This window comes from Hibiscus syriacus, unplaced genomic scaffold (assembly GCF_006381635.1).
Source record: "Hibiscus syriacus cultivar Baekdansim isolate YM2019G1 unplaced genomic scaffold, ASM638163v2 tig00110776_pilon, whole genome shotgun sequence".
NCBI classification, from domain to species: Eukaryota; Viridiplantae; Streptophyta; class Magnoliopsida; order Malvales; family Malvaceae; genus Hibiscus; species Hibiscus syriacus.
In genome coordinates this window covers 133,188-205,276 of record NW_024062857.1, presented here as the reverse complement: position 1 = coordinate 205,276, position 72,089 = coordinate 133,188, and the positions used below count along the sequence as shown (strand labels likewise).

Below are 72,089 nucleotides of genomic sequence, written 5' to 3'. Positions count from 1 at the left end.
AAATAACATTTTCGAAAAAAAAACATAGTTGATAACGATACAAATCCAACGAGTACATACAAAATTGTAAGTTATTGAGTCAAATAATACATCATAATCCGTATAGTTGTAAATCTAACATTTGTAGCAAAAGCAATAATAATAATAATAAAAATAAGTATTTCAAAATAAAGGCACATGTCACCGAAAATGAAGAAATTTCGGAAGATAAAAACATTATAACAAAATATATTCTAAGAATGTGTCGATCCTCCAAGTGCCGGGTCTGGGGTTCCTATCCAAAAGTATCTGAAAGGGAGAAAAAATGTTTGAAAAGGTGAGCTAAGAATCTCAGTGTGTTCCAATAGTGCAAGTAAAACATAATGGGTAAAATAATCAATAAGTAGTTCGGTAAAGTATCGTAAAAGTCATAGAGAAGTTGAATTTTATAACTCATAATTACCTTCGTCCCGTTCACCAAAATGCAGCTCCCCATAACTGCATCCATAAGGGCTTACCTTATACGCATTGGGTATAGGAGCCAACCTAAGGGAGCATCTTGGGGCCTAAGAGCCTACCCAAAAAAGTTCTCGAGGCCTCAGAGCCTACCCAAGGGTCGCCTTAGGTCCGTAAGGAATTGCTAGCTTGATCAGAACTAAATCTCCATGCTCTTGTATCCTACCTAAAATAGTATATCAATAAAATAGTTCACATAATAAACAATGAATTCAATAATCCATAAATCATCATAAACATATCTTCCAGTGAAAACAAGTAACCAAATAACATATATCAATTAACCATTGTTCATAAACAGTCAACCAACAAATCAATAAATCATAACATCGAGCTGTTAAAAGATTCAGTAAATAAGAAATTTTGGTAAATCACATTTGAAAACATATAAAACAATCATATGACACATAAGGAACACACCTAGCAAAACGGATTAGTTGACAGTCTATTGAGCACCAACCTCGCCACGCTCTACAACATTGCTCGAACCTAATTCATAATAAATTGAGTTAATATTGAAGTAAAATTTTAATTTAAATATTTATAAGGTTCACGGGTTATAAGAGTAATCACTGGCTCATGAGTATGAACGGATTGAGAAGAGCTGGGTTGAGTTGTTGAATGGTTGGGAAAGTCTCGTGTACCTTCAAATAACAATATCTTAGATAAGTTATTAACCTTAATTTAATTATTCTTAAATAAAATACTTAAGCACATATGCATGTTTGGGTTTAACAGTTAATTTGGAGGCTTTCAAGTTTGAATTTAGCAAAACAAACTTCAGATTCGAATTCAGGACGTAAAAAAAAACATAAAATATGACTTTTCGAAAAATTTAACTTTTGGTCAAAGTAAAAGTCAACGGCTAGTCAGAGTCAATGAGTTGACTTAGTGAGTTGGCTCAGTGAGTTGACTCAACCGAGTTAGCTCAACTCAATCTAGTTAGGTCTAACTGGATCAATTTGAAAAGTTTCCTGGACCGGATGAGAAGCCCCACGCGCGATGTCGACGCATGGCGACGTGTACAACGATGACGAAGGTCGTTTTAGACAACTGATTACACCAAAGATATCCTTACAGACAAATAATGCAAATTAGATCAAATCCAAGCCACAATCTCGATTAAAATAACCCAAAAGTGACTGAAACCTACCCAACACCAATGATGGTGGAAATAAAGACGATGAGGTGACCCAAGGGTTGAGTTTTAAGCGCACAATGACGGGGTAGGCTAACTACACAAGCAATACGGTGGATTGGTTTCTAGATTGGCTTATATCGAGGAAATATCGAGGCAACGGGGTGGTTTTTCGACGGTGCTTTGGTGAGCTTCCCACAGCGAACGGTGCTATTTTTTTGGAGTGAGGTTATAGGGGTTTTGGTCACCGATTGACGGCGAGTTAAACAAGGGTGGTGGTGCACTCAATAGTGGTCGGATGATGACAAATTCGGTGGAGGCGATGAGGAGTGGTGGTTAGGGATTTAGGGGGGATATTTAGGGATTTGGGTAAGTGGTTCAAGTAATAAGGGATGTGTTTTTGGTTGTTATAACCCGAAACTTAAACAATAATTAATATAATTAATTAAAAATGTCACAAACAGTGAACTAGCCTAAACGGTAGGGTGATGGCCGACCATATTGATGAACAGGGGTTTAAAACCCCTCAACCATACTTTCATATTTTTTACTGACTAAAAAGGGGAAAATTCAAGGTTAAGTTCTTGAACTTCCTACAGGTTCACAACTGAAGTGCAAGTTTTTGTAACTTGTAATTTAGTCCATAAATTAACTAAATTATTTTTTTTTTAAAATGGGGGTGTGACATTTCTCCCCATAAAAGAAATTTCATCCTCAAAATTTACCTGAAGTAAACAGATGCGGAAACTAAGTCTTCATTGATTTCTCTATCTCCTAGGTGGCTTCTGCAGGACCAAAATTACTCCATTGAACCTTTACCATCAGGATACGCTTGCTCCTCAGTACTCTCTCATCTCGATCTAAAATTTGAACAGGATTATCATCATAAGATAAGTATGGCCTCAACTCGACATTCTTTAACCGAATAATGTGACTAGGGTATGGACGATACATCGACACATGAAAGACATCATGAATACGGCTGAGCTGGGGAAGCAACTCGAGCTGATAAGAAAACGTTCTTACTTTTTTCAGGATACGATATGGCCCAATAAATCTTGAACTCAATTTACCTTTGCGCCCAAATCTCAACACTTTTTTCCATGGAGATACCTTAAAAAAATACTTGATCTCCAACCTCAAACTCGATATCTTTCATTCTCTGGTCAGCATAAGACTTATGCCTTTCAAATGCCTCTTTCAAGCGGTCACAAATCAATCTAACGGTGTCTTCAGTCTCTCGCACTAACTCATGTCCCAAAGTCTTTCTATTACGTAACTCAGTCCAACAGATTGGGGTGCGACATCTATGTCCATATTGTAATACCCAAAAAAATTTAGATAATGACCAAAATGTAAAATTTGAAAGTTTGATGGTTAAAGTAGAAAATTTGGGAAATATTTAAGGAATTAAGTTGTAATTTTCCCAAAAATAATTTTATTCCATAAATGGATTTATTTAGTGACCAAATTATAAATTTGGTAAAGTTTAGTGACCAAAGTATAAACTTTGAAAAATTACAAATAGGTCACGAAAATAAGGAAATAAAATTATTATTTTCACATTTTTAAAATATTGGAAAATAATATTTAATGGTTTAATTCCATGTTTAATTTTAACTGTTTGATAAAGTGACTGAATTCTAATTTTTGGAAAATTACAAGGCCAAATCGGTAAAATATGATATAATTTGTTCATATTTGACTTATGGATGAAGATAAGGTTTAGGTGATATGATTTGAAAGATGATAAGGATATGAATCTTGGTATTATGGTAATTATAAAGTTTCATTAAGGGTATATTGGTATTTTATCAATTTAATGAATTTAATATTCATTAAATGATTAATTAAAGGATGATAGGCATGAAAATATATGAAATTTTATGCCAAAGTGTTCATCTCTTCTCCATGGACGTGAGTTATAACAAGGTAAGGGAAAAATATTTGTTTTCCATTTTTGAGTCGTTTCCTTTGGAATTCGGGTTATACCGTGAAATAGGAAAATGATCTAAGCGAAAAACGCTATCATTTGATACAAATATTTCTTTATAATCTTGATGGATTTCAAAGATTCCAAATCTAAGGGTTTAGTTTCATGATAGGATTCATGAAATTGATGATAAATCTTGATGATTTAGAGGTTGTAGATTCGTTTTCAAGCTTGATTTGTGGTTAAAACATGTTCAATCTTTTAGAGATTATTATGTAAAATTCGCCCAAATTATAAGTTGGAAAACTTTGTGTTCTGGTTAAAGTTGATAGGGATTTGATTGTAGAGATGTTAAATGGTTGATTGAAAGTTAATTTCATGATTAAATTGAATAAAAATCATGAAAACGTAGTTTTAAAGGATAAAGTATTGATCATGATGTATCTAAGCGATAAAATGGTGAAGAACCATTTTATGTAATTGAAAAAGTTGGTGCCAATGTTAAAAGGAATTATTAAGTGTTAAATACTTGGTATAAAATGAGTTCCAAGTATATTATGGAGTTGTTATAGGATGTATTTATGTTAGTACAATACTAACATATGTATCGTTATGAATTTGTGATTAATACAGATTGTGATTCATTTGTGATCGAAGCAAGTCAAATAGAAAAGGGTTTATTGTGGACAATTAGTGAGGCACCTATTGTGGATTATATAAAGTGTCAAGGTGAGTGCAATACATGCATGAAATAATACATAGATGTTTTATACATCATCAGGAAGACTTGCGATAAGTCAACCTTGTTTATATCTGCATGATATATGTCATTTTTATAACTTTGACATGACATTGAAATGTCATGGTATGTCATTAAAATGCATTGATCATGAAAAATGTGATATTTTACCATGAATGTTTTCGGGTATGAACTGCCCAATGTTAAATTTGATAATATACTTTGCCATGGATGGATCAAATAAAATAGACTATATGCCCAAGTAAGTCATTGAGGGACAGGGTCTAGTTGGCATGCCATAGAGTATAGCAGCTGCAGGTTTATATTACACTATAGTGTGTAAGCGCACTAAGTGTACATGGTGGGCACGACCTTATGTGTAATACACTTCGGTGTATATGGTGGGCACAACCTTATGTGTAGCACTACGGTGCAAATATTACTCGAATACCCAGGGTCCTCAGGGTTATATATTGGGCTATTGACTATGGCTTTATGGTTTATTGATTAATAAATGGTAAGCATGCAAATAAGCTTACGATCTTATGGAATAATGGCAAGTATATTGGTAAAATAAGCTTATTAGCTTATGGGATAAATGGTAAGAAAGTTTATAATATTTTGATCATGGTAAAATATTGGACAAGTATCTAACATGATTTAATGGCATTTGTTTTTGACAATGAAATTCATGCATAAATTGTATTACATTGTTTATTATTTTAATTGCCTCACTAAGTATATACTTAGCGTGTGATGATTTTCACGCGTAGGTAAAAAGCCAGTAGTGGAATAAAGAGTTCAAACAATATCAAGTATCAAGAAGTATATTTCAATATCAGTAAGACATCCTAAGATGTAATGTTGATTTTATTAGTGGCATGTAATTATTAATGTTTAATTTGCTTTGTTGAACAAATTTGGTAACAAAATGGTAATTTTATGAGTTTTATATAATGCTGAAATTACTGTAGCAGTTACTGTAGCAATATTGTTCACTGTTCAGGTTACTGTAATTATATAATGACTTTATTGTACTATTCACGTTACTGTAGCAGTGCACCAGTACACTATTCACTGTTCACGGTATTGTTCATAACTATTCATAAAAAAATCTTTTGCCTTAAATTTGTTATAACAACTCATAATTCATATGATATGATAATTTTGATAATATCATTTATAATTTTTAAGATAAATTGTTTAAATCGATTTTGAAATGATAAAATGGTTTTTGAAATTCGGGTGACATCTATAATCTGTATAGGTATAATTATACGGGTTATGGGTGTTACACATATAATGCCTCATACGGTGCCATACGAATACTAGCCTAGTAGCTCTTATTGTAAACAAACTGAGCCAAGGGCAAAAAGTCCTCTATACCACGAAATTCAATCACATAACCCCTCAACATATCCTCAAGAACCTGAATCACCCTCTCATATTGACCATCAGTTTACGGGTGGAAAGTTGTACTAAAATTCAATCTCGTACCCATAGGCTTATGTAATTTTTTGTAGAATCTCAAAGTAAATCTCGGATCTCAATCACAAATGATAGATAGCGGAACACCATGCAATCTAACAAATCTCTGAAATATATATTCTAGCCAGCTTGTCCAAAGAATAATTTACCCATACAACAATAAAATGATCTGACTTTGTAAGTCTATCAACAATCACCCATACAAAGTTTTTTTCGAAGGAGTCAAAGCAAGATCGATAACAAATTCCATAGTAATATACTTCTACTTCCATTCGGAAATCTTGATAGGTTGTAAAAGACCCGTCGAATACTAGTGCTCTACCTTAACTTGGTGACAAGTTAAACATCTAGCCATAAAATTAGAGATATCTTTCTTCATGACGAGTTAACGATACCTCTCTCTTATATTTTGGTACATCTTATCTCCATAGGGGTGCATAGCATAATGACTACTATGAGCCTCACTGAGGATTGCTTGTCTCAACTCTGTATCATCAAACACACAATATAGATCTTTCAAGTACAAAACTCTATCATGGTCAAAAGCACAATCTGAGGTAGTGCTATGCTCAACTTGCTTAATAATGGGGAGCAATGAGTTATCAAGAATATGCTTGGCCTTGATTTTCTCGGCTAAGGTTGGTTTAACCTGCAATTCTGCTAATAGAGTTTCATCATCATATATCTTCATCCTGGAGAATAAAAACCTTAGATAAATTATTTCCTTTCGGCTCAGAGAATCCGTAATGACATTAGCTTTACTCAGGTGATAGTCAATCTCTCAATCATAGTCCTTTAGAAGATCAAGAAAGCAATATTGCCTCAGATTAAGTTCCTTCCGAGTCAGAAGATACTTCAAAATCTTGTGATCAGTAAAAATATAACATTTATCCCCATAGAGATAGTGTCTCTGGATCTTTAAAGCAAATATCACTGATGCTAACTATATATCATGGGTCGGGTAATTATTATTGAAAACATTTTGATGTTTCGATATAACAAATTAAGTTAAAATGAATTTTAAGATTTTACAAATGATTTTCTAAGTATATTCAATTCAATTAATCGATTATCAAATTATTACTCCAAATCTTTCAAGATCAATTTTAAACCTTACTAAATGTGTAAAATTGTGTTTTATACCTAATACATTTTTTAAATAACTTTCACAAAGTATTTTGAACCAAAATCAAGCCTTAAATTCAATTATTCAAAGGCATGCACCGATGCATCAAACTATGCATCGATGCACCGATGATTTAATTGAACATCGAATGCATTTGATGCATCGATGCACATACCATGCATCGATGCACTCAACCTTTTTCAAAACATCGAATGCATTTTATGCATCGATGCACTCTTAGTGCACCGATGCACTGAGAGTCCAAAGGTTAAAATATTTGAATTTTACACTTGATGCACCGATGCACCTAGGGTATGCATCGATGCATGAGACGCTCCCAACTGATTTTATTAATTATTTTCACACTTAAACGGCTCTATTGACTCCACTAATCATCCCCAATGTTCAAAAGTGATTCAAGGTGTATTTAAGCAAGCTTAGAAGCCATTGATCAACAACAGGAAACATCAAGCAATTAGAATCAAGAGAGAATCAAAGAGAAAGCATCAAACCTCAAGTTTGAGCATTTCAAGCCTATTTTTCATTCAATATTCATTTTGCTTTCAAGAACACATATTGTGCTCAATTGTATTCATTTTTAGTGTTCTTTTCTTTGTTCTAGAATTGTGCAAACAATCTACCTTGTGAGGATTTCCTTGTAAGTTTACAAATTTGTATTATTCTCTTTGGGAGAGAGTGTTCTCAAGAATTTGGGGTATAATTCTTGAGGGTTTGTAAGGTTACTCTTTGTCCTCAAAAGAAAGACAAATTAGTGAATTTGTGGAAAATCCTTAGAGTGGATAGCTAAGGTAGTGGACGTAGACTTTGGTTGAGAAAGTCGAACCACTCTAAATCGCTGTGCAATTTCTTTCAATTTTCTGCAAAAGCTTCCACCAAAATTTTTATTGCCAATTCACCCCCTCTTGGCCGATTCCGTCAATTGATTAACTCAACAATTGGTATCAGAACCTAACTCATTTGAAGGTTTAATCGCCTCTTGAGTCGATTCGGGAAGAGTTACATCGATAATCAAAGTCATCAATGGCCTCTACTTTAAACTTTGACTCCGGTCTCGATTCGATACCCGTCAACAAGCCTCCTTTCTTCAATGGGGCTAATTATTCATATTGGAAAAATAGGATGATGTACTTCATTCAAGCAAGTGACATGGGAGCATGGAATGTCGTAGAAGAATAATATTTCAAGCCTCTCACTCATCTAAGATTATGGAGTGAATGAGAGACAAATGTTCCAGCTCAACTCCAAAGCCATCCATATCATATTTTGTGCTCTTGGACCAGATGAATACGGAAGAGTTTCATCTTGTACAACCGCCAAAGAAATATGGGACAAACTTCAAGTCGCTCATGAAGGTACCGATGAGGTAAAGAAATCTAAAATTAGTATTCTAACGTATAGCTATGAAAATTTCTGGATGAAACCAAATGAAGATATCAAAGCTATGACAGATAAATTCTCAACGATTGTCAATGGTCTCAAATCATATGGAGAGATCATTTCAAATGAAAAGCTTATGAGGAAGTTAGTCTACTCCCTCCTAAAATCGTGGTAATCAAAGAAGATGGCAATCATCGAGTCTAAGGACCTAACGTCCTTAACTCTTGAAGAGCTAATCGGTTCACTCCTCACTCATGAAATGATGCTTTAAGATGAGGTGGACCTCGATAAGATTGAAGAGACACCAAAGGAGAAGGAGAAGAAGAAAAAATTAGAGTTGCTCTCAAATCCACAAAAGATGAGAGTGATTCGAACGAAGATGACGATGACGAGGAAATGGCATTGTTTGCCAAACGATTCAGAAAAATGATGAGACCTTACCGAGGAAGAAAATTCAAACGAAATGAAGGCCTAAAAAATGAACCAAAAGAGAATGACCCGATCATTTGCTATGAATGCAAAAAGTCGGGGCATATCAAATATGATTGCCCACAATTGAAGAGAAAAGGTCAATCAAAGAATAAGCACAAGGCTCATGTGGCTACATGGAGCGATGAAGAAGGTTCCGATGAAGAGGAACAAGAAGTAGCAAACTTGTGCTTGATGGCATTCGGGAAAGATTCTAAGGTAACCTCTAACTCATCTGATTTTGATGATTTATCCTATGATGAGTTATTAGAGGAATATAATGGGTTGGCTTCGGATTATGAGAAATTTTTTTTAAAATATAAAAATGATATTTCAAAATTGAAAAATGAAAATAAACTCATATCCAAAACCAACAACGATCTTGAAAGTAAAATCAAAGATTTGCAAATCAAACTAGAAGAGTTTGAAAAGAAAAATTTGGATTTGCAAAATTTACTTTCAAAGGTCAATGATGATCATCAAAAAAAATTGATGATCTTAAAACTTCTTTTGATAAAGTTGGAACAAAATGTTTTGAAAATGGAGAAAATTCAAAATCCAACTTTGTTAGAAAAAGTTTTAAAAACTACAATCATAGAGGTCCCCAAAGAACCTCTAATGTAAAAATCATTAGAAGTATATGGGTTCCTAAAGAGCTCATTACTACTAAAGATAAGGATATCCTACACAAATGGATACCTAAGGGGACTAGGATTTTGGAAACTAATGAATATGGACCCAAAAGAATTTGGGTACCAAAAATTAGAAATTAATCTATGTTTGTAGGAAAAGGAGTATTGCTACAAGGCAAGGGAAACAAATCCAAATTCATGGTACCTTGATAGTGGATGCTCAAGACACATGACCGGAGACAAAAACCGGTTAATTGAGCTTAACGCTAAAAATGGAGGAGAAGTGACTTTTGGTGATGATTCAAAAGGTCACATTGAAGGTATTGGTACTATTGGTAATACCTATTCCATACAAATTAAGAATGTTTTATATGTGAATGGATTAAAGCATAATCTATTGAATATTAGTCAATTTTGTGATAAGGGATTCAATGTCATGTTTGATATTAATGGTTGTAAAGTCATTGACATTGTATCTAATCAGATTATGCTTGTTGGTCATAGAATAGGAAACATATACATAGTGCATTTAGATTCTATTGATATGATTAATTTGTGCCTAGTTGCTAAGGATGAACATGATAGTTGGTTATGGCATAGGAGACTAAGACATGCTAGTATGAGTGTTTTGCAACGGCTAACTCAAGGTGATTTAGTTCGAGGGTTGCCTAAGCTTAAATTTGATAATGATAAAATCTGTGATGCTTGTGCTAAAGGAAAACAAAAGCAAGTTTCTTTTAAATCCATTAATGGCGTATCAACTAGTAGAGTATTACAATTGATCCATATAGATCTTTTTGGGCCAACTAGGACTACTAGCTTGGGTGGAAAACAATATGCATTTGTCTTGGTAGATGACTATTCTAGATATACTTGGGTTCTATTCTTAAGTACTAAAGATGAAGCATTAGAAAAATTCATCACGTTTTCAAAAGTAATCCAAAATGATAAAGGTTACTCTATAACTAGTGTTAGGAGTGATTATGACACTGAATTTGAAAATCTTGGATTTACTGAGTTTTGTAATTCTAATGGTATTAGTCACAATTTTTCAGCACCTAGAACCCCTCAACAAAATGGAGTTGTTGAGAGGAAAAATCGAACTTTAGAAGAAATGGCTAGAACCATGCTTTGTGAAAATAATTTACCAAAATATTTTTGGGCGAAAGTCACAAATACCACTTGTTATGTTGTAAATCGAGTAATAATTAGGCCTATTTTAAAGAAAAACTCCATATGAAATTTTCAAAAATAAAAAGCCTAACATTAGCTATTTTCATCCTTTTGGATGTAAATGTTTTGTTTTAAACAACGGTAAAGAAAACCTTGGCAAATTTGATGCTAAAAGTGATGAAGGAATTTTTCTGGGTTATTCCTTAAATTCTAAAGCTTATCGAGTATTTAATAAAAGAACTTTAGTTGTAGAAGAGTCTATACATGTTGTTTTCGATGATAATCCCCTTCCGAGGAAGGATTCTTGTGTGAATGATGATATAAGTATTATATATACAAATGAAATTAGACATGACGTTGGAGAACCATCATCAAAGGAAGAAACGAAAAATGAGGAAACTCATGATCCTCTTGAGAATTCAACCATTGAAGAAAGGGAAGTATCTTATCCAAGAGAATACAACTATGTCAAGGATGGTGAGATTATAGGTGATCCATCCAAAGAGGTAACAACTCGATATTCTCTTAAAAATATTTGTAATTATGTTGCATTTATCTCATACATAGAGCCTAAGAATATTAAAGAAGCATTAAATGATGAACATTGGATTATGGCTATGCAAGAAGAGTTAAATCAATTTGAGAGAAGTAAAGTATGGACATTAGTTGAAAGGCCTAGTAATAAATCTACTGTAGGTACTAGATGGGTATTTAGGAATAAGCTTGATGAGAGTGGTAATATAGTGAGAAACAAGGCTAGACTTGTTGCTCAAGGGTATACTCAAGAAGAGGGTATAGACTATGATGAAACATACGCTCCCGTAGCTAGGATGGAAGCAATTAGAATGTTACTAGCATTTGCATGTTTTCATGAATTTAAATTATATCAAATGGATGTTAAAAGTGCATTTTTAAATGGTTTTATAAAAGAAGAAGTGTACGTGGAACAACCTCCAGGTTTTGAAGATTCAAAATTTCCGGATCATGTTCTTAAATTGACAAAAACACTTTATGGTTTAAAACAAGCTCCAAGAGCTTGGTATGAAAGATTGTCAAACTTTTTAATTGAAAAAGGTTTTTCAAAAGGGAAGGTTGACACTACATTGTTTTTAAAGAATAAAGGTAAAGATTTATTAGTAGTTCAAATTTATGTTGATGATATAATATTTGGTTATACTAATGATGTTCTTTGCCAAGAATTTTCTAAGCTAATGCAAAGTGAATTCAAAATGAGCATGATGAGGGAGCTCTCATTTTTCTTGGGAATCCAAATCAAACAAAGAAAAGATGACATCTTCATCAATCAAGATAAGTACGTCAAAGATATGCTCAAGAAGTTTGGATTGGAAAATGGCAAACCTCATGACACTCCAATGAGCTCTTCAACAAAGCTTGACTTAGATGAAAGAGGTAAATGTGTAGATGTTAAATTATATAGGTCAATGATTGACTCTATGCTTTATCTAACTGCAAGTAGACCAGAGATTATGTTTAGTGTTTGCTTATGTGCTAGATTTCAATCATGTCCTAAGGAATCACATTTACTAGCTGTTAAGAGAATCTTTAGATACCTTAAGGACACTCCGAGTTTAGGACTTTGGTATCCTAGAGACTCTAGCTTTAGCTTGCATGCCTTTTCTGATGCGGATTATGGAGGATGCTAATTAGATAGGAAAAGCACCTCCGGTACTTGCCAATTCCTTGGAAATATGTTGATTTCTTGGTTTTCAAAGAAACAAAATTGTGTTGCATTATCTACCACTGAAGCCGAATACATTTCAGCTGGTAGTTGTTGTGCACAAGTTATATAGATGAAACAATAACTTTTTGATTATGGAATTGAAGTAGGTACCATTCCTATCAAGTGTGACAATACTAGTGCTATTTGTATCACTAAAAATCCCATCCAACACTCTAGAACTAAGCACATTGAAATAAGACATCACTTCATTAGAGACCATGTCACTAAGGAAGATGTAGTTCTAGAATTTGTTGATACTTTGCATCAATTAGCGGATATCTTTACAAAACCTTTAGACAAGGAACATTTTTGGACATTTAGGAGAGAATTAGGTTTAACTTACCTATCTTCACTTAGTATTTAAAATAATTTTAGCACTTTTAAGATTAAATAAAAAAATGCTTATAATAGTAATTTCTGATTACATTCATTACTATCAGTTAGGGGGAGTTTATAATTCTTGATGAAAATTAATTTTATGTTCAAATAAATATTAATTGATTGATTGAACATGATTAATTTTTAATAAATGAGTTACCAATACCACTAGAGCTAATTAATTTAGCATTTTAAATATTTAAAACGGATTTTTAACTTTTTGTGCTTCATGCACCGATGCACTTAACAATGCATCGATGCATCCCTTTGAATGTACATCGATTCATCATGTTGATGCACCGATGCACGCCTTGAATGTGCATCCATGCACAGGGTCATGTATCGATGCATCCTTTGGGTTTTAGGTTAAAATGCCTCATTTTCTTCATTTTCTCAAAACCTAAAACTAAAACTCTCCCGCCGTTCATCCCCCTCTCTCTCTAAATCCTCCTCTTGCTAAAAAAATCAATGATTTTTCGTCGGAATCTTCAAGCTTTTTAACTTGCAAACTTGCTTCAATCATTAAATCGTGCAAAACAACTACTCATCCCTCTCAATCCGAATTTTCAAGGTATTATTCTAAAAACTTCTATTTTACAAATTTTTGATTTTAGAACTAGTTTTAAATAGTTCTAGAATGTACATTATGTGGGCATTGATTTTTTGTTGGTTCTAAACTAGATTTTACTACCAATTTCGTCAAAAACAAACAATTTTTTCAAGATTTTTCTTTGAATATTTAAAATTAAAAAAAATGATTTCAAAAAATTAGTAATATTTTTGATTTAATTGTTTTGTTTTCATGAAAACTATATTATGATTATCAAATATTATTTTTAAATAGTTTTCAAAACATGCCCATTAGGATATGGTTTAGAGAACCTTGAATTATTGAGGACTCATTTGAGTTTTGGGATTGATTATGCATACATGTGTTTCAAATTGATGGTAATATTTCTTATTCTGATTTCCTTTAATCATGTCTAATCCCAAACGCCCTAGAACTTTGTCTAGTCGTTCTCGTTCAAACCAACCACTAAATCCCGTTTCTCCTCCACCAACTAGTCTATTAGGATATTGTTTTAACATGCCTGAGCGTCGTAGAGACGAACTGTACTCTAGGTACAAAAATTCTTTCCAATCCTATAGAATTAGAGAAGAACGTATTCCCTCACTTCAAGCCATGATAGATATTGATTTTGAATACCTTTCGATTCTTCAATCTTGGAAGTTTGATAATTTGTTTCGTCTTCAACCTGTTGTTTTCCATCAATTAGTCTGCATTTTCTATTCTAATGCGGTCTGTATTCAAAACGAAACTCAATGTGGAACTATAGGAATTAGATCCTATCTTTTAGGACAATATATTCTTGTTGATTCCACAACTATAGCTTCAAAATTTGGGTTAGATGACGATGGTTTTTATGACGAAAAAGAAACTGTGGAATATCCATATCTCCCAAACGCTATTATTAGTACCCTCCGATCTCATCACGATCGTTTTCTTCACTTAATGATCTCGTGGTGGTTTCGACCATCTGCGGGTAGGTACTCCACTCTTCGGTCTAGGGATTTATGGTGGATGTATTGTATTAAGAATAAGATCAAAATAAATCTTCCACAGACTATCTTTAGTGTACTAGTCGATACCATAAACATTATCCCATCCAAACACGTTGAAACACTAGTTTATGGTTGTCTTCTTAGCAATCTTTTTATCAAAGTCGGTCTGGATGTCTCTCTTGACAATCCTATTCCTCTCCAAAACCCAATCAATCTCACATCTTTGAAGAAAGCGGATTGGAAACAAGACCCAGTAACCGGTCAATGGGGTTTTAGACCCGGCAAGTAAACTCCGGGAGCTAGTTCCTCACGAACTGCTCCTAGCTCCTCTCGTGCTCCTCCTCCTCCGGCTCCAGCTGATGGCGATGATCCTGAATTTCAACAACTTATGCAAGACATCGATGATCACGTACCCGATGACGAGCTTGCAGCAGAACCAGCTCCACAAGAGGATCAAATGCCTCCATATTTTCGATCGTTCTTGGAGACATTTGATCTACGATATGCTTCCATCGAATCACACTTGACTGCTACTCATGAAGTAGTAAATCAATGCTTAGATACTTTGGAAGCTCGATAGATGGAGTTTCAAAGGGAGATGCTTGCACACATGGATACTCTCTCGCTTGAGATGCAAGCCCGTTTTCCTCCGCCTCCTCCCGATCCTTCTATGGACGAGTAGATTTTGTTTTGGTTTAGGATCGTCTTTGAACTTTAATTTTAATTGTTAAAACATTTTGGATTGTCTTTCTTTGATTGTTGAATGTTTGTTTGATGGATATTTGAAATTTTATTTCATATATATTTTGGTTTGTTTCAATATATGCATCATTTACTTTTTAGTTGAAATATGACCAATTTACAATTTCACATTTTCATATGAATATTGATTATGAAACTAATGACTAATCTCTCTTTTGATTGTGATCTTAGCAGCTTAAGCTATATATACATATATTTTTAATCAATTGGCTATATTTTTAATATGAAGCTTTTTGATTTAACAAAAAAGGGGAGAAATGTTAAGTGTTGAAATGTTTTTAAAGGGGAGAAGTGTTATAGTAAGGGGGAGTAATTTTTTAAAATTGATTTCAAATTTTAGAAAATCTTAAAATAACACAAATGTTTTGTTATATCAAAAAGGGGGAGATTGTTGAAGACATTTTGATGTTTCGATATAACAAATTAAGTTTAAATGAATTTTAAGATTTTACAAATGATTTTCTAAGTATATTCGATTCAATTAATCAAATATCAAATTATTACTCCAAATCTTTCAAGATCAATTTTAAACCTTACTAAATTTGTAAAATTGTGTTTTATACTTAATACATTTTTGAAATAACTTTCACAAAGTATTTTGAACCAAAATCAAGCCTTAAATTCAATTATTCAAAGGCATGCACCGATGCATCAAACTATGCATCGATGCACCGATGATTTAATTGAACATCGAATGCATTTGATGAATCGATGCACATACCATGCATCGATGCACATACCATGTATCGATGCACTCAGGGTTTTATGAAAACATCGAATGCATTTGATGCATCGATGCACATATCATGCATCGATGCACTCAGGCTTTTTCAAAACATTGAATGCATTTTATGCATTCGATGCACTCTTAGTGCACCGATGCACTGAGAGTCCAACGGTCAAAATATTTGAATTTTACACTTGATGCACCGATGCACCTAGGGTATGCATCGATGCATGAGACGCTCCCAACTGATTTTATTAATTTTTTTCACACTTAAACGGCTCTATTGACTCCACTAATCATCCCCAACATTCAGAAGTGATTCAAGGTGTATTTAAGCAAGCTTAGAAGCCATTGATCAACAACAAGAAACATCAAGCAATTAGAATCAAGAGAAAATCAAAGAGAAAGTATCAAACCTCAAGTTTGAGCATTTCAAGCCTATTTTTCATTCAATATTCATTTTGCTTTCAAGAACACTTATTGTGCTCAATTGTATTCATTTTTTAGTGTTCTTTTCTTTGTTGTAGAATTGTGCAAACAATCTACCTTGTGAGGATTTTCGTATAAGTTTGCAAATTTGTATTATACTCTTTAGGAGAGAGTGTTCTCAAGAATTTGGGGTATAATTCTTGAGGGTTTGTAAGGTTACTCTTTGTCCTTAAAAGAAAGACAAATTAGTGAATTTGTGGAAAATCCTTAGTGTGGATAGCTAAGGTAGTGGACGTAGACTTTGGTTTAGAAAGTCGAACCACTCTAAATCGCTGTGCAATTTCTTTCAATTTTCTGCAAAAGATTCCACCAAAATTTTTATTGCCAATTCACCCCCTCTTGGCCGATTCCGTCAATCGATTAACTCAATAATTATACTCATGCGGCCTCAGCTAACTGGACACATAAGCGACTAATCACCCCTCTTGCATCATAACATAGCCAAGTCCAGAGTGTGAAACATCACTATACACTATAAAATCATTCCCGAGCTCATGTTGAGTCAAAAATCTCCCATTGTGCATCACCTCAATCAAATGGAATATTCTTCCTCAATAATTTCGTCAAAGAGGCGGTAATAATCGAGGAACCCTCAACAAAACATCAATAATACCCAGCTAAGCCCAAGAAACTACATATCTCATAAACATTCTTGGGTCACTTCCAACTCACAATGTCCTTAATCTTACTAGGATTGACGTGAATACCTCTCACAGAAACAATATACCCAAGAAATGACACCTCTCAAAGCCAAGATTCACACATGCTTAACTTGGCATACAGATGACGTTCTCTCAATTTCTGCAGAACAATCCTCAAATGTTCATCATGCTCTACCTCAGTCATGAAATATACCAAAATATCATCAATGAAAACCACTATAAAGTAATCTAAATAGGGTTGAAATACATGATTCATCAGATCTATAAAAGTTGCGGGAGCATTTTCAGACCAAAAAGCATCACCAGAAACTCATAATGCCCATATCTAGTACGGATGACAATCTTCGCAATATTTAAACCCTTTACTTTCAACTGATAGTACCCCAAACGAAGATCAATATTTAAAAATATAGTGGCTCCTTGCAATTGATTGAATAAGTCATCAATCCTGGGTAGTGGGTATTTATTCTTAATGGTCAACTTGTTCAACTTTTGTTAATCAATACACGTCCAAGCGATCTATCCTTATTTTTCACAAATAGGACCGGAGCTCCCCAAGGTGAGGTGCTATGTCTGATAAAACCTCGATCAAGTAATTCTTGTAACTGGACTTTCAACTCCTTAAGTTCCTTTGGGACCATAGGATTAGGTGCCATAGAAACATGTACACAACCTGGATAAGTCTCAATCTCGAACTCTACCTCTCTATCTGGTGGTAACACTGGCAACTCCTTAGGAAATATATCGAGAAACTCGCTAATTGTATAAATCTCCTCAATCTTGGATAAAGAGCCTTTAGTGTTCACGATACAGACAATGAAAGTCTCATATCCCTTCCAAATCATCTGATCGATAGCCAAAGTTGATACTATGCTAGAAAGATAACCTCGACGCTCACCAACTAGTATAACAGTTCGACCATCACAAGTCTTTAGAGTAGCTCTCTTGTACTCGCAATCTAGATTGACCCAGTGTTCATTCAACCAATCTATCCCCAGGATCAAATCAAACTCTTCTAAATGAAGCTTCATAAGGTCGAAAAGGATTGAACCTCTAGAGGACAACAACTGAATACTTTATTCACAACCACTGACTGCCCTACTAGAGTCACAACAGTAACTACACTCTTGTTGTCTTCAATCAAAATTTAAAGGTCTCGAGATACAGAACTAGAAATATAGGAATAGGTTGAGTGATTGTCTAATAATACAAAGTATGGAACATAATAATTAGTAAATGTACCTACAATAACCTCTGACTAGTCTTTGTTATCCCGACGTCTGGTGGTATACACAAGAGTTGTCTGTCTAACCTCTGATACTACTAGCCCTTTGCTCTACTATGAATAGGATCTACTGTCAGCCATTGACACTAATCCGGGAGTCTTTCCCTAGCTATGACCTCTAGATGGGGTCTGAACTAAAGCCTGCGAATATGTAGGAGTCTGGGTAATTGTCTGCTTTGCCGAAACTAGTTGTGGATAATCCCTTTGAAAATGACCACTGGATCCACAATGGTAGCAAGCATTTGTCTTCTTACAATACTCTCCTCCGTTTCGATTTCCACAAAAGTCATAAACAGGTACCTGAAATAAACTCGATAAAACACCTCGACTAACAACTGATGGTGGAGGTGCTGAAAGACTGGAACTGATATTAATCTTATAGGGGGTGAAATACGAGTCCTTTTCTTAGGACATACATAGGACTCGATCGAGCTAGAAGACCTTCTAGGCTGCTATCGATCTACTTAATATTTAACCAGAGCCAATGCCTCCACCTCATCGACATCCTTCATTCTACCCACCAAAACATCAAAAATCTCATCCTGGTTGGTTATAACCTACCTACGTAACTCATATCCGAGTCCTAAAGCAAACTTGCGGCATTTATCCCTCTCAGTAGGAACTAAGGTAGCATCATATTTCAATAACTTCAAGAATTTTATCTCATACTCGAAAACTGACATATCTCTCTACACCAAGTCTTGAAACTGTTATCGCCTCTCACTCAAATAATGATGTCCAAGGAAACGCTTCCTGAAATGCTCTATAAGGAAACACTTCCTGAAATGCTCTTTGAAGAAATCCCATGTCAGACGATTAGCGAGAACACTGCTCACTATTGACTCCCACCAGGTGTAGGCATTCTAATCTAACATCGAAACAACTCCTAGATACCTCTTCGATGTATCCAAACCCAGCTGATCCATATGTCTCTTTGTATCGCAGAGCCAACCTTCAGCTTCAGTAGGAGCTCCACTCGTCGAACCTCTAAAAGTCCTGACCCCATTAGCGATCAAGGTGTGAGTATCGAGACTTCAGGTGCGACACCAACAACTCTTATCACACCCTGAAATAACTGTAAAAACTATCTACCAAGAGTCTCATTTAGCACCACACTCGTAGGCTTAGTACCAGCAATTGGTGCTCCCCTGACAAGCGTTGTCATATTGATACTAGGTACAGTCAATGGATCAACCATCAAATCTTCGATCGAGTCAGTAATCCTAATAGCTCAACCTCACCCGCGGCCAGGCCGACGACCTTGTCTAGCACTCATAAGAAAGGATCTCAGGTCTCACTACACAAGAGTTAAACTTAGGGTCAGATTTGGCACTAGAGTACCGAACATAGTTAAACTTGTAAAAACGGGTGACATGACCTTATAGAAAGTTGTAAAACGTTTTCAAAATAATGTTTTTATTTATTTAGGACCCATTCATAGTCTGGAGTTTAAAAAACCAAATGCTCTGATACCAATTAAATGTAACCCCCTAAAATTAGCATATGCATTAGTACTAGATCTAGTGGATTACAATAAAAATTTCCAAAATAGTTTTTGATAATTTAAAATAAAATTATAAATCACATCTTTGAAAAACACATAGTTAATAACGATAAAAATCCAACGAGTAAATATAAAAGTGTGAGTAATTGAGTAAAATAAAATACATCAGAATTCATATCGTAGTAAATCTAACATCAACATCTGAAGCAATAATAATCATAAAAATAAATATTTCAAAATAAAGGAACATGTCACCGAAAATTAAGGTTGTTCGGAAATTAAAAACATTAAAACAAAATATATTGTACGAATGTGTCGATCCTCTAAGTAGTCTAGGGTGCCTATCCAAAAGTATCTGAAATAGGGAAAAAGGTTTGAAAAGATGACCTAGAGAGCTCAGTGCGTTCCAATAGTGCAAGTAAAACATAATGGGTAAAATAATCAAGAAGTAGTTCAATAAAATATCATTAAAGTCATAGAGAAATTGAATTTTAAAACTCATAATTACCCTCATCCTGTACACCAAAATGAAGTTCCTCAGAAATGCATCCATAAGGGCTTACCTTATACTCATTGGGTATATGAGCCAACCTAAGGGAGAATCTTTGGGCCTGAGAGCCTACCCAAGAAAGTTCTCGGGGCCTTGGAGCCTACCTCAAGGGTCGCCTTAGGTCCGTAAATAATTAGTAGCTTGATCAGACCTGAACCTCCATACTCTCATATCCTACCCAAAATATTTTCTCAATAAAACAATTTACATATTAAACAGTTTATTCAATAATCCATAAATCGGCATAAACATATCTTCTAGTGAAAACAAGTAACGAGATAACATATATCAATCAATCATGGTTCATAAACAGTCAACCAGTAAATCATAACATCAAGTTATTAAAATATTCAATAAATAAGTAATTTCGGTAAATCACATTTCAAAATAGATAAAAACAATCATATAGCACATAGGGAACACACCTAGCAAAACGGATCAGTCAGTAGTGTACTGACTATCTTCCTCACCATGTTCTGCAGTAGTGCTCGAACCTAATTCATAATAAAGTGAGTAAATATCGAAGTAAAATTTTAATCTAAGTATTCATAAGGTTCATGGGTCATACGAAATCACTGGCTCACTAGGTCGAACGGATAGATATGTACAGGCGTACAAATGTGACCACATTTCTAATTTGTAATTGAGTGTTGTCTCCAAAATTGAGATTTTCGTAGGACTCATTATTATATTAATCAATACGGTAAAGTAGATAAGTGGTCAACAAATTATATTAAAATAGCTTTTTTTGTTATTAAAATTTCAAAAAGTTATAAAATTATAATTAAATTTATGATAAATTATTTAATTTGTCATCTAACTTTTTTCTAATTCTTATTTTGATTACTCAAGTTTAAAAATTTTTATTCTAATAATTGAACTTTACACACTGAATTTCTTAGTCATTTTTTCGTTTTCTCCATAATATCCTGATGATGTGGCTTATTTTATTTATATATAACTATGATATGACTTTTTTATTAGTATTTTATTATGATATGTAAGATTTAAAATAGAATACAAGTAAAATCCTTAAATTCTACTCTAAACTCTAATCTAAAAAGTTCAAACCCCAAATCATCATCAACATCCCTTCCCCTCTCTAAAACCTTCACAATCTTCTTCTTTCCTTCCCAAAACCTCACCGACACCCCTCTATCAAACCCTCACTCTCATTGTCTCCCCTATCCAAAATCCCCATTGACGTCACCCTCTCAGGAACCCTCACCGACTCCATAAAATGACAACCAATGAGATGGAGAGCTCACGAGAGACAAAGTAAATAGTGAAAGATTTGCGAGTGAGAAACATGATTCATAGATTGAAGGGATGACGTTTGAGAAGAAAAAGGTGGGTTCATTTTGGGGGGGAAGATGGGTCTGTTGACCTCGATGGTTGTTCAATTATTAAATTGAAAATTTTTAAATTTAAGAGATAAAAATATAAGTGAGAAAAAATTTAAGTTTTTAATTAAATAATATACCCTTGAAATAAATTACATTGATCCAAATCAAATCTCTCTTTTTTTTTGAATAATTTTTACTTAAGTGAAGGAGAAGTGAAATTTTTTACTTAAGAGGGATGTCAACTAAAAATTTTTAACTACTTAAGATGGAAAACCCCCAAGGACAACCCTAACTCTCCCCTACGGAATACTGGTAATCAAAAGTTGCCTACTCTTGTGGCTCCGTCACCCCCCGAACGGTGGCAACGATGCTATAATTTTTCTTGGGCCTGAAGTGTTGATTTCTCCGCAGCTGGAAAGACTGGGCTCCCCCTTTCCAGACGAGGATCAACGTGTGACAAAGAAAGTGAGAAATAAGGAGAAAGATAATTATCATATGGAGGAACACCAGGAGGGTATGGAGACACAGTCGGATATGGATAAAGTTAGAAAGGATGCTGGGAAGCAGGAGAAGTTGTCCTACGCCAGTGCGGTCATGGGTCAATCGAAGAAGACATAGGATGTGGTTTCGCTTCAGGCTAAAGACGAGTTGGTGGTCTTAGATGGTGAGTGTATCGTGGACAATAATGGTCTGTATCCGGTGATCTAATTTGTGGATCAAGTCCACGATATAATCGACTATAGTATGCGACGTTCGGTGATAGTCCGACTTCTCGGACGTGCCATTAGCTATAAAACTTTACTGAACCATATTGGAATCTTATGGCAACTTCAAGGACAATATCATATTATTGATTTAGAGAATGACTACTTTCTGGAGAAATTTGAAAGCGAACAAGATTATATTCATGTGTTAATGGAAGGGCCATAGACGATATTCGAAAGATATCTCACGGTAAAACCATGGAGTCGGACGTTATTCACAATGAAAAAACATCCATCGTAAGTCATTGTATGGGTGCGATTACATGGTCTTCCTTATATATACTACTCCAAAGCGATATTTCGTCGTATTGCTATGGTTATTGGCCAGGTTGTGAAGATTGATTATAGCACGAATTCAAGGAAAAGAGGCCGCTTTGCTTACTTGGCAGTACTAGTGAATCTAAACAAGTTATTAATTCCATGCATCAAGATTGATGACTTCTGGTAAAAATTAAGTATGAAGGATTGCAGCAAATACGTTTTCATTGCGGAGTTTATGGACATTCGAATGAAAGTTGTGGCTCTATAGAAGTCAATGCAAGCAAGGGAGGAGTTGCAAATGATTCAAGCGTTGTTATGAACAAAGCGTTCGATCGCGAGGAAGTTGGGTTCGGACCATGGATTATAGCGAAAACTCGTAAAAGGCGCCCTAAGAAAAATCCTGATCTGAATCCTAAAGTAAGTAGTGATGAAGCGCGAGGTTCTCGATTTTCTATTTTGAATGATATCGAGAATACTCCTGAAGTGAATCATACAGCACCTCCGGTGGTACCAGTGGTAGATAGCAGCAAGGTGAATGGTCAGGTATACACTCATAGGATGGAGAATTGAGTGAAAGGGAAAGGTAAAAAGGTTCTTGGTTCAAAGGAGGTCAGGACTAGCAGGCTGGAAAATACGAATAGAAAAGAATATGCAGGGGATAGGCGAGCACTGTAGTAGATAAATGTGATAGCAATGGAGGACGGGGCGATCCTTCAAGTTACGGAAAACCGAAATATTATAGCTGGTGGAAACCATTCGACGGTTACTATCTCAAAAAATAATCGGAATAGCCTCGCTAATAGGAGTGTTCGTGGTAAGGTGACTAAAAGAGATGTGGGGAGAAGAACAAAGGACTCAAAGTGAGGAAAAATAAGGATTTTAGATTTTCCCCGACAGTGGTAACAGATTGGATGTGAAATGCAAAGCTTAGTGCGCAACTTGATAGGTAACTTTGCATGGGGAGAGTTCATAATTCCTACATGAAAACGGAAGGGATGAAGCATTACCACATGCAGAGAAGTCGATGAGAACAACATCTGAAGAAGTTAATGTCTCGGATAGAGAGAATGCCAACCCGAATCTACCTCAGTAATGGGGCTTTCTCGCATACTTTCTTTAATGGTTAATTTTCTTTTTTGGAATTGTCAGGGTAATGGGAGCCCTAACTTTAGCGATATCTTCGGGAACATTGTTGGAATAATCGACCTAGAATTGTTGTGCTACTGGAAACTCAGATTAGCGGAATTGTTACTGATAAAGTCATCCGAACTTTGGGATATCAGAATTCGTTTAGAGTTGAAGCTTATGGATTTAGCGGTGGTATTTGGATTCTTTGGAAAGACGGGTTAAACGTTGAGATTTCAACCATTTCAAACCAATTTATTCATGGTAGATGCTGGTCGGAAAATACAGCTCGTTGGCTTTACTTCACGGCTATTTATGCAAGCCCTCAAGTGGAAAATTGAAACTAGTTTCGAAACACCTTATGGATCTTGTTCCAGGCAAGAATGAAGCGTGGATCTTGGGGGATGACTTTAATTACATCCTTTGGCTGGACGAGAGGGAATGTGGCTCAAGTCGTAGATTGGGTATTAGTGCACTGTTCATTGATTTTATTTTTGAGATGAGTTTGTTTGAGGTCGACTATCGATGGTCAAAATTTAAGTGGAGGAGAGGAAATCTTTGTAAACGGTTAGACTGTTGCCTTATGATAAGTGATTAATTTAATTAATATTTTACTTTTAAATTACTCTTTAATCATTGATTTTTGTGGTTTATTTGTTCATTTTAATTTATTTTCTGTACAGGACGTAAGATTATGGAAATTGTACAAAAAGGATATAATTCTGTAGATTTTTTATTTTCGGAATCAAAGCTGGCTGGAATTCGGATTTGGATTAAACTCAAATTTATGATAATATTTTAAACATTATATTTTATCTTTGTATTTTAGTTTAAATAGGTTTTTAGTATTTTAATTAAGTTTTAGGATATTTTTTTTTTTATATTTTATCTTTATCTTTGTATTTTAATTTAAATAAGTTTTAGTATTTTAATTAGGATTTAGAATATTATATTATTTTTTAGGTATTTTAGTTTAAATAGTTTTAAGTGTTTTAATTAGGATTTAAGATGTTTTAGCTTGTTTTTAGGATTTTGAAGGCTATAAATACCCTCTAAGGGTGAGCCTAGAAACATATATCTCTCATTTGAGAATAAAATATTCTTTTTCCCTCTAGCTTTCTCTCTATTTTTCGCATACTTTTCTATTATGCTAAGTATGACTTTGGTTATGCTTAGCTAATTTTCTTTCAAGCCGAAGACTAAAGAGAAGGGTCAGTTCCAAACGTGAGAATTGTAAGGTACTTAAATCGCTTCGGATTTTCTCTCTGTTTTCTGAAGCTTACTTTTCAAATCAAAACTATTTCGACATTGGTCTGGATATTGTTATGGTTAATGTTTGAAAAAGGATTTGCTTATTGAAGCATATTGAACTTCCCGAGAACACACTTAACCAAATTGTTTGCTAAGAGGAAACTGAGATCGGAATCAGTTGTTGTTGAAACGACACAATCCGAGTTGGTAGCGAAGAATTGTTCTTGTAAGCTTACGTGAATCTTGAAGTAAAAATTTGTTTCGATGATCCGAGGAATTTGAGGCGAAGCTGAAGTCTGAGGCTGCTTTCACAATAAGTTTCTCTTTATCTTAATCTCTTTAATTTGTTTATTTAATTATTTTTTTCTTTTATTTAATTCTTATTTTTTATTTTAACCACAACTTTTAAAAAATCCTCATTTTATATTTATTACTATTACTATTTATTATTATTATTTTTTTTATTTTTTTTATTTATTTTATTTTAATATATCTTTTCAACTTCATCTAGAATTCTATTTTTTTCTAAAATCAAGAAAGAGTTTTATTAAATCAGAAACACCACAGTCCCTGTGGATCGACCCTGCTTCTATATACTACATTTTCATTTTTATTTATTAAGAAGCCAAGAATTATTTTGATAGCAAAACGACGGTTATCACCTTATGAATAGTTGTTGGGCTAATTCTTTCTAGGTACTATGTTGTTGCATCTTGATTGAGTGGGCTCGAATCATTGCCCGATTCTACTTAAAACTCAAAATATTACGAGAATTCAATCGGTTAAGCTTTTTCGTTTTATTGTTGCATGGCAAGATCATCCTCAATTTAAGATTTTTTTATCGAAAGTTTGGAGTAACGATTTGGATGTGTTAGCCAATGCTAATTTATTCCAAACTAAAGCGAGTGATTGGAATTTAAAGGTGTTTGGTTATATAGGGAGGAAAAAAAGAGAATTAATGGCACGTTTACGAGGCATAGATAAAGCTCTCCTTGTTATTATCGAGGTTTAGTGGAATTGCAATACAGGTTGAAATATGAACTTGAAGAGGTTCTACAACAGGAGGAAGTTTGTGGTTACAAAAGTCAAGGAATCAATGGGTACTCCATATGGACAAAAATACAAATATTTCCACACTTGCACGATGCGAAGACGTAGACATAATCACATTGGGGCTCTTAAATCATTGAATGGTAGTTGGGTGTCATATCAGGAAGCTCTTTGCTAGATGGCGGTCAACTTTTATAAGGATTTATTCATAAGTAGTATTTTAGATGGCAATGGGTACCCGTTTCAAGGATGTTTTCTTGCTATCTCGGATTCTCAACTGAATGACCTCATAAGACTGTTATTTAATGAAGAGTTTTGTGAAGTATTATTTAGTATGAGCCCGTTAAAGGCTCCTGGAGTTGATGGGCTCCACGTTTTTTCTATCAGGGGAACTGGGATACTGTAAGCTACAGTGTGTGTCAAATGATTCAAAGTATTTTTGAAGGAGGAGCTCTTGATAATTAAATCAATCGAACACTATTGGTTTGTGTTCTGTTTTATACAAGATTGTTACAGAGATCATTGTGAACCGGCTGAAACCTTTGATGAATCAATGGATATTGGAAAATCAAACAAGCTTTGTTCCGGACATGTCGATTATTGAAAATATTATTGTTGCACAAAAGGTAGTTCACACTATGAGATTGAAGAAAGGTAAGGTTAGATTTATGGCGATCAAAATAGACCTTGAAAAAGCTTACGATCGCCTTGAATGGTCATTTATTGAAGATACGTTAAGAGAGTTGCATATCCCGGAGAATCTTAGGACACTTATCATGAGATGTGTAACTTCAGTCTCGACTCAAGTACTTTGGAACGATGCTATGTCTAAATATTTTAAGCTAACTAGAGGGTTACGACAAGGCGACCCTTTATCACCATATTTGTCTGTGATATGCATGGAGAGGTTGGTGCATGCGATCTCTATAGCTGTAAATGTCTTTGTCGTAATGGGCCTGACCTTTCTCATCTATTATTTGCGGATGATTTGATACTCTTTGCTGAGGCTTCTGTTGAGTAATACTATGTAATATGGAGAATCTTGGATCTTTTCTGCAGGTTCTCGGGCCAGAAAATCAACATCTAGAAAACTACTATCTTTTATTCAAAGAATGTGGATTCGAGTTTGAGGAACTCCATTATCTCACAACTTGGATTCCAGGAAGTCCAAAATTTGGGGAAATATCTTGGAGTACCTATTCTCCACTCTCGGATTACAAGAGCTTCGTTTAGTTATATTGTTTTGAGAGTTCGAGATAAACTTGCAGGATGGAAGGCAAAAGCTTTATCCTTGGCCGGGAGGATTACTTTGGCAAAAGCGGTATTATCGACTATCCCTTATTATTAAATACAGTTCACAAAGCTCCCGAAAGGGATTTATGAAGAAATAGAAAAATTAATTTGGGGTTTTATTTGGGGTCGTACTGAGGCTAGAGGTGGAATATCCCTTGTGCATTGGGAGAATATTTGCAAACCTACAAGCAAGAGAGGTATTGGCATGAAGAAATTAACCTATCAAAATGACTCTTTCCTCATGAAACTAATGTTTAAACTGGTAGTTAATGCCGACCGGTTGTGGTCTAAAGTGTTACGCTCCAAATATAAGTGGCGGAATCGCTTACCCGATTCCATCGATTGTAAGGGCATTTCATATGTATGGAAAACAATTTCTCAAGTGTGGAGTGATGTGCGGTAAAGTTTGGTTTGGAATATCGATAATGGTCGTAGTGTGGATTTTTGGGGGGAGGTTTGGCTTAGCGATATGGACCTTTAAATACGTTTGTAGCTAATCAACTAGAGAGGGATGCACTTCCAAGAAGATTGGTGGCTTCTATGGTGGATGGTAATGGACAATGGCGTTGGGAGTTAATCAATCATTTAATGTCGAATAACATTTCACAGAGGCTAGCAACCACGATGCCTCCATAGCAATGCAGGAAAAATGATGTGTTGGGTTGGAAGTGGAACATCGACTGGTGCCTCATGGTAAAGTCTACTTACGGTATGAGGCAGGAAATCTCAAATGACAGTCCGTACAAGGTGTGGGAAGTGATTTCGAAGTATCGAGGACTATAACAGATTAAAATATTCTTGTGGTTATTAGCCAATGATTGGCTACTAACTAATACGGAATGAGTAAGATAGCATTTGAATATATGCAACTACTGTGGAGTTTGCGGGCAGTCGGGGGAGACGGCATATCATCTTTTTCGCCACTGCTATTCGGCCTTGGGTGTCTAGTCTTTGCTAATTAAAGCTGGCAAGTTAGATGATTTTATGTCAAGGGAGATAAAGAGTTGGTTGCAAATTAATATCGTCTCTCCGGGATTTTATGCACATGATAAATGAGATTGGGATTTATTATTTGGTTCGATTCTTTGGCTGATCTAGAAGAATCGTAATAAGAGAATTTTTTATTCGGATTATATTGAACAGGAGTCTGTATTGGAACAAGGCAAACGTCTCTGTTTCGAAGCTAACCGTGCACTTAAATCATCTATATCGAGGAACCAGTCTTCTCATCGGTTGTTTAATAGGGTTGTTCTTTGGACCCGCCTCCTCTTAACTGGTGCAAGATTAATACTGATGGTTCCCGTATAACAGGAAATGGATTTGCTACATGTGGGAGCGTTATCCGATCCTCGAATAGAGATTGGCTTTTTGGCTTCTCTAAAGTAATAGGAATATTCTCTATCGTTGAGGCGAAGCTATGGGGTATATATGAAGGGCTCTCTCATGCATGGAATCTTGGAGAACGAAAAGTCATGGTGGAAGACGATAGCTTGGAAGTTATTCGGATGCTACAGAAAATAGCTAAGAGAGGTTCGTTCTTAACTCTTTTAGACCGAGTTTATGATTTACTAAACCGGGAATGGAATGTTATTTTGAGACATATAAATCGGGAGAATAAGGTAGCCGATAAAATGGCAAGGATAGCTGCGTTAAGAGGCGATGCTCATAAGATCTTCTACAGTCCACCGCTGGAAGTAAATACTTTACTACAAGTGGAGTCTGGTGTTTGCAATTTGGAAGTAGAGAACTAAGTGCCAGTCTTTATCTTTATTTCACTCAAAAAAAAATTACTACTTACTCTAGAAATCAATGATAATCCAAATCAAAGCTTAAATTAATTAAACTTCAGTCCATACAAACTATGTGGTGCCAAAATAATGCTGGCAAGAAAAATCTTAAACCCTAGATTTTATATTATTAGAAAACATTATCTAAATATCGTATTTTATTGATCCACTTGGCTTGTAAAAAATAGGATTTTTGTTTTAAATATATAAAGGAAAATGGACACACTTGGTACGAGGATATGCAGTACTATACACACTTTTCCCCAACTCTTATCTCCCAAGAATCAAATTATAATTCTTATCATGTCTCAAAAGTTTAACCATTATTTTAAGGAAATTGTAATTTAACCCAATAGTTTCGTATAGGGACTATTTGGCCTGCAAAAAATCTGGCCAACAGGGATGGAGTTAGAGTTCTAATAATTCACAAATTATAATTAATCGTAGAAAATGAGAAAGATAAAGTATAATTAAGAGGGAAAAAGTAAAATAAATTAAATTTGGAACTCTAATTTAATATTTACTTATATACTTTTAATAATAAAAATTAGGATAAACAGTGGGCTTCAGGACGAAGCACTATGAGGTTGATGATGGAAGATTAGGTTAGATTTTCAAATTCCTAACTCACTACCATCAAAACATTATTATTAATTTGTACCCTTATCTTCTAAAAGAATGGAAGCAATTGCACGATTTTATATGTGATAAATTTAAAATAATTTAAGAAATTGTGAACTTATAAAATTTTAGGGATAAAAACATATAAACAATATATAAAAGAATTTGAAAATTTTCATGAGACGATGGTCACAATCGATCCAGATTGGGAGAGAATAGCATCACTAAAACACTTGAATTCCTCCCACTTGGAGTGGACATCTTCTTAATTTATATATTAAATCCAAGTGCGTAACTACATAATCTCTTTTATCACTATACTCACATGCCTATCCCTTTGTCTTCTACAATTTGCAGAGAATAAAGATCCTTCTTCTATCCTTTTATCAATCATCTTCAAAGTATCCGCCCATCATTGACCATCGTTCACCCCGAAGTTGATTTCACTTTCTACCTATAAACTTTATGTACATGTAAATTTTCTTTTTGATTTAATAAAAGAAAATTTATTTGATATACAGTAGTATATTTTAATTTACATAAATATGTCTATCTTGATGTTATCATATTCAGGATTTAGGGTTTATGTTTAGAATTTTAGAGGAAAAATATTTGATACGTATGTAAAATTTAGTTTACATAACATGCCTATTTTAATATCATTTGTTATATTTAGAGTTCAAGTATAAATTATACATAACTTGTATATCAAATAATTGTTTCAAGGGCAAACAACGTATTTAGTCATTCAATTATTTGTGTTGTTCTTTTTGGTTATCCAATTATTTTTTTTAAAATCATATCTAACGTTAAGTTTTAGTTTTATTTTAACGTTAAGTTTTAGTTTTATTTTAATCATCTGTCATTAAAAATTAATAGAATTGTTCACATGTCAACTTTTTATTTTTTTCAATGATTATGTGATATTATCTTTTGGTGATATATCAATATCACGATTAATCTTTTCAACGGCGAGTGATCAAAATAGTATTACAACCCTACTTTTAATGATGTATTTCAAATCATTTATTTTTTTCCAGCAACATGAACATCGTCCTCGATGCCGAGAATCACAGCGTGCGGCCCATGGGGACCGAGCTGTGAGGCCCATGGGGACCGGGGACAATGGCCTCCTTCACTTTCAGATGTTCATCAACATGAACAAGGTCTGTTTCTTCAACCTTCTTCTCTCTCGAGGGAACAATAGAGAGCGACCACGTCGCATGCAAGGAGGAAAAAGCCACCACATGAGCTAAACGCGAGGATTACAACCGTATTGTTAATTAATGAGGCCATTACAATGTCAGAAGATGATGCTATGGAAGTTGATGTTGAATGTATATCATGCTAAGACAATCATAAACAAATCTATGGAATTTTTATTCATGTTTTGTCACAATGAGTTCACAGTAAGTATTCTTATTCAACTTGATACGAGGGGGGGGGCAGATGGCGAAGTGAAAGGATTGCATGATCTTATTCACTGTAGGGTTATTCCATTCCATTCTTGGAGAGCATCATTCATAGGAGAATTTCATTCCATGTATCAGGAACTCCAGGTAAACACCAATGGCTGCAATCTGCTACCGACCGATTATCGCTCCAGGTCCCCAAATGAGCATCACTACGGAAGGCCCCCGTGGGGGTTACATGTAATACCGTCGCAGGAGTCTTCATTTTCTTTACGACATCTATTATAATGTCAGAAATTCGGCTACTGTCTTTCCCTTTAGTTTTCAGCCAAGGGCGTCGAGTCACTTTGCAGGAATTACGGTTTCGACCTCTGGTACAAGCAACAGGGATTACCATTAGTTACTATCTGCAACAAGGCACACTGCTTAAAAAATCTAGACAAGATGCATGGATTAGAAACAAGAGAAGAAGAGCTTCTTGGTTGGACAGTTTTGAATATTAGACTGCTTTTTTTTGGTTCGGAGGCAGAAGACACTTGATCAACCTCGCTACCCTACAAATACTCATTGGACCTCGCCACTTTGAGTGGGGAAGTCAGCCCCATTTTGATTAGTTCATGCTTGTTTTGAAAAATGATCTTCCACTTCATCTTCATCAATTGAGTTTTAATTTCTGGGGTTTGCCTTCATATCAACTGACATAGTAAGTATCATGGTATTTCATTTTCAGGACTCCAAGTACTAAAAGCCAATGAACTTCATGCTTCAGTAGCTTGTGAACTAAAATCTGCATTTCCATGGCTGAAAGTGGGAAAAAGGCATGATATTCACCAGCTTTTGTCTTATTAGTAGATAAACCATGCAAAATTCAGGTATCTTAACCCAACTCCTCAGATTACCAACCAAATCATTCTATTCCATGGAAACAGAGAATGACCTCGCTGCCCACACCCGGAAAGGTCAAGGCAAAAAAGCTGTCCTCATCACTCACAGGTGGCGAGGTCAGCCCCAAAAATCCCTCACAGCCTCACCACCCCTACACCACTAGGTCCTCCTATACCCGGAAATAAGCATAAATCAGTAATTCTCAAGCATCCGTACGTTACTCTGACTTGAATGTTAGTGTTGAATACGACATGTGCATGTTCAAGTACCCACATTGGATATATGCCAGATACCATACAGACATTCCACATAACACAACTATACAAGTAGCAACATGATATTAAACGATTTCAAGATAACTCCTAGCTTAACAAATTTTCCACAACAGTTCAGTGACCTATAGAAAGATTAGTATTAAAAGGAAATTGGTAGAAAGTAGAATGGCTTACATCCAATGCGAAGATTCAAAAGTCCGGAAGAACACCTTAGTTCTGTTTCCATTGACTGAAGTCTCAACCCAAGATGCCCAAATCTTTAATGCAGCTCTAATGGCAGTTGTGATCCCCATTCCAAGCTTTAGTGATTGACCTGCCTGAAAATAGCAACCCCCTGTCCAGGAAATCCTGTTAGGAAATCTCTATATAAAAAAGAATCACGCATGCGGAGTTAGTCCTAAAAGCGGAAGGCGTGCAGCTTCACATCAGTAAGCATGATTCATAGATCGTAGAACATCAATAGATGCAAGTAAACCTTTGTGAAACTCAATGAACTAAAAATGCAAACCAAACTTTAACCGGAAAATTTATGTCAACTACACCAAAAGAAACCAAATAAGCAGTACTTACATATCGAAAAGCTAGTTGGTGTCCACCAATGACCTGAATTGAATATCAGAAATCAGAAGCAATCCACTCCTTGCTCATATCATCCAGCTTGTCAAGTCTAATCGTCGATTTAACCCTCTTAGGCATACGCCTTGGTGCTGAACCAGGCTGCACTAGGAAAACCAACCGATAATAGTCGATACGTAAACTGTATGAACTGAACCACACCCCTAAAAACCTAATTCGTTTATTGATCTTATTTCCATTAATTTCATAGACATCCCTCCTCTTATCCTGCACGCCTTGCATGAGCATGCATATCATAGACTCCCACTGTGTTCTGCTCAATGAATCCCCAACGAAAACAATCCGCTTCCCACGACAGCCTTGAGTTAACTAGCGCTGTAGGGGTTTCGCTTAGAATATTGGCAGCTTTACTGGTTGTAACGTCTTTCTCCATGTTTCCTGTCTGTTTGGCCTTAGGGTTTTTCCTTTGACTCGTATCGTAAAAAATCAATCACAATGATTAAAAGAGGGGTGTACTTCCCAAGTCATCTATCTTAGTATTACTCTCGTCTAAATATATTTAATTACGGAGTTCTAATAAGATTTGGTATATTAGTGTTGGTATTAGTGTTGGTACTATCACACTCACATTTATACTATTTTTTATTTTATACTTTGAGTTCTGTGTATTTTCCCAGGTGAGTTAACTGACATTAAATTGAATTAAACACTTAAAAAATATAGAATTTTGTAACACTCGATCACGAGTAAAAAATTAAATTTATATTATTTTAATAATAATATTGTAAAATAGATTTTATTGATAAAAAATAAATTATTATTATTATAAATGTATTTTATACATCAGTCTTCTTTTCATTAACTAGAATATCAAATTCAATTAGATATTTTTTACTCCAGGATTACAACTTATATGAGTACTCTGTATCTAAACATATCTTGCAAACGTAGTTATTTAAATTCAAAATTTTTAAGAAGATTAATACTCCTTTAACCAGGAGATTGTTTGATGAGTTAAATTCAAATTATTACAAAGAGGAAAAGGATTTTGGAAATATGTACCACTGCAAAGAGGAAAGAAACATTTTATGAAATATACATAAAATATGGTTGAATGAGTCTGAACCTCTTGGAGTAAATATTTTTCTATGATCACTTCATCAGATGATGGGGCCGAAGGAAGTTGTGAAACCGGAGAAAAAAAGTCGACGATCACTGCCATTTGAGCAGAAAATGTTGATAATCGACCAATGACCTCCTCTAACAACATTTTTTTATCATTTAAAGAAGAAGAGATTGAATCCAGATATGTGCAAAACTGTAGATGGCAAGGAAAGCACCAATGACAATGGGAATGGAGAAGGAAATAAATGGTGTATATTGAGAGCTAAACAAGAATGAGATGAGAATTACAACAGATAAAAGATCACCAGATTCAGAAATCAAATAAAACTACAAGTTCATGGTATGAGCTTCAAATAACAGAAGGAAACTAACCTGCAAACTGAGCTGATATTGATCAAGAGAAAGAGGTTTCCAAGTTCCGATTCAATGAAATCTCTCACCATTTGAGCCATCTATTCCTCTCCTAAACTACCCATGAGTCGACTTATCTTTCCATTCGCAAAAGTCTTAGGCTCTATGTTTTCTTGTGTGTGTGTATATATACCATGGGAAAGCTTCACTTAAAATTCTCCAATGTCATAGAAAATTGGAGAGAAAAAAATGTTGAAAAAATGTTTTCCTATATGATCATTAATAAATACTTTTCCAATAGTATTAGATATATAATCCATCATCTATGTCATCATGTTTACATCCTCTCAATTCTTAGCTGTTGCAGGTCAAAGAGTATAGATCTTAAATGTCAGATGTACTTGTATGTGTAGTTTGAATATATTAATATAAAACAGAAAATAATTCAAACAAATAAAACTTGTAATTTCCGTTCATTATTATTCCATGTGTATAAAGTATATATACAAGAGTGAAATAGAAGTGCTGTTTAGGGAATCTTCTGTGTATTAGATGTCTATATACATTAGACAAAGCATCCACTATAACTTAAACACTATTTACACATGTATTTGCAGCAAAAGAAAGATAGGGTTGGAGAACACTACAGGTTAAAAAGAAACCAAACTCCATCTGTTTCTTCTTCCCTTCTTGATCCCCATATATTCTCCTCAGGTAGACTTCAACCGGTCCAGTCGATAAGCTCCCTGCGAAATCAAGAAATCGGCATCGAACATCGAAACTAGAAACCGGAAAGTAGGATAAACTGACAGACATTCTCACCAGGATGGAGTGGATATGTTCTAGTAAAGGAACAAGTAATGCAACCAAGGTCTGCATGTCCTCTCTAAGGTTGTCCCAGTTTTGATCATTTGTGATAAGGAGAGTAATGAATGTTTCATTGTCAGGGACGAGTTTTAGCGCCACCTGTAAATTTCCACATCTAATATTTTATTCTTAATGATTTTAGCTGCAAATTTCATATCAGTTATGTTCTGATATAAATACCTTAAAAGCAGCCGATGAAACCCATCCATGCCATTGCTTCAAAGTAACATTATAGGATTCTTCAACTGCTCGTTCCATTTCCTGCCATGGATCCTTCACCAATCTTTGTAACAAAACTACCATGAAATCCATTGACCTGAAAAGGGAAACAAATCTTTAACTATTGCTTTTCATTAAACAAATCTTTAAGGGTTTTCTTGTGCTTAATTAATTTCCTGGTAAGCCAGAGAATGGCTCTACTGCAGCTGGTAGAATCTCTCGCACTGCCTTCACTGTCTTCTTTTTTCAATATCTCAATCATGTTTGAATACTTTGTCGGATTGGATTCGCAAAGAACCTCCAATCTCTGAAACAGTGGAGAGAAGAGAAACAGCGTTCCATCAATATTGTTCAAGACGCACATTAAATGGAAAACTAAGAAGAAAGATTATTCTACTGTGTATATGCTATGAATTCATTTAAACCTGGATATTTTGATGAATGTCTTGTCGAAGGACAGCCATAGTTGGACCTATCTTGTCTGAACAAAGAAATGTAGAAAAACTGAGTTTTGATGAAATAGATCAAACCCACATGTCGGAAGAAGAAGAAGAAGAAACTGACCGAGAACTTGAAGAATCAAGGTGCAGACATGAAGAAAGGGCTTGGTTGGGATACGAGCAGCATCCAGATCATACTGTGCTGCTTCAACTTTGGGTAAAGTGGACAGCTCTTCAATGGCAGACCTTAACCCCGATCTTTCCTCCATTTTCCTCTTCATTCTGTACCACTTCCTTGATTCTAGCTTACCTTATATAGCTCAAAGCTGACTTTCCTCAATATTTTTTATGGTCTGTCGACAAGAATTTCCTTCAATTGATATACAATTCCATTAAACTAATAAAACTCATTTGTTACCCAGAAGAAAAAAAAAGACTTGTAAACATGCAGCTTCATGAACTTAAAACCTTTATTTTTATTCAAGTTTGTTGTATTTTATTGTTTAAATTGCTCAATATTCAATGTTTCTTATGCAAGAGATTGATGGTGACTTTGCAATTGACCTTAGAGTTATCATCGCACTGTTATTTAATATACTCTTATGATAAATATAAATATATACGCGAGAATATCTAATCAAAGAATATATATATATATATAATCAACTATTTTTTAGTAAAGTTAAAAATTCAAATTTTAATAGCTTGTAAATGAAAATTTTAGACCAAAAGTAGCTTTTTCGTAATAGGTTTTTATAAAATTTGATATGAAATAATTATTAATAAATTAAATATAAGTAATTAAATCATAATATATACATATAACCCTGACATTGGGAATTTGGGATAATTTTTACTTTGTACTGTAGGTAAGGGCTTTGTTTGGTTTCAGAAAAAAAAAGTCTTAATTTAATATCCTTATGGGTAATAAGTAAAGAAAGTTGATAAGCATGAAATATTGATCCAGTCATAAGTGGGTAAAAGAACTACATATGCAAATTTGGGTAATTTGTAGAATTCATCACTAAATTATTAGTGTGTTTCTAAAACTTCAAAAGAATTTAAATTTGTTACGAACGTTAATGAAAATGTTGATTCAAAATTTTTTAGTTTGTATAATAAAAAATAGGATAATGTCAGAAAATGTTTTTAATATTTAAATAAATATTTGTTTTGTTTTTTTTTTAATTTTTGAACATTTTAGTCCTAACGTTTTATTTTAAGGGAAATATCTATAATGTTTGATTAAATAATTATTAAGTCTTTATTTTTTTTAGAGTATTTTGACCCCTTAATGTTTTATTTTAGGGCATAAGAGATTGTATTTTGGATCATTGATCATTTATTGATTAATGATCTTCATCCACGAAGGAACTTTTCTAGGCGTTTTCCCAAAAAATCACTGGTGACCGGTATATTTACCGATTTAATACCGGTCAAACTCTATTTCCCGATCTAACACCCTTTGTAGTAAGACGCCCCCTACAGCGCGCTATACGTTGATTTGGCGCCACGTGGGGTAAGGCGCGCCCCATGTGATGCGCCTTATGCTGACATGGATACACGTGGGTATAGCACAGCCCCTGGGGCGTGCCTTACGCCACGTAGGGTATAGCGCGGGTCAGGGGCCGCGCCTGACCTTTATAATTATATATAGCGCGGGGCAGGTACCGCGCCTTGTATAATTGTTACAACTTTTCTCGGGTATAAATACCCTTCTCCCCCGGGTTAAGTTCCTCACATCTCCTCACATCTCTCCTCTCAACTTATAAATTAATACAATAATTTCGTCAACGAGTCAATAATTCTGACAATTTCTCATATTTTATTCAGAAGTTCGTGCGATTTTTCGTTATAAGGTAATTTTGTGATAAATTTTTTTATTATATTTATTGTTTATTATGATTATTTGAAAAAATATTATACTAATTATTGTCAGTTAATTTCTGTGTTTGTAAAATTAGAAAGCGGGAATATACGTCGAAATAGTTTTGCGGTACAAGTAATAATATAAAATTATATTATTTAAATTATTTATGTTTATGTGTAAAAATTTTATTCTGTTATATTTTTGTTCATATATTATTTATTTAATTAGCATTGTTTCAGTTGTTTTTTTGCAGATATAATATTGTTGCACTTTTAAACTCAAAGAATGGCGCGACTTTCAGCTATTGTTTATTATGATGGTGAAATTTGAGAAGATGAAACCGACATTGTTTTCGTATCAAATGAGCGTGTTAAAATATCATTGAAGAGAAACATAACTCTTGAGGAGCTGATAACGAAGATTTCGAGGAAGATTCATGTTGGAAGTAGTATAAGAATGTCGTCGTTGCAGTACAGATTTTCAACATCATTGTTGCCATTAACTTATACAGCGTTCGAACTTTTGAACAATGATGATGTTGAAATGATGGTTGAAGCTCAAAGTAATTATTCAGACGCCGATATTGAGATGTATGCAAATTTTATTCAAGTGCGTGTCGTTCGGGGTCAATCATTAAGCTCCCACTATGGGATGACTGAACAAGTTGATCAAGTTGACAGCCCGACGACAGTAATGTGTAATGATTTTAATGCCATAATGGGCAGACATTCATCCGCAACTCCTTACGATATGTACCGAGGTGGGTCGACGAACAATCCGTATGGCAACATCACGTCCAGTTCAAGGGGAAGGCATTCATCTGCAAATCCGTTTGACCTTAATATGGAGATGCAATCAATGCAATCATCTGTGCAGTTTCCATTTGACACGATGGCTTCAAGCTCCAAGGGGAGGCATTCGACTGCGAGTTTTTTCGATATGAATATCGATATGCCTTCCAGTTCAAGGGGAAGGCGTGCAAGTAGTAGGTTCTTCGACCTAAATGTGGAGAGCATGGAGGAACCATCATCTCCGCCAGAAGAACCGCTTCGTTAGCCTGGTGCGGATGGTGCTGAGACTGGACTATTCATTCACCCAGAATCACCGCAATTCAACTCCGATGATGATGATGATGTGGATGAAGTTCCAGTAAATGTTACACAAACTGACCCTCCAACACACATGTATGAAGCTGATTATGGTGCAATGTATGAGCCAGAATTTGCGGATATGCCTCATCTCGGTGACTATGGATATTACTCATCAATAAATAATGGTGAGTTATATTTAGGCATGGAGTTTTCAAGCAAAGAAGAAGCGATGATGGCTATAAAAAATTACAATATTCGTAATTATGTTCAATCGAGAGTCGACAGCTCCACGACATAAAAATATGTATGCTATTGTGCCCGAAGCGAAAACAGATGTAATTGGATGGTTCGCGTATCGAAAAGGAAGAGGAAAAACAACATATGAGAACTAACACTATACAGCGGTCCTCACACATGTTGTGCTGGAGGGGTCAACCAAGATCATCCCAACTTGGACTCTGAAGTGATATGCCAAGCCATCATGCCCATGGTAAAAGCAAGCTCTCATATAGTTGTTGCTGTGTTGATTTCAACTATACAATCGCAGTATGGGTACACTGTCTCCTATAAAAAAGCTTGGTTGGCAAATCAAAATGTCATTGTCAAACTTCATGGCGAATGGGATGCATCTTACAATGAACTTCCAGGCTGGTTTAGGCTGGTGCGAAGGTTGAATCCTGGGATAATTGTGGACTTCAAAACCTCATATGCATACCATAATGATCGAGTTCTCCGCGATCGATGCCAATTCTACCGGGTTTTTTGGACTTACCCACAGTGCATTAATGTTGTCAAATACTACAAGCATGTGGTCCAGATCGACGGGACTTTCTTGTATGGAAAATACAAGCAAGTTTTATTATTGGAAGTTGTCCAATATGGCAATCGCAATATTCTTCCAGTTGATTTTGCTCTTGTCGAAGGAGAAGATATAGATTCTTGGGATTTTTCCTCCGAAATTTACGTGCATGTGTTATCACGAGGGAAAACATCTGTGTCATTTCAGATCGCAGAGCTAGGATCAAAGCAGCAATGGAGTCTTTGGGTCCAATGTGGCAACCACCCTTTGTCCAACATAGGTATTGTCTCCAACACATTGCTACGAACTACTATGAAAGGTACAAGAAGAATTATAAGCGTCAATTAATTGTACGCATGGGTAAGTGAAACTGATGTAGTTTGTTTTCTTTCGATCGTTTTAATTTTGCAAAGAAAGCAAGTTAGTAAGTTGCACATTTTTTGATCAGGTTACGAACTACTTCCTCGAACGTTTGAATCAATGCTTCAAGATTTGCGAGCGAATAACAAGGAAGGATACGATTACATCAGCCTCATCGATAAAGAAATGTGGATGAATGCATATGATGGTGGATATCGATATGGACACATGACGACCAACTTGGCAAAGGCAATCAATTCAACTTTAAAGGGTGCACGTCACTTACCAGTAGCGACTTTGGTAAAGATTACATATTTTCGTTTGGGGGCGCTTTTTGCAAAGCTCGGGGGACAAGCTCAAACCTGGATGCAAGGCAGTCATGTCTATCACCCTAGACTAGTTGCAAATCTACATAAATTTTTTTTGCATCAAATAGAATGTCTGTAACAAGCTTCTCTAGAAGGCATGAAATGTTTTGTGTCACAGAGTTACCGCGACCTCTTCAAGGGATTGAAGTTGTGTCGTTAAGAGTAAATCTAAAGGACAGAACGTGCGACTGTGGGTTTTTTCAAGCTCTTAAGTATCCATGCTCTCATGTGATAGCAGCTTGCTCGCATACACGTCAAGACTATAACCATTTTGTGGATCCCGTATACCTACTATCTGAAGTTTTTAAGGTACACGAATTTGAGTTTCCCCCCATAGGTAATGATAAAGACCTGATGAGGTTCAAGATTGGCTTCCGATTGTACCAAATCCGAGTTTATTGAGGGAGTGTGGTCGTCCAAAATCCAATTGAATTAATTACAATATGGATATTTGAGAAAGATCTAGACAAGACAGAAGATGTGAACATTGTAGAAACCCAGGACACACTAGAAAAACATGTCCACTTATGTTGCCATCAAGTAACAATTGATGAGGAAATGATGTATTTGTTTATCAAATAATTCTTGTACTTTAATTTTCATTTACTTCAAGTTAATGTCATTCAATAATCGCTGATGAAGATTAAAAAACGATACAATAATACTAGATTTGACGTTTGCGTTATATGTGATTATAATAAAAGAGATAATAAGTGACAAACTTAAGAAAGTTATAACAATTTGGTATTTCAAAATAATTTTAAATACAACAAACTTACAATAAGTATTAAATGGAAAATGATAATCAAATTGCAATAACTTATATTAAATGGTAATAAACAAAATTAACTGAAATACATTAAAAAAGTTAAACAAATTTAACAAAATAAAGTAAGTATTAAATGAGAAATAATAAAAAATTACAATTAAAAAGTCCAATAAACTAAATACAAATATAATAAAAAACAAAATCTATCGATGTCTGCGACGCGAATGTGTTCCGTAGGGCGGTGGTTGTCGATCTCGAGGAGGATTTCTTCGTATCACTGGTTGTGACTCCTCGCTGTCATCATCATCACCATCATCGTCGTCGTCATCCTGAGTAGGTACATCAAGTTGATGAGGAGCTGATGACGATGAAGCACCTCCATATAATAAGGACCTTGGAGGTGTATGACTGACTATCCCACCGGCCTGCGAAAACTGGAAAACTCATAAAACCCAGACATCGCTGAGTGTGAAAACTGTACAGGAGATGTCTGTGATGCGGCCATGGGTGATGAGGTTGAACCCGCCAAATATCTAGCATATGAATCTCAAGTTAGATCTGCAAACATAGACCCATAACAGCCTCCAGGAGGGGTCATATGTGACGGTGGCGGCGGTGGGGTCATAAAAGCAGGTGAAGGTGGAGGCGGCATTTGGTAATGGAAAGGCGGTGGCGGCATCATATATGGTTGTGGTATATAAGTCGTTGGATACGGTGGCAGCTGTAAAGGTCCTGCTGGTGCAGCTGGGGATGAACCAGAAGCATCTGCTCTCCGTCCACGAGTCGGGGGACGATGGTGTTGTGTCGGTGAATGTCTCTGTCGCGGAAAGGTCTGCCCTCGTGCATCCTCGGGAAGCATAAACGGTTTCCCGTTACTGTTGAACCACTCGTAATAACCGTCAGCAACCATTAAAAGGTCAAGTAAAATGGGCTCTCTACGGGGAATGCGTCGATGTCGATCCTCCCACAACACAACCCATGCATGATGCCTCACCAGCCAATCTGTATCTGTCTTGCCGTGTCTATCTGTGCTATGCAACTCGTCCATATTGCGAGGTGCTTCCGGAATTGGTTGAAAACACCCAAATTTCCAGAGCACGCAATCAATGGAGTGCCACTCGACGGTCACATAATAGATCAAGGGGACCATCGCCATCCAAACATCTGATGGGCCCCTCAACTCAGGTGGGATCACCGCTCTCACATCATCAGTAGAATATGGAACCCATTCAAACTAAAACAAATATATATAATTTTTATCAAAATAATAATCTAATTATATAACTATAATCTAAAATCGATTTTTAAACATTAAAATTCATACCTGTGTTCCAGCCTTCTGATCGATTAAAACCCTAATTTTTTCTAAATCATCAGGTAGCTCCTGATGATTTTTCCTATCAATAGACCACCTATTCAAGAAAAATAATTTATTATTCACTATATAAAATTATTAATATACAAAATCAGTTTTATAATTACCTCAGGAGTAGCGGAAATATGAATGGGTTTTTGACAACGGGACATAAAAAGTGCAATCGATACCATGCCCAAGGTTGTAGCAGCAGGAGACATCCGCTGATAGCATTACGCTTGTAGTCAATGGCTTAACACATCTCCCTGTACAAGCAAGCCAAAACTGCAGAGCCCCAACTGAGTGACCCGACCAGATGAAAGTCGCCAAGATGTTGCAACCACATACAGTGAACTTGGTTGCGCAATTTGTCCGGCATCAACAACTCTCCTATCAGCTGCAGTATGCATGCTCGTGCATACTATTTAACTTCATCGTCAGATGCGTCCTCGCTCAACTCCCAAAAATTGGCAACTAACCAATTTAACGGTATCCGTCCACTGTTAAAATTTTCTTGGACACGTCCTAGACTAACCTGGCACAAAGTAGTCCAAGAACCAGAAGTTATCCCTGATATCACACCTCCATCCACCGGAAGCCCCAGGTGCATAGAAACATTCTCAAGCGTGATCGTGCACTCTCCGCACGGAAGATGAAATGCGTGGGTCTCCGACCTCCACCGCTCTACTAAGGCAGAAATAAGGTCTGGTTCTATCTTACGGTGACCCTGATATCTACTTAGGTGACCGAATTCAGCCTCTACTAAATACATCATTACACGAGTAGGTATAACTAACTTAAGGTTCCTAATAAAAGGATCTAATATACGATCTCTCTCCTAAAATATAAATAATTACACAAATTAATTTTTAAACTAATAATCATGCATTAAATAAATTAATTAATTAAATTAAAACGTTAAAATGTTACCGTATCAGCAAAGTGTCGAGATATATGATTTTCATCCAACCAAAGTAGACCACCTTTCATTTTATATCTGCAAAAAAAATTAATTAAATAAAATATTAAATAATTAAATAAATTAAATAAATTAAATAAATTACTAAATATAATAAAATATACCTTAATAAGAGAATATAAGAGTATTTGAGAGAAGTTTAGAGGATTTGGTGTGATGAAAGTGATTGAGAATGGGATATTTATAGGGAGGGATGGTGGGTGTGAACGGGTGGGGGTAATTTGGTAATTAAGGGTATAGCGCGCCGTAGGGGCCACGCCTTTCTGACGCGTATCAGAATCACAGGTAAGGCATAGCCCCTGCGCAGCGCTATACCCTAAATTACCAACCTACCCCGCGTCATACACACGTGTATCCATGTCAGCATAAGGCGCGTCGCAGGGGACGCGCCTTATCCCACGTGGCGTCAAATCAGCGTATAACGCGCTGCAGGGGGTGCACCTTACTGCAAAGGGTGTTAGATCGGGAAATATAGTTTGACTGGTGTTAGATCGGTAAATATACCGGTCACCGGTGATTTTTTTGGAAAGACGCCACTTTTCTATCTCAAAATTTATATCTCAAAATGAAATGTTAATATCAAAATAATTCTAAAAAAATAAAAACCAAAATGATAATTTAATTAAACAACAGTTAGAGATTTTATGTATTTGGTCTTTAATCTAAATATCAATAAATTTTAGTTTATATTCTTAAATTTAAAATTTATGATTATAAAAAATAAAAATTATTAAAAAAAATTAAATAGATAAAAATTATTAAGTTTTAAAATATTTTAAAAATAAAAATAATTATATGAAAAACACGATTGTCTGACATGATAATATTACATATCTTCTTATTTTAAAAAACATATTTAACTTTTTTTGAATAGTTTGTAGTGATTATATAGAAGTATTTATTCATAATATTTCTTAGTTAATGACAATATATATACCTTATAAATACAGCTATTCGAACTTAAAATTATTAAAAAAAAATAACAATTTCTTTTATTATCTAAAGTGATTTATGGGTTCAAAATCATACTTAATTTTAGTATCAATTTTACTGAGCAAAAACTCATTAATGAACTTAATTTGCTTCTTTTATATCCTTTTTGTTTTCTCCAACCTCAATGTCATATTTTAGTATCAATAAAGTTTTATTTATTTAATTAAGATTGCTAAGAATTGAATTTTAGTTATTGAAATAAAATACTCAGCATTTTATTAGTAGTTCACAGTTGGTTATGATTATTTTTTTAATTTTTTTTGAGTTTTTGAATATGATATTAGCAAGAGTTTGTTACATGGGTATTTATCCAAAAATCTTTTAAAGAAATGGTAGTCGCTAATTAGGTTACAGGGTTGACTCTTCAATGATAAAACGGATAAACTACATATTTAGTACCTCAACTATTATTTTTGCTATATTTTATTCACTTAACTATATGTTTAAAAGGATGCCTAACATTATGTTTTGATCACCAACAGTCAAAGAATTAATAGAATTGTTGACGTGGTATTTTTTATTTTGCAATGATAATGTGATATTATCTTATGGACCTATGGTGACATGTCAGTATCATCATTATTTTTAATGGCGGATGATTAAAATAAAACCAAAACTAAATGTTAAATATGATTTAAAAAATAAATTGAAAATGAAACAAAAAATTCTAGGAACTATATTCGCAGCTTGATAATAGCATTTCTGTTAGTAAAGTATCCTGCATGTGCTCTAAGCATAGTAATATTAATTGACTTTATATAATTTAACCATACTTGCAATCACATTCATGAATCTAGAAATTTTGATTATATTTATTTATTGTTTATTTTATTAAATATAATTATTTGAATTTACTTATATGTTTTAAATTCGGTTGGTTAAACAACTAACTGGATAACGGAAATTGATATAAGTTTATTAATATAAAATGTTCTAACTTCCATCAAATATATATAAAATAATAATAATTTATTTGTTTAAATATATAATCATAATAATTGAACATTCAGGTCATCAACGATTCAAAAACTGGATATGGTTGAACATTTTATATTAACCGATCTTATATAATTTAAATCAAAGCATATGTAGTTGATTAGACTGCCAACCTCATATTTAATATTTTTTTTAAAAATGGAATCTTTGCAAGAATTTGTAATAAGTATATCATTTTCACACACAAAAATAATAAAATATAATTTCATGCCGCTGCTACTGCTATTGTATGAGGAGACAAATCTAAGTGTGTTTATGTATATATATATCCAAATGTAATTTGGCAACCTCTTCTCCATATGTTTTTGCTTAATTTCTCTTAAAATTTTATCAAATCAATTCATTTTGTATGAATTTATCGAAAAAATAATTACTAGAAGATACGTTTGAAGATGCACGTCTCTTTCCTAAATGGTAATATCCTTAAAGGCGATTTGCATTCAAATGTGGCAATTTTTGCATTAACATCTTGTTTGAGGCTACAATGTTCTTTTGTATATATTCTTGCAGTATACGGACGGTTATTTTACATTTAAATAAGAGTGTATCATATAAGATAAAAACGTCTCTTATAAGATGCGTTTGAAAAAATATCTCTTATCAGCGGCAAGAATCTTTACTCTTCACTAAACAAATAAGTATCATTTCAAAAATTAATAAAAAAGAATAAATGCTATCCAATGATTAATTTTTTATATATTTAGGCAAAAATGCCCGATTAATGTGTTTTTAACTCTTATTTTCCAACATCAAAATGTCTAATCAAAGGCACCTCATTTAAGGGATTTGAATATAAGGGAATCGCATATTCGCATATGTATTGTTAAAGCAAATTTCGTCAAGCTGACCAAATTCTTGCCTTCTTAAAACATAATTAAGGAAAACTGTGAATGGAATCCAAAAAAATACACCTAATTGTTAGGTGTTAGAGTCAACTAGGTGACTGTAGCACCATTCACTTGCTCTCGCAATGCTACACAAAATTATTAGGACACATTAACCAATACACAACAAACATTCTATTTTAGACATCGCTTCCCTCTCCCAAAACAAATAACAATATGCATTCTAATCTCAAATTTACACCGGCGGTTATTTTTAAAAAAAATTTGGGAAAAAAAGAAAGAAATTAAGAAAGTAGACTACGATTATCAATAGACGAGTCATAGAAGGTATGAACACCCAGAGAGTGATTTCATGCCAACCTAACCATGTGTGATATCATCGACGAGTTATCATTCGATCTCAAATCACGACCGATCACAAAAAAAAAACCTTTTTACCGTCGGTTTCCACAATTAACCGTTCACAATTCCAAACTAAATGCAATAAATAACCCTTGAAAGATTCTCTACAACTCATAAGAATCATTTGAAAAGTGCTGTCTACATACTTTAAAGGTCGAAAAAATAAAATCTCAACATCAACACTCATAAGAGATAAAACTACATAAGAGCGTGAGGAGCACTGAAATTTTAGTTTTTTAAAGTAAAAATGTTTTAGGTTCACGTGTCCATTTTTTGGGGATGAGGCTAAACTTAGTGTATGATGTTGTACAAATTCTTATAACGTTGTTCTACTGAAAAATACTGTTTTATGTGATGGAATTTATCCTCGGAAAAACTAAGGTTGAAAAATGAGTGAGAGATGGATGAGCCGAGAATTAGTGTGAAAATGCAGTTGATTCCTTTCTACATCAAATAACATTAATGAAGGTTTCTTTCAAGAAGTTGCAGATTTTAAATGAGAAGGCATGCATGATAGCTTTTCCAATAACTTGGGTTTAGTTTTAAAAATTAAACGTAAGAGTTAATCAACAAAATTAATTATGTAAATGGCGTTTTCCAATCACAAGTGTGGAAGCAATAAGATTCTTTCAAGGCAACCCCCAATAGATTATAGATTAAACAATAGTTTTTTTTTAACTATCATATCTAAATCTGATTATTTCATATCAGGTTTTATAGAGACTCGTTATGGAGTGATCCTTTCAACTTGGACTTCTCCCTTCATAAGTATTAAGATTTGAATTCATGATCTTACTTAAGTGATCTAGTAGCCCATTTCACTAAACCAACTACTTGTTGGTATTCTTTTTAGGCTTAATATAAATATTTATATTCAAATTATACATTTTATCTATTTAGGTGCTTAAACTTTTTTTCGGCCAATCTAGGTGTTTAACGTTATAAATGTTGTCATTTTAAGTGTTCAATCTTAATGGCCATTAAAAATTATATTTTTAAGTTTTTTATTTTAAATAATTTCTTTAAAATTATCATAACGTGACACATGTCACTTAACATAAATTTTTTAACAACGTTATAGCTAGGGGTGTAAACGAGCCGAGTCGAGCACGAGCATTGCTGAGCTCGACTCGACTCGAAAACTCTGAAATGGAGCTCGACTCGAAAACTCACGAGCTTAAAATTTTCAAGCTGGGCTCGAACTCGAAATCCTGAACTGAAGCTCGTGAGCAGCTCGAAAAGCCTCGAAATAAAAAAAAATTCTTAAACTTAACTCGATTAAAGCCTCAAACTCAAACTCTAACATGAACCTTAAATACATGAAATCTTACTGTATTTAAAAAATAATAATACATAAATATTAATATTATTAATAATTTTTTTTTAAAAAATAAAAACTTAATATATTATATTTTCGAGCTGCTCACAAGTTTTTCGAGTCGAATATGGAGTAGCTCGTTTCGGCTCGTTAAGAATTTGAGTCGAGCTCGAGCTTGAGTTGACTCCATTCGATCCGAGTATTTATCGATCCTTGATCAATTCGATCTCGGGTAACTCGCGATCTGTGTCATCTCATTTACAACCTTAGTTATAGCTAGGACACTTAAAATAATAATATTCATAATATTAGGTATCTAAATTGATAAAAAAATAATTTAGAGACTTAAATTTGAAAAACATTATAATTTAGACATTTACTTTTACGTTATTAAATCTATAAGCAAATGATAAGAGGCGAAGTATTCCGATATGAATCATGATGGTTAAGTAAGGGTGCGTTTGGTTAACGGAATGTAAGCTTACCAGTGGGAATAAAAGATTACCAGGGAATAGGATTACTGGGAATGTTACATTACTGTGTTTGGTTGGTTTGGCAGGAATGTAAGATTACAGTGTTTGGTTGAAGGAATAAAATATTACTGGAATGTATATTTTACCAAATTGTCCTTGTTCTATATTTTTAACAAGTGAAATTCTAAATATTTAAATAAAAATTATTTATATAAAACTTTTTATCTGTTGATAATATATTACTTGAATATTTAAATATATCATGTATTATTTTAATTTTAATTAATATTAAATTTTATATAATTTATGTAAAAATATATTAAAATTTTACATCAACATTTAACTATATGTGTCGGTCTGTTCAATTCATAGTATTCAAAAGACAAAGGCTTTATTTTTGGAAGTCTACCAAAAGATGATATATTGCTACTGTTGAAGAAATTGTCTTTCAAATGAAGTACTTCCAAATTCGTCAATCTTAGTTCTGGCACATTATTACCGAGTACAGTTGTTTAAATATATTGTTTCACGTTACATCTAATTATAAACCAGTATTAAACAAAAATATTTCATATTTGAAAATTTATAGATCAATTAAATTTTTATTTGAAAAAATACAATTAATTAATCATTTTAATTGTTATTATATAACCTAAAGGCCCTGTTTGATTGGTTAAAAATATTATTTTACTTAAAAATTATTTAAAGCTAATAATTTACTTTTTCTTTCTCTAGCTGTGGATTATCCTTATTAGATAACCTAAAATATTTGCTTTGATTGGTATGATCGCTATTATAATAATAAAAAACATATTTATAAGCATAATTACTAAAAATAATTGTGTTCCAGTAATCTCTTTCTCAACAATAAACTAAGGACTAATCAGAACTAATTTATTATCTTTGACAACAATAAAATTAAATCACCGGTATAATAAGTGACAAAACTTATTATTTCACCAGTATAAAATTAAATCTCCAGTATAAAATTAAATCACCAATGTCAAATAATTATTGCAATTTGGCCAAGATAGAAAGCATATGAGGGTAACAAAGTGATACTATTGCAAATGAATATACAAAATGAGAAAAGAATTGTGGGCTCAAATACAGCAGCATCCTAATTAACAGAAATAACAGATCAAGCAAATATGAGTTTCCAGTTGATTTGAATTACATAACAAAGAGAAACAAAAGCTTTCAAACTTTATTGATTAAAGAATATTATAATATAGCCGACTCTCTAGATGTTATCGTTCATTTTGACCAACAGAAAGTGATGAACAATGTATCAGATGCCACAATAATAGCTTAGCAATCACATTACTTGAAATTTCATGAATAAACATGACCAAAACAGTGAATTTCAATGAGAAAACAACTTGGTTTTCATGGATCCACTTGTACATGCTCCGATGAGACTGAAACTTGATATTCAGATCAATGTGTGCAGAATACGAGATTCGCAGGTGACAAGAAGTAACATGATCTGGAAGCAAGTACCTAAACAACATCATAAAAAGAACATTAACATGCAACCAATATTTTTTACAATTCTCAAACCATACATTTATAATCAATATGAAGAGAATTAGATGACGCTAGAGAAATGAGAAAAATGAATGTGTTGGTGTGGAATGAGGAAGAAGATGCAAGGAAGAAGTACATGCCTGGGAATACTTCTACCATCCAAGGCATTCCTCGCTGAAGAAGCAGTTTCAGTATCAGTGAATTGGATTAATGCCTGCCAACAATTGTAATAAATATGAACATCATATTGAAAAAAATGAAATCACCACAGATCCAAAAATCTAAATGCACTTTTTCCATCTCACCTGGAATCCCGCAGCCTTTTCAAATGTAGCAATTTTGTGAACAAAACCAAATGCAGAAAATACCTGGAACAAAATTAAATCAGAAACAGGTACATATCACAAATACAAATAAGAAAAAAACATTAGAAACAGTCACAAAGATGGGTATAATGTAAAAGTCTTTGTTAACAAATCCAAATGGACAAGAAATAAGTGCAGAATGACACCTGTGCATACATGGCTCAAGATAGACCTTAGAAAGAAGTATGACGTACATGATAATATTTCCAAACTATCTCCAACAAAGGAATATAAATAAGGGGCATAACCATCTGTGATTCAACTGATTTCGATAAAAAAAACTGCCATCTCCAACAAAGGTAACAGTTTAACTCATTTCAAATCTATAAGAAACGGTCTTGTGCTCTCCTATTAAAAAGCATATTCCTTAAAATACAGGATTTAAGAAAATTAAGAATCTATCATCAGTCGTAGAAGAAATAACACACGAAAATAGAAGTGATACTTCATACATGGCAGTTCACAAGATTTTGACGAACTAAATTAGGCCACTTCTAGAGTCTAGACATAGAAATTCAAGATGTCTCCATTTAGTCATACAAATATGCTCCTTCCTTAATCTAGAGCACCTGAAGCAAAAAGAGGCTTTAAAAATTCTAGAGAGCCAATTCTTAAAGCAGAAATAGAATAGAGAATCTGTAACAATTGAAGGCATTTAGTTGAGAAATGCATGCCAGTAATAAGCACTTACCAAGTGAATCGTCTCAATGGTCACATCATTAGCTTCCACACCTTCAATGGTAACTAGCAAAACATTTCCTGGGGTATCTTCAGGACTCTTGTTGTTGACAATTTCATGTCTGTTTGAATATTGAATATATACATTTTTTCCACGAACATGTGCTGGCTCTATTGATGAAGCATAATATGAAACCATCGAAATAGCCTGATTTAAGTCTACCTGAAAATAAAAGTAACATAATTAACATAAAAACTAACTAATCAACCTGCAAATATTCTCTAAATTTCACTGCATGAAATTAACCCATCGATATTCAACCTAGAAGAAGAAGAATAGAACCCAAATGATAAGTTAACCCCAGACAAATCAAAATAAACCATCATCCAAGAAAATTCAAAATCCAACCCGATTAGCGGTGAAGTAACACATCAATGTTTACACATTCTTTTCTTGAAGATTCTAATATGATTACAAGGCTGTATATGTGTCTGATTTCAAATAAGAATAAACTCACACACAACTGCTGACAAAACTGCTCTAACTCAGGTCACATAATAACATTTCTTTTACACTTTCAAATGTGAAAAGCATCAGTTCCCCCATCCCAATTCACCACCAAATTAAAAATAATAATAATAACACTTTGCAATTATGCAATTAACCATCAAATTTACACATCAAAACATTAAAAAATCAGCTAAAAAATAAACGTATGCAAAGAAAACAAATCTCACAAAAAGAACTCATACTTCGACAAATTGAAGGAACACATTGAAATTTACACTAGAAAATCAAATTCCCAAAAGAGTAGACAATCAACAATTGATTGCCCTACATAACACAAATTGAACATTATTTTTCGCTAACACAAAGCAATCCATAAACTATAAACAAAGAACTTCAAAAAAAATGGAAGGATTTAGAAGCTTACAAATTCAACAAAAGCTTGGTTCCGATTGGCGCCGACATTGCACTTAGTGTTAACGATCTTCCCAAAGGGTTTACAGAGCTTGACGAGTTCCTCTTCCAAACACTCCCATGGGTATAACGGAATTTCGACCAAAAACCAAAACTCGATCACGAAGCCCGAAGACTTTGTCCATTTGCTTTGAAGAGGAAATTCGAAGAGGAACCCTATGGAAGTGAGCGTTGAGAAAATCAATGGAGAGATGAGAAAAGACTTTGTCCATTTGTTTTGAAGCCTCACACCAAGAAGCACAAAAGTGAAGGTTAAGCGGTGCACCACTCTGGGTTCTTTTTTTGTGTTCTTTCATAACCAAGAAATATGTAAAAACTAAAATATGAACATCAAAAGCAAATATCTAAGCTAAATCGAAGAAGAAGAATAAGATTTTAGCGGAACGAAAGGGGGGGAGAAGGCTATTTTAGACAACGGGGACGGGAATGAGTAAATACCTAAGGGAGATGAGGGATAGACATTCCCGGGAATGCAGTAAAAAAATTTCCTGTTGGTATTAATTTTTCCCGGCACTTGGTAATACAACCTATCCAAACATAGATATATTCATCTAGGAAAACAATATTCCTCTCAGGAAATAAATATACCCTAAACTAAACAGACCTAAAGGGTATAAAATAAAATAATTAAAAAAAGAAAAAAATGGAAAGTTGATTGATTAAGGTGATAACATGCTGACAACATTTGTTTGATTTTGCCCGACACGTCTCTGTTTCTTATACGCATAAAATAATAAAAAGAAAGGTAAACTATACCAATGACTACCTAATTATTGTCTCTTTTTATTTTGATCATTATTTTTAAAATTTTATCAATTAAGTCATCTAATTATTTAAATACATTCAATCAAACCACCAACCATTAATATTTAACGGAAGAGATAACATCACAATTAGCCAAAATAGTACAATTACACATTCAATCAAACCGCTCTCCTTCTTTCATTCTCCAACATGTTATCACAAACTAAAAAATTTATCATACAAAGTAGGATAGCGCCTAAGGGACACATGAATTTTTTGGTATTGTGGATTTTATGAATTACAAAACGTGACCATTTTTCTATCCCTATTGATTAGTTTTAGTGCAGTTAGATCCTTTAGAAAGCTAGAAATGATTATATGAGTTAGTAATGGAAGAATACAGATCTTATTAAAATAAATTAAATTAAATTTTTATAGTCAACTATTAAATTTAAAATCAATGATTAACGATCAGGGAACAACAATGAATGAATTAGGTGGATTAACGGGTTAATTCAAGCCGATAAGTAAAATCGGGTTTGATTATAGATTAGGTTAAAAGTTTTGGGTGAGAGAAGGCTTGAGACATGATTGAGAATATTGCTATAAGCCTTTGATGCAGGCATAGGTGTGGCCATCATAAGGTTTAGGCATCGACCCAGACTGATCTAGAGATAGTAGGCCTAACATGGCATGCAGGTCTTGGTCTAGGCCAGACGAGTTGGTGCATTTGGAACCCGAAAAGTAAAAAAAGGAAAAAGAGTTTTTAAGAAGAAAATTGGTATATATACCCCCCAAAATATTGGGTTAATTGTCTGGTAAATCATTACATTTTATTATATTTTATAAAATAATCCCAAAAGTTTTACTCTCATTCATAATAGTCCAAAGAATCCTCAAAATCTTCCAATTAAGTTTTGATTTATTCACTTTAATCCTTAAATTTTAGTTTTAAATCAATTAAGTCCCCAAAATTAAATTTTGACCCCATATTGATGACATGAATAATTCAAAGAAAGTTCTAACTTTTGATTCGGTATGTAACATCGTTCTTGCAAAGAATTCTATAACCAACTTATCTGACTGCTTGTGTAAAGTATAAAATTTAGTTCGATAGTATTGACATTCGTAGGGTAGAGAATGAGCCCAAAAAGGGCCGAAAGACGATTAGTATTGACATTCGTATAATCATCTTTCAAAAGAAAACTTAATTAGGCAGTAATCTTGTCTATATCCATTATTGGTATTCATGATTCCTTCCATAAAGCTGAATTTTTTTAGACCAAATTACTAAATCTAATTTTCCGCCCGAGCAATTTCGCTACAACAGGTTTCTCCATACTCTTTTGAAGTTGGATCATTTGTAGGATTTATTTCATATATTATAGATAATGTTTTAGTTTGAACCATATTATGAAGCGATCTTTTTAATCCAGTTTGTTTCATTCGCAATCTTTAAAATTCAAATCCCTAACTTAATTTAAGGATTTTGGTCTTATTCCACTATGACCAGTTATCGTTCGTACCTTATTAACCTTTTAATAAAAAATTTGAGAGATAAGTGTGGTTTAATAGAACTTGTACAAATAAATAATACTATTATTGTTTTAGTGAATATGTTTATTTCATACTCAATTGCTATTTCTAAAATAGGTTTAGGCGCAAACTTTGACTAAGGACATGCAAACAATGCAATAACCTTCAGTAAAATGTTTCCCCCAACCAAATGGACCCTAATTATTAAAGCAAAACAAAATGAATAGTATATGAGAAAACTGAAAACATAGTATTAATTATTTTCTTTAACGAGTTCCGTATGAAATATTCAATCAAAAGTTTCTTGTTAACGTTGACTTCCACATACGATCATTATTTATTTTTAACAACTCCTACCTAGGCAAAGGAGAAAAGTTAATGAGTATTCAACCTTTTAATCACGAAGAAAATATGTATCAACCGATAACTTTTAATCATTTGTTTTAAAGATTAATGATAGTATTTGTTTATTTTCTTTTCATGAATAATAGAAGAATTATTTATTCTTTTAGATATAAGTATTAAAATTATATATATTAAATATGAAATGTAGTATATAAATTTTAATTTAATATAATTATATATTTATAATTTTGATCTGATTAGTTTTTGTTGATCATTACAATTATTATAAATGTAATATCATTTTACGTTCATTATATAAATGAATTTTTTTTTAAATCTATATTATTAAATTAAAATCAGATTATATATGTATCATAATTGATCAATAAACTTGCATGCAGAAGCTGCATCATCACTGCTCTCTCTGACTTGGCAACGAGACAACTTCAAACATCCATTTCCCCACTAAATAATCGCTTTGTAAGTAGCCAAAGTTTACTCGTTTTCTTCTGCATTAAATTTCTCTTTTAATATTCATCGACTTGCTGTCTTTATATACCACTTGTCTTCTTCTTACTCTTCATCCCCTTATTCATCTTTATTCTCATATTCTTATTCAAAATTTAGTATGAATTCATCTGATTGGGATTTATCTAAGAGTGGATCACTTAAGAAAGAACTTCAAGGCCCTCGCCCCACGCCTTTGAAGGTCCGTAAGATTCGCACAAGATCAGGAAACCACCGTTGGCACCGCAACCATCGCAGCAACAACCACCGTCACAAATACGACCACCGGTAATCATCTACACCGTATCGCCAAAAGTGATCCACACAAGCCCTAGCGAGTTCATGAACCTAGTTCAACGCCTTACGGGCACGACATCACTATCCAGTGATCAAACCAGCACTGTAATCTCTCCAGCAGCAAGATTCGCTGCAATAGAGAAGACAAAATCCCCAGAAGGAAGAATAAAGCAACAAATTAACGAAGAAAACTTAGAGCTTGTACAAGGCATAGAGATGATAGAGATGAATCCTGGGGTTGAAAGAGCAAATTGGTTTCCAGGAATATTATCTCCAGAGCCAAGTTCACTGCATCCAATATCACCGACCTTCTTCTCACCGCCGTCTGATCCAAACTCAATCGGTTTCTTCAATGATTTGAGTAGGTTCATGCATAGTCCTTCAAGCTTTAATATTCCACCAAATTATTTGATTCCATCTCCTACTACTCCATCCATAGACCTTTTCAACAATTTGTTCAACCTTTAGGAATTGGAATTCTTTTCAGTTTGATTTACATGAATTTGTAAACACCAGAGGAGATGTTCGTATGTGGACTGCAATTTGCTGCAACTTGAACTGATGATGATGGTGGAGTATTAAAGTGGAAATTTAATTAATGTTGTTTTGGTAGGTTAGCAAGTTGGATACTACTAAAATAGCCCTTTTTTTTCTTTCCAAAATTTAATTTAGTGGGCCATCTGATGGCAGCTTGTGATTTATTTATTATTTGTTGTCTTTTATTATTAATTTATTTTGCTGCTTCAAAAATTACTTTGAAATCAAAGAAAAATATGTAATTAAAATTATAAACAAACATTGTACATTGGCACATGATGTAATTAAGGGACTAGTAAAAGCAAATTTGTTATTTTATTACCCAATTAATTAGGTATTTTATTTACAAATTATAGAAATTAGTATTTGAATTATCGTGTTGTTTCGATATTATTATTGTCGGTAATATATATATTTTGAACATGATAGTGATTGAAAATATAATTTGAAAGTTAAAATAAATTGTTGCGGAAAGTTAAGAAAAATATTCAATTTGAGAAAACTTTTGCTTTGTCTTAGAACGTGTGATAGGTCCTGTTGGTAAGACCTCCGAATCAACTTCCTTTGCTGGCATAGATATGCTCACATCAATACTCATCTAATTCATTTATATAATGCCATGAACTAAAACTAAGGCATATCAACCATGATCAATCATAACAAGGACATATATCTACATATAATGCAATTGATTTATTCCTATATGGATTCATATGCATTATCCAATATCTTATTTCACATTCTTACCCATCATGATCAAATTATCATATGTAACCACTTACCATTTCCATACTTCAAACATCAAAACACATAACAAGCATGATCGCACTTACAAAGTTATATAAACTATTTTACTTATACAACATAATTCAAAATTTCAATACATCATGTCTACATGGAATTTCAACCTAGAGGCATATAAAAGTTCTTCAAGCAAAGATGGCATGCATGTATTATCAAATAACATGCTTTACATTCTATAGTTCAGTCGTAAAAATGTGTCACCAGAGGGGACATTAGCTATATATGAATATTTAAAATTTTGTCTCATCACTAAATAACGTACAATAGTCTCCAAGACTGAAATGTAAATATACAACATCCCTTAGTCTTACCAAAGATTGAAATTTATTAAAAAAAATCAGTGCACAAGTGCTATGGACCTACTCTATGATATGTCAATTATATCAAATATTCGACTAATTGATCATGGACTTGATTTATAAAAGACCAAATCATATTTATTAACCAATTTATAATTTTATTTAAAGGACCTAATCTCTCATTCCGTTAAATTGATAAAAGATTAATTCTGATTCTCAAATTTTAAGTACTAATTTTCAACGTTTTTCTTAAAAATCATTTCATTAAGATTAATTTAGATAAAATATTTTTATCTAATAATTATTTATTAATTCTATTCATCGTAAATTAAATTTATAGCGAGTAGTTAACGTTGACTCACGACTTACTGTACGGCCACTAATGTTAAATATATTATCTAAAATCTAAAATAAATTTTTATCAAACAAGTTAAATATGGATACTAAATTAATATTTAAGTAAATATATGGATCATGTGCTTCAAAGTTTAAATACACCATTAAATAAATAAATCTTCCAAGTGAATATTTTCTTTTGAAAGTTCTAAGTGAATATTTAAATCAACATGTGAGTGTGCCAACCAAACCTGTAAGTACAGCATTTAAAATTAATATAAAATTTTAAATAATTTTTTAAAACATTTTTCTTAATTAGCCGAATATGATTAATAAATTGCCCCATAATTAACATGTGAATTAATTATTTCAAATGTATTACTAAAAATAAATTAATAAAACAGTTTTCCTTAACTGAATATTTATTTTAAATAAATAATTTTAGAGTTAAATTTGAAAAATATGATTACTAGACCTTAGAGGGAGCGGGAGAAAAGAAACTTGACCATAAAAATTGTGTCAAAATGGGGAGTTTCATACTGTATTTCTTATACAAGGCACAATGTATTTCATGTTCTTTCAAACTCGGCTCTTGCTAAAATGGCTACACGGTGTCAACCACCCTGCATCATCATCATTAGGATTGTTATCTCCACCCAGGCTCAAAGTATCTCCACAGTCTGCAAACACATGAGACCGGAGAGTTATGGTCGGTCTTGTCGATGGCAAAACCGGAGGTGCCGCTTCAGCTGTGAGAATCCTAGCAGCTTCCTTCACTGTTGGTCTGTTCTCAGGGTTGGGGTGCACACAATAAAGTCCCACCATCAGCATCCTCTCCATCTCTAAAACATTGTACCTGCACAACATTCCTGAATCAGCACCCTCAATCAGTTTCCTTTTCACCCACAGGTCCCAAATCCAGTCAACCAACACGGTTCCATTCTCATCCACGGGCCTCTTTCCCGTAGCCACCTCAAGGACAACCACTCCGAAGCTGTACACGTCGGTTTTCACAGTCGGAACACCGGTATAAACGTACTCGGGTGCCAGATATCCTATCGTCCCGGCTGGTATCGTAGCATCTCTTGAAGCGCAACAATGTTCGTACACTTCGGCTAAACCGAAATCTCCGAGCTTGGCATTGAACTCGTCATCAAGCATGATGTTGCAAGTTTTCACATCTCTATGTATTATCTGTCTTTCACATTCTTCATGTAAAAATGAAAGAGCAGAAGCAACCCCGAGAACTATCTTTAATCTTAAGCTCCATGAAAGGGTAGTTGTTGATGAAACTGAGGTTTTGTGAATGTGTTGGTAGAGGCTTCCATTGGACAAGTACTCATAGACCAAGACCAACTCAGATTCCTCACAACACCATCCTTGAAGCTGAACCAAGTTACAGTGGTTTAGCCAACCGGCCATAATGGCAAACTCTGTGTTGAAAAGATTACGAGTGAATGCTTTTCCGTTGAACTGATCGAACCGCTTCACCGCGACGGTTCCAGCCGACGGAACATAACCTTTATAAACAACTGCTGAACCACCTTTGCCGATGATTCGGCTCTTATGAAACCCCATTGTAGCTGATTTTATCTCTGCAAGTGACCATCTTGTTGGTACATTGTTCGTTTGAACTCTAGGAATTGCACTCTTGATTCCTTTTGCCAAACCCCTCTTCTTCCTCACCGCAAAGAAACAAAATGGAACTGCTGTTACGAAAGCAACTGATGCAACTAAGCATCCCAATACAACAGCCTTTTTCCCTACCTGCAGACTTCTTTTATGAGGGCGATTTTCGAGTGAATTGTTGCGAGAGCACGTCGAGCAATTACCATTGATCGGATCGACCCCAGGCCGGTAACTGCTGAATGTTTTGAACCGCCAATGTTCAATAATGTGCATTGCAGAACCTTGTCCGTTAGAAGCAGAGAAGCCTACATGCATATATTCTTTGAATTGGTTGGAAAGGTCAAGTTGGGCAACAAGAACAGGTTTTGGAGGCTTAATCGATGAATAACTAACCCATATCAGAATCAACTTGGCTGAATCTTTATACTCAATCCAGGCTGTTATCTTTTTCCCACTTTTAAGATCAACCCCTTTCGGCGTAACATCGATTGAAATGATCGAAACAATCGAGTTAACATCGACCCCAATGTGATTACCATTGATGTCACCAACTGAAGGATTAAAACTTGTATCAAACTCCACAGCAAAGAAAGAATCTTGAGAGCCTAAGTCAAACTGTGGAAGTCCCATGTGGCCATTGGAGAAGCTGACAGAACCAGCATTGGAGGTGATCATGAAAACGAAGCCATCGCCGAAAGGACATATGGGATTAGGGATGATGGAAAAAGAGAAACGGCAAGAGAAAGATGCGGTAGCTTTGCTTTTGGGATCAAGAAAACGAACGGGGTAGACGTAGAGTGCTCTTCCGATGTCGGAAGGGGAAGAAGGTGGGAGGCAGGTGGTTTCTTGAGTGAGACTAAAGCCATTGTTTCTGAAGAAGGCGTCGCCGTAGAGGGTGATATTGCTTTGTGGCAATAGAGAGGATGAAATTGAAGGGAAAGTAAAGAAGAAAAAGAGAAGTAGACGAGGGAGTTGCATTGTCTACGTCGTGGAAGTGTGAAGAAGAGATGATGATGTTCTTGACTGATAGTTCTTTGTGAGGAACAGAGGTTTTAGAATGAAGATCTTGGAATGAAGTTGAAGCAGAAAGAGATATTCTCCCTCGTTTCATCTGTCATCTTGAAGTTGTTGATGAATTTTGTGCTTATCAACTAGAATGATAGCCAGTCGAGTCCAAGTTAGAGAGTCAAGACTCAAGATAGATTCAAACTCGGGGCCGGAGGCAGCTCTTCCAATATACATGCACCACATTGCTAACAATTGTATTGACCTCTTAATTAGGGATTTTGATATGATCACAACGATTTCGTTTTTGATGAGGTGGAATTTCATGGAATGTCTTATTGAAACCATGGTTCAAATAAGGTGATAATATTATTATTTAGTTTAATTAGATAAGATGTTAGAGATTTTAAATAAGATCAATTATTCGAATTTTAATATTATAACTAATTGATAGAGTTATCTGTTTGGATAATACAAAATATCCCACATTCATTTAACATTAGCTTTTACATAGGTTTATTTAGTGTCTTGGGCGTTTGGATAATTTTTATATTCATTTAATAAATGAACAATCACGAATAGAGGTGTACTAAATTTGTTTATGTTCATGAAAAAATTCAATTACTTTATATATATATATATATATATATATATATATATATATTAAGTATCGGTGAATGTACGAACTAAATTGAACACATGATGAAATTTAAAGTTTCAACTGTGAAGTTTAAGGAGTTTAAACACTGGTGACATGATTTTACCATTTTTCTTTAGCACTAGTTGATTTTGTTTAATTTCTGAATACATAATAAATGAACATGTTCGCAAACGTTAAATGAATATATTCGCGAATATATAAGCGAACATGTTCACGAACATTAAACAAACATGTTCACGAAAATATAAACAAATACTTTCAAAAATAAATAAATGAACACGATATTAAAAATTTAAATGAACACAAACCGAACATAAATAACTTTAAAAACAAACAAACGAATACAAACAATACCTTATTCGATCAAACTCAGTTTATTTATACCACTAAGATTAAGGTTAAGGCCGAACCCATTTGCATGCGCCAGTGTTTTGTCCCTTTGTATCTGGGTAAAAATTGTGGGTATACTACATTAGTGAAGGAGAAGGAAGATATGGTTTAAGAAATTAATAAAGACAAATTTATTTTTGGTTTGATAATCAGTATCTAATTTATTAATTAATTATTTTGAATCGAATTTTGTAGAAATCAATTACAGAAATAATTTTTTAAAATAATTTATTTTATTTACAAACGCTATAATTTAAACTTTCAATTTTATTTATAAGATTTATTTCATCTCTATAATAATTAGTTGTTAATTAAAAACAAACAAACTTGTGCACATCAAATTCTTAGTGACTCAACGCTGATTTCCAACACAAATGAAAGCTATCGATTTGGCCCTTTGTATATTATTGAACCCTAAAAAGTAAAAACCAAAATAATGAAAACTAAAAACATTTTCATTAAAAAAGAGTAATTTAAAATTAAAACCGCAGTTTACAATCATAAGTATAAAGTGAGTACTTAATTAGAACATTTTCTATAATCATTAATATAAAACTAGATACTTAAGATTTTATAAGAATCATACAAGGAAAATATTAAAATTTTATTTAAAATCGAACAAAATGAATATAAGAATAGATATAATTGTATCAACAAACAAACCACAGTAGGAGATCATATTACTGAAGACCACCGATAATCATGAATCAGAATCGAGTGTTATAAAAATATTATCTTCGAACGTAAATCACGTATCCAAATTCATCTAAAAGTCCAAAGCATAACATATTAACAAGATAATAATAAAAGTCATCTTTAATCAATCAAAATATCAAAATTTTAAAAAATTAAAAAAATGAAATATGCAATAAAATATAGAGAAAATAACCTCAGTGACCAAAAATCCCAGATAATATACGATTTTGATCAACTTTTTTTGGATTTACGAAAATGACGAACAAAATCGCAATGCGATCTCTAATTCGCATTGCGATCTCCACTATCGCAAATTCGCGTTGCATTTCGCATTGCGATTTTCCATTTCGCGTTGCGATTTTCCATTTCGCGTTGCGATTTTCCATTTCGCGTTGCGATTTTCCATTTCGCGTTGCGATAGTCTACAGTTGTCGTTGCGATTTTCCAAATTCGTTGCGATAGTCTACAGTTGTTGTTGCGATAGTTTACAAATTCGTTGCGATGGCGGCGGCGGCGGCGCGCGAGAGTCTCCCTTGTTCTATTCCACTCAACAAGAAAGTGGGAAATTCAAACCTTAAATACCATTCCCAATAGTATTTCCAATTCTATGTGAGATTGAGTATTACCAACACCATAGAATCTTAGTTCCCGACCACATATCAAAACCGTTTGATAGTCATTTTAAATATAGAGCAATTAAAATGTTTATAATAATAATATAGAGTTTTCCTGACACAACTTAAAATTAATAGTCATTTTAAATAGAGTAATTTTTGTAAAAAAAAAAAGGAAATGGATTACAAAATGTTTTATGCTTAAATACTTTCTTTGAACAATTAGTAAGCGTTAGAAATAATTAGTGAAAATCAAATTAGGGTGGAGATGAATGTACCTTTAGTTTACAAAATTTTAAAATAATGCATCCAAAGTTGAAACGTATCAATTATAAAGTGAAGTTACAATTGACAATATCTAGACGTCTCATTCTATCACCTCCCCAAATTACATATGAATCAATAATACATCAATTATTGTAAAGTTATCAGCATGTCGCTGCCATTGACAATATGGACCGTTTTGTTTTCCATTCAATCAAAATTGTGCCAACATGCAATATTCTCTATGTATTGATTGTAACCACCCTATTGGTTGAACAAATTAATATTCTCTATGTTTTATGCTTCCACTCAACATATACTTATGTATGCAGTTTAACAGTCCCTTCATATTTCGGTATCTTTGATTAGTAAAGTGGTGGTCGGGAACTAAGATTCTATGGTGTTGGTAATGCTCAATCCCACATAGTATTGGAAACAATATTGGGAATGGTATTTAAGGCTTGAATTTCACACTTCCTTGTTGAGTGGAAGAGAACAAGGGAGACTCTCGCGCGCTGCCGTCTTCTCGTCTCGGGTCGTGGTCGTGGTAATACGTGTCTTCGACACGTACGCGCGGATACTATCTTTTTAGAGAAAATTCTTAAGAAACAAAATCTTTTTTTTAACTATCACAACTAATTTTCGCAACTAATTTAGAAAATCGCAACGACAACTGTAGACTATCGCAACGCGAAATGGAAAATCGCAACACGATTTTCAACTATCGCAACGCGAATTTGCGATAGTGGAGATCGCAATGCGAATTAGAGATCGCATTATGATTTTGTTGGTCATTTTCGTAAATCCAAAAAATATTAGTCAAAATCGTATATTATCTGAAATTTTTGATCACTGAAGTTATTTCCTCTAAAATATAAACAACAACAATAAGAATAATATCTCTAAAACTGCACGTGGCACCAACACCACCATTTATTATCATCAAATCAATGTATATAAATTTTCCAGAATACGAAACAAATTCTCCTTTCCTTTTCTGTTAAATAGTTGCTTTCAAAGAAAAAAATCAATATGGCAATGGCCAATGGACGATGCCTGCCCCTGGCGCCTATAAATTCAATCTCATTCTCATCTTCTTCAGATCCATAGTCAAATCGAAAAGCTTCCCAATCATTCTACTTTCAATTTTACCCTCATATTTCACGTTGTTTTTTGGATTTGCATTTTCATGGCTGAGGGCGCCGAGATCAAGTCTGCTGCGTCGCCTAACGTGAATGGCAAGGAAGAGATCTGGAACGGTTACTTCGATCCTACGGCCATTGAAGTGGAGCCGTTGCCTTCTGTTCTTTCGGAGCATGGCGTGGAGAAGCCGTCGGAGACGAGCAGGGAGATTGTGTTGGGAAGGAACGTGCACGCTACGTGCCACTCCATCACTGAGCCTGAAGTTAATGATGAGCAGACCGGTGACAAGGAAGCTCAAATGGCTGCAGTTTTGGCTCGATATCGCAGAAGCCTCATGGAGCGGACAAAGAACCATTTAGGTACCGTGTATTTCATATTTACTGCGATTATGTTCATTTTTTTGTTTAATTTGTTAATATTTTTTTATCGCTTGAATAAATAGTGAGTTAAACAATGCTTTTGTTAATAATTGCGGATTATAACTTTTAAGATCTTTTCCAACTAGAAACAGGGAGCTAAGCAAAACTAATAATTAGGGGAACTAAATAGCAGAAACGTGTCATCGATTTAATGTAATATTTCGTATTGTTCTAAACTTTTTTTTTGGATAAATATGATTTTATTATCTAAAGCAGAACTGCACATATACATCAGTGTTCGAATAAAAAAAACAAACTTCATACTAAATGAATCAGTGAACAGCTAAGCCCCAATGGTTGCATAAATTAATATTAACTCTATCTACTCTGTTAATATTCCTATCCCTTAGTTTTAATCCTACAGCATCTTTAATAGTCTTCAGAATTTCTTCTGCAGACCTTGTTCTGCTTTGAAACACCCTTCTGTTTCTCTCTTCCCATAGTGTGTAAATGAGAGCATTGAGAGCTATCTTCATAATCATTGTAAGCAATGATTTGCCTTTCCATGTAGAACTTGCCCATGCTATAAATGCTTCCCATGAACAAGCTGGAAAATGTAAACCAGAAAATGAGAAGACAGCTTTCCAAGTGGTAACAGCAGTATGGCATTTTAGAAATAAATGTTCACTCGTTTCCGGTTCTGAATTGCAGAGAGCACATGTGCTTTCGTTGATGAGCCTCATTCGTTGTAGTCTATCCTTTGTTGAAAGCTTATCAAGGAAAGACATCCAAGCTATCACACTGTGCTTAGGGATGTGCAGGGGAAACCATAATAGTTTCTGCCAAGAGACTTTAGCCTTCTTCTCCCTAATTGAATACCAGATTTTAGTAACTTTTGTAGTACCTGAAGTCAGAATCTGGTGAGCCTCAGGTCTGAGTTTCAAAAGTTTCTTGAAACTCCAGCTAGTAGTGGAGCTAATTCCCACAGACCAGAAATCTTTCTCCTTAAGAACATAGTTTTTGAGCCAAGCTACCCATAGAGACCCATCTCCTGCGAGGATGTTTTTAATTAACGAGATCATGCATGCTTTGTTCCAGGATTTCATATCCTTGACCCCGAGCCCTCCTTCGGATTTCAAGAAACATATATTTTTCCAGCTCACTCGAGCTCCCGTAGCAGCTTTGTCAGTTCCTTTCCAGAAAAACCGAGAGCAAAGTTGCTCAATCTTCTTCAAAACAGAATTTGGCAGGAAAAGTTGTCTACACTGGACAACACAGATTTAATTAGTTCCAATCTTCCTGCGTAGGTAAGATTTTTAGTGGTCCAGTGGAGTAATCTGGATTTGATGTTATCTATGAGGGTCACACAGTCTTTTTCTGAAATTTTCCTAGGGAGAAGTGGGATGCCTAAATATCTTACAGGCAGAGAGCCAAGATTAAAGCATGTGATTTTTTTAATATTTTCAATTGCAGCAGTAGGCATAGCAACAACAAAAAACTCACTTTTGGAGGCATTAAGTTTGAGGCCTGACATGTCATAGAATAAATCTAGGACACTAGTGACTCCAATAACAGATTCCACAGTTCCTTTGCAAAAGATAAGAAGATCGTCAGCAAAGGATAGGTGAGTTAGACCTATCCTTTTGCATTTAGGGTGATAGCCGAACATACCTCTTGAGGCTGCCAAGTTAAGAAGTCTGGAAAGGATATTCATGGATAGGACAAAGAGTAATGGAGAAAGGGGGTCTCCTTGCCTTAGGCCTTTGGCACCCTTAAAGAAACCAGACAAGCTCCCATTGAATGAAATAGAATAGCTTGCTGTAGAGAAACATAATTCAATCCAATTGAAAAAAATCCTTGGAAGTCCAATGGCCTTTAAAATAGCAGAGATGAAGTTCCAATTAATAGAATCAAAGGCTTTGTGGAGGTCAACTTTCAGAGAGCATCTAGGAGATAAGTTCTTTCTATTATAGCCTCTGCCTAGTTCTTGAGCAAGTAGTGTGTTGTCAATGATGCTTCTTCCTTTAACAAAAGCAGTTTGGTTAAGTGTAACCAAATCAGGCAACAGAGTAGTTAGTCTTCTAACAATAATCTTTGTAATGGCTTTATAGATCACTGAGCAACAAGAAATTGGCCTAAAGTCCTTTACCTTGCTAGGGTTAGGAATCTTTGGAACCAATGCAATTATAGTAGCATTGAAAGCAGGGAAGAGATAGGAATCTTGAAAGAATTGTGATATGGCTGCAACAACATCTTTCTCAATAATAGACCATGATTTTTTGAAAAAGAATGGTGAATACCCATCAGGTCCTGGAACTTTTTCATTCCCTTGACTGAAGAAAGCCTCTTTGATTTCCTCCTTGGTAACATCTTGCACAGGGGCATCAGCCTTTTCAGCAGGCAAGGAAAACTGGATTAAATCCTTCAACATGTTAGGATTTGTGTCCTTTACTGCAGGATCAGCAGTGCCAATCGAGTTTGTGAAGAATTTTATCACCTCTGCAGACATTTGATCATAGGTTTCCAATCTATTTCCAGATTCATCTATGAGGATGCGAATAGTATTTTTTGTTTTTAAGAGCAACTGAAGAATGAAAATATCTGGTGCATTTATCTCCCTCTTGCATCCACTGAACTCTTGCTTTTTGTCTGTAGAACAAAGCTTCGGCTTCCTCTAGAGTTTTTAGCTCGTTTTGAAGGAATAGTTCCTGTTGAATGCCACCCTCTCCTTTTAAATTTTTAAGTTGTTGCTGCTCTGAATCAGATTTCTTCCGTTTAACCCTTGCAGGAAGGTCATTGTACCAATTCTGATTTAAATTTTTAAGGCTGATTTTTAGTCTCTTTAACTTGGTGAAAAGTATATGCATTGGGTGCCCATGAACTGGTCTAAACCAGGACTGTTTAACCACTTCCATAAAGCTAGGGTGTTGAGTCCAATAATTGAAAATTTTTAAACGGTTTTGGTCGATCAACTTGAGCTTCTTTATTGAGCCATACTTGAGCAAAATAGTGATCAGAGATGTCAGAGCTTCTTTAAGAAACTGGGTGCACGTTAGCAGGGCTAACGGAACCTGGGTTCTCCGCCGTGTTCTCCGGTGCCTTCTGTCTTCTTTCGGTGCTCTTCCTTCGTTCTGAAAGCTCAAATATTCTCCTTTACACAATGCACGAAAAACCTATGGAATGGAGAAAGCTATTTCGGTGTTCTGAAGGCCAAGATTTGGAATTTCACCCACCTAGGGTTAGCGATGGAGCAAAAACGGTTCATCCCCCTCAAGAAGTGCTAGAAGCTGGAATCAAGGAGTGGAATCTTTCTCTGGTCGGCCAATTCCTTGGTCCTGCCCCGAGTTTTGCTTCAATGCACAGAATTGTAAACAGCCTGTGGAGGAAAGCTATGGAGGGTGCACAAATCCAGGTAAGCATTGCTGGAAATAACTTATATGTTTTCTCGTTCCCCTCTTCTACTGCTCGTGACTGGGTCCTTGAAAATGGCCCTTGGCATGTCTTGAACAAGCCGATTATCTTAAGGAAATGGGAGCCGAACCTTCAAAAACTGAATTTTGATCTTTCAAGCTTGCCTATATGGGTCCATTTACATAATATTCCCCTAGAGTTGTACTCTCGTTCAGGCCTTAGTTACATAGGTAGTGCAATAGGAATTCCACTCACTATGGATTCAGTAACTGCAGCGAAAACTCATCTTCAATATGCTAAGCTCTGCATTGAAATAGGAGCAATTGACCCTATTCCTAAATACGTTGAAGTGGAACTAAAAGATGGGGCAAAGGTCTCAATCATGGTTGAAGTCCCTTGGATGCCAGTTCGATGTAATCACTGTAAACTCTTCGGCCACAATGAAAAAGGCTGCATACAGTCTAAAAATCATGTTACTGCAAAAACTCAAATTTGGAGGAAAAAAGAGAATTTCTCTAAAGCAGGTGAGACAACTCCCTCAGTCGGAGGTATCGAGTTGTTGCAAGAGAAAGAAGGCTCCTCCTTGGAGGAAATCAAAGAAACCAGTACTGCAGCTGATGAACATGCCAATGGTATTAATGAACAAAATGAAGAACAGTAAGATAAGCCTGTTACTGGTGGAAAAAAAATTCCAGTAAACGTTGATGTTCAAGTACAGGAAAATAAAGAACAAAAAGAGGTTCATTAAGACCTTTCTGTTTTGGAGAATAACTGTACATACCCAAGCTCGAACAACTGTGATCTTTCCTCAAATGTCCCTAAAAGAGGACGACGGAGGCCTGCCATAGAAAAACCAAAAGTGGACATAACTGGATCCACAAACAGGTTCCAAGTTCTCAATGATTAGGAGGAAATTCCTCCTGCTCCAATGGATGTCCAACGAAAACCACGTGCATCTTCGCAAGGAGTGGCTGCCATAGTTAAGGAACTTAAGTCGAAAAAGAGAGAAATACTTGAAAAACCAAAGCGGGTTGAAGTCGGTGGTGGAGGGGAAAAGGTACTCCCTCACAATGATCCTAGCTTTTTGGAATGTAAGAGGACTAAACAGTCCTCAAAAGCAAGAGAAAATAATTAGAAGTGCTTGCCAAAATAAAGTGGATGTGTTTTGTTTTTTGGAGACAAGAGTAAAAGAAGAAAAGTCTGTAGCTATCCTTGGAAGCAAATTTTCTGACTGGAATGCATTTACCAACTACGACTATGCCTTAAATGGTAGGATATGGATCCTCTGGAGAAAAGCTTGGACTTCTCGGTTATTCAATCTTCAGACCAGTGCATGACAATTAAGGGATTATACCAGAATGATCAACTCGTCATCACTGCAGTTTATGGAAGCAATGATGGTATCGCAAGAAGACTCCTGTGGCAGCAACTACGAGACCTCGAAGCTTCTGCAGGCCGTTCACCATGGATAATTGGAGGAGATTTCAACATAATTCTTCACTCAAAAGAAAGTTCTGACTATGACCTTATTGGACCTCTTTCTTCTTCTGACATGAGAGACTTCCAAGAAGCTCTCTCTGACCTTGATCTTTTTGATCACCCTTTCTTTGGCCCTCTATTCAATTGGAGCAACAAACAACAGAGTTCCTACCATTGTTCTAAACTTTATTCGTGCTTTTAAAGCTAAGTTTTTCGAAGATTATATTTGGTTTTGAAGCGATATGCAGATTTGGCTTTTGTCTTTAGCCATATCGTATGTCTTTTTTGTTTTGGTGACTTTTGCTTAAAATTAATGCTCCGATATACTTCCGATTGAACCTTGAAATTTATGTTCTATTAATCGAGTGCTACTTTTCAGGCTATCCTTATAATCTGGACTTCGATTATGGTGCACTAGCCCAGTTACAACATTTCTCAATCAACAATCTTGGAGATCCATTTATTGAAAGTAACTATGGAGTTCACTCAAGGCAATTTGAAGTTGGTGTGCTAGACTGGTTTGCCCGTTTATGGGAAATAGAGCAGAATAACTACTGGGGTTACATTACAAATTGTGGCACAGAAGGCAATCTTCATGGAATTTTAGTTGGGTTAGTATTTTTTTTATGACGTGTATGTTCATTCAAGGCACTCTTGTTTTAATTGATAAGAAGAACCGCTCATGATTGGATTTTGCAGGAGGGAAGTGTTTCCAGATGGGATTTTGTACGCGTCACGAGAGTCGCATTACTCTGTCTTTAAAGCAGCACGAATGTATCGAATGGAGTGCGTGAAGGTTGATACTCTGGTCTCTGGTGAGATTGATTGCACTGACCTCAGAGTTAAGTTGCTTGCTAACAAGGACAAACCAGCTATACTCAACGTTAACATAGGTCTCTCTCTATCTCTCATATTTATCCTCTCACTGTCACAGGTTCATGCCAATAAAAAATCATCCTTTTGGTTCAAATGAGATACGTAACTTGGTTAATGATGTTTACTGTAGGAACAACTGTCAAAGGAGCAGTAGATGACCTTGATCATGTCATTCAAACCCTTGAAGAATGTGGATTTTCACATGATAGGTTCTACATTCATTGTGATGGAGCTTTGTTTGGACTCATGATGCCTTTTGTCAAGAGGGTAAAGTCTCACATGTATAACTTCTAATTGAATGTTAGGTTCTATTTTTGAGGGAAGATAGCAAAGCTCTGTGATCACATTTGAGGCGTGAGCATACTGTGTTTGTTCGTACGATTCATAATTCTGTTATAGCAAGTTGTATAATGTAAAAATGTAAGAGTTTATTCTGGATTTGACTTTATAGCATGCATCAGGATTGGTCTAAATAGATGAGGTAAAGTACCATGAGAGTCCTATGTTACTGTTTATGATTGTCTAAATTTTTCTAGTTTGTCAAATACTAAGACATCTGTGTCAGCAAGTAGATGATGAGTACGTGAAAATTCATATAGTTTTACTTCTCCAACTCTTCTCTTACTAAGTTACCTTCACCCTATCTTCTGTGTTTCATTACCCTTAAGCTTGATAGCATTTTTGGCGGTGTACAGGCTCCAAAGGTTAGTTTCAAGAAGCCCATTGGAAGTGTGAGTGTTTCTGGCCATAAGTTTGTGGGATGTCCGATGCCATGTGGTGTCCAGATCACAAGGATGGAGCACATCAATGTGCTCTCAAGCAATGTTGAATACCTTGCATCAAGGGATGCTACGATCATGGGAAGTCGGAATGGTCATGCTCCTATTTTCCTCTGGTATACTCTCAACAGAAAAGGTTATAAAGGATTTCAAAAAGAAGTGCAGAAGTGCCTCAGAAATGCTCACTACTTGAAGGACCGACTACATGGGGCTGGGATCAGTGCTATGCTAAATGAACTCAGCAGTACTGTTGTATTTGAGCGGCCCCGGGATGAGGAGTTTGTTCGTAGGTGGCAGCTTGCTTGTGAAGGGAACATAGCACATGTGGTGGTGATGCCTAATGTGACCATCGAGAAGCTGGATTTCTTCTTTAATGAATTAGTTGGAAAACGGTCAACTTGGTATCAAGGGCATGTTCAGCCTCCTTGTATTGCCGCAGAGATAGGCAAAGAGAACTGCTGCTGTGCTCTGCACAAGTAAAAAAAAATGATGATTCGTCGTGGTTTTGGAATTATTCCTGTGTTTTTCTTCAGCTTGACATTTGATTTTAATGGAATAGGGATTAGATTGAGAATTTCTCCTATTACATGGTTCATTACAACACTTTGACAACCTTAATCTGCAAGGCGTATACGTATATCTATTAGAGGTGTGAAAAAAATATCTGATTCATTGGTCTAATCCAAAATTTCAGACTTTTAATTTGTTTTTTTCATTTTTTGAATAATTCAGATTAGATATTTTAGAAAGAAAATGAATAACTGGATCGAATATGGATTATCCGAAAATCTAGTAAAAATTGAGTCTTTTAGAATTTAGTTAACATTTAGCCTAATGAGAGAGTAACACATCTAGCCCAATAAAATTTTGATATTTTAACTGTTTCCATTTATAAGGTCTTTTTAGTCATTTTCACTCATAAGGGTATTTATGTATTTTTCCTCGCTTAAGGACAGTACAATAGGGGTGTGCAAAATTACCCGACCCGGTTAACCCGACCCGTCGACCTGCCGACCAGGATCTAAAAAAACCGGGTAATTCTCTAAAAAAAATTACCCGGCCGGGTCGGGTACCCGGCCCGACATTTCCCAGGTCGGGCCCGGGTCACAAAATCTAGTTTTTCCGGGTACCCGGTTACCCGAGTACCCGGTTAGTTTTTATTTTTTTATTTTTTTATATATAATTATATAAAATATAATGAATTATTTATATTATGGATTATTATATTTTGTATTTCGAACTTTTAAATTTTATGTTCGGATATTAGAGTATGTAATTCGAAGTTTCGAATATTTAAATTTGTGTAT

The 72,089-nt window shown here is 34.6% G+C and overlaps 4 protein-coding genes and 2 pseudogenes across 4 annotated transcripts; 2 read left to right on the top strand and 4 right to left on the bottom strand.

Moving 5' to 3' along the window:
- Window positions 1-31,240: 31,240 nt before the first annotated feature.
- Window positions 31,241-34,474, bottom strand: LOC120139833 (annotated as a pseudogene).
- A 584-nt stretch (window positions 34,475-35,058) lies between these two features.
- On the bottom strand, window positions 35,059-36,299 carry LOC120139823 (glycolipid transfer protein 3-like). The gene is made up of 6 exons (XM_039154948.1): window positions 36,024-36,299; window positions 35,885-35,940; window positions 35,636-35,766; window positions 35,421-35,556; window positions 35,196-35,339; window positions 35,059-35,119 (listed from the first exon to the last, which is right to left on the bottom strand). Exons 1-6 carry the CDS (start codon window positions 36,178-36,180, stop codon window positions 35,084-35,086), a joined length of 660 nt encoding a protein of 219 aa, XP_039010879.1. The 5' UTR covers window positions 36,181-36,299; the 3' UTR covers window positions 35,059-35,083.
- A 13,467-nt stretch (window positions 36,300-49,766) lies between these two features.
- On the bottom strand, window positions 49,767-53,027 carry LOC120139832 (polypyrimidine tract-binding protein homolog 1-like). The gene is made up of 6 exons (XM_039154955.1): window positions 53,001-53,027; window positions 52,025-52,360; window positions 51,103-51,312; window positions 50,352-50,414; window positions 50,187-50,260; window positions 49,767-50,019 (listed from the first exon to the last, which is right to left on the bottom strand). Exons 1-6 carry the CDS (start codon window positions 53,025-53,027, stop codon window positions 49,767-49,769), a joined length of 963 nt encoding a protein of 320 aa, XP_039010886.1.
- A 2,237-nt stretch (window positions 53,028-55,264) lies between these two features.
- On the top strand, window positions 55,265-56,101 carry LOC120139812 (annotated as a pseudogene).
- Window positions 56,102-58,055: 1,954 nt separating this feature from the next.
- On the bottom strand, window positions 58,056-60,173 carry LOC120139831 (L-type lectin-domain containing receptor kinase S.6-like). The gene has a single exon (XM_039154954.1). It carries the CDS (start codon window positions 60,081-60,083, stop codon window positions 58,056-58,058), a length of 2,028 nt encoding a protein of 675 aa, XP_039010885.1. The 5' UTR covers window positions 60,084-60,173.
- Window positions 60,174-63,924: 3,751 nt separating this feature from the next.
- Window positions 63,925-71,351, top strand: LOC120139808 (serine decarboxylase-like). The gene is made up of 5 exons (XM_039154936.1): window positions 63,925-64,237; window positions 69,507-69,738; window positions 69,827-70,020; window positions 70,134-70,270; window positions 70,699-71,351. The coding sequence occupies exons 1-5, from the start codon at window positions 63,925-63,927 to the stop codon at window positions 71,260-71,262; spliced, it is 1,440 nt and encodes a 479-aa protein (XP_039010867.1). The 3' UTR covers window positions 71,263-71,351.
- The last annotated feature ends 738 nt before the right edge of the window (window positions 71,352-72,089 follow it).

Bases quoted from the DNA above. Each gene is read 5' to 3' on its own strand.
- LOC120139831 (XM_039154954.1), bottom strand. From the start codon at position 60,083: ATGCAACTCCCTCGTCTACTTCTCTTTTTCTTCTTTACTTTCCCTTCA.
- LOC120139832 (XM_039154955.1), bottom strand. From the start codon at position 53,027: ATGTTGGAGAATGAAAGAAGGAGAGCG. The intron at 51,313-52,024 runs GTAAGCTTCTAA...TTTTATTTTCAG, and splicing joins ACCAAGCTTTTGTTGAATTT to GTAGACTTAAATCAGGCTAT. The intron at 50,020-50,186 runs GCATGTACTTCT...GATGTTGTTTAG, and splicing joins GATGGTAGAAGTATTCCCAG to GTACTTGCTTCCAGATCATG.
- LOC120139823 (XM_039154948.1), bottom strand. From the start codon at position 36,180: ATGAAGAGGAAAATGGAGGAAAGATCGGGGTTAAGGTCTGCCATTGAA. The intron at 35,557-35,635 runs GAAATTAATTAA...TTCCCTTTTCAG, and splicing joins GCCATTCTCTGGCTTACCAG to GTCAATGGATTTCATGGTAG. The intron at 35,120-35,195 runs GTGAGAATGTCT...TTGATTTCGCAG, and splicing joins AACATATCCACTCCATCCTG to GGAGCTTATCGACTGGACCG.
- LOC120139808 (XM_039154936.1), top strand. From the start codon at position 63,925: ATGGCTGAGGGCGCCGAGATCAAGTCTGCTGCGTCGCCTAACGTGAAT. The intron at 69,739-69,826 runs GTTAGTATTTTT...TGGATTTTGCAG, and splicing joins CTTCATGGAATTTTAGTTGG to GAGGGAAGTGTTTCCAGATG. The intron at 70,271-70,698 runs GTAAAGTCTCAC...GGCGGTGTACAG, and splicing joins TGATGCCTTTTGTCAAGAGG to GCTCCAAAGGTTAGTTTCAA.